The sequence below is a fragment of the Benincasa hispida genome, chromosome 12, assembly GCF_027475165.1.
Source record: "Benincasa hispida cultivar pf3 chromosome 12, pf3_genome.v1.1, whole genome shotgun sequence".
NCBI lineage: Eukaryota > Viridiplantae > Streptophyta > Magnoliopsida > Cucurbitales > Cucurbitaceae > Benincasa > Benincasa hispida.
This window is the reverse complement of record NC_143489.1, coordinates 27,969,756-28,041,844: the sequence shown is the minus strand read 5'-3', so window position 1 is coordinate 28,041,844 and position 72,089 is coordinate 27,969,756. Positions and strand designations below refer to the sequence as shown.

Below are 72,089 nucleotides of genomic sequence, written 5' to 3'. Positions count from 1 at the left end.
TGACTAAGAAAAGAAAAATGAGGTGCAATAAGCTCCACAAAGATGGAAACGCGTTTTGGTGTTTAGAAACACACCAACAACACAACACATTTCTTCCACTAATAAAATAGCTCCTAAAGATCTCTCTCTTTATAATTTTTTTATTATTTTAAAAAGAAAAAGAAAAAAAAAAAAAAAGCTTCATCCAATGGCAAGAGAGCCAAAAGAAATGCACATGCTTGTCTTGTTTGGACATTACACATGCAATAGAATCTCTCTCTCCACATTTCCTTTTTCTTTTTATGTGGGTCTCCCCTACTTGAAAGACAAGTTATAATTTCTTTTGAATTTGTTATTATCTAGAAAAAAATACATGTTTGGTTTGTGATTTCAAAATTTAATAAGTTTCCTTCGGTAATCATTTGATTTTTTTTTTTTTTTTAATTTCTATTTCATGCATCTTTCTTAATTATAATATTGAATTTTTAGCCAAATTTAAAAAACAAAAATAACCTTTTTGAAAGTTATTTTTTTAGTTCTCAAAATTTGGTTTGACTTTTTAAATTATTAGTAAAACGTAAATAACAAATGAAGAAATTTGGAGGTGGAGGTAATGTCCATAAACTTAACTTTAAAAAACAAAACAAAAAACAAAATAGTTACCACAGGGCCTTAGTTTTTAAATTTTGAATTTGATTTCAATTTAGTTTATAGGTTTCAAAATGTTACAATTTTACCCTCCATATTTGAATTTTGTTTTGATTTGGTATCTAGGTTTCAAGATTTATACTTTTAGTTTTGATTTTTTTTAATTATTAAATACTCACTTTCAGTCATTTGCGTTAGTTTCTATTAATTAATTTAAAATAATTATGAAATGAAATTTTAAATTTAATTTTAATGGTGATGAAAATTAGTAAAACTTAAATAATTATAATTCTTTTAATTCTTTTAAATTAATTAATAGACATTAACACTAAAGACGAAAATAAGTAATTAGTGAAATTTTGAGGTTGAAGGTGTAAATATTGAAACCTAGGAACCAAATTGAAATAAAATTCAAATGACAAAGATAAAATTTTAACATTTTGAAACATCGAGACTAAATTGAAATCAAACTTAAAACTTAAGGACCAAGAGTGTAACATTTTGAAACCTAAGGACCAAATAGAAACTATACATAAAACCCAGGGATCAAATTTTTTTTCCCTTTTGTTTTCTTTTACCTAAATTAAATCACTAGTTTAGTTTCTAGATAGTACTTCTTCATTTAGATTAAATGAGTTTTTAGAACTTTCGATTTTGTATGTAGTAAGTTTGTAAATTTCCAATTTTTTTTTATCTAAGTTCTTGACCTATTCAATTTTTTTATAAAAAAAAAATTTAGATATTTATTAGACCTCAAATTGAAAGTTTAATAACCTATTAGATACGAAATTTAATTTTCTATATAATAGTCATTATTGTTATTATTTTTTAAAAATAAAAGTGTTGAACATATTAGAGATGATTATACATAAAATTGAAAGTTGAGCAACATTTGATATTTTTACAGTTTTGGGACCTATTAGGTACAAAATTAAAGGAACCCACTAACTACTTTTTGAAGTTTAATGATCTATTAGACACAAATAAGAAAATCCACGGACCAAATTTATAATGTTACTTTTTTCTTTGGTTTTATTTCGCTTAAAAAAATCTCTGGACCTTTAATTTTGAGTTTAATAGGTACCTATCCTATTGGACTTTTGTTTGTTTTTTTTCCCGAATAAACAAAAATTCATTGATGTATTTGCACAAAATTGAAATGTTAAGAAAATTTATATAGGTCTGTTTATTTAATATAAAATTGAAAGTTCAAAAAACGTATTTAACTCTTAATTACATATTAGATACGTAAATGAAATTTTAGAAACCTATTTGAATGTTTTAAACTTCAACCATCTATTGTTAGACATTATTTTGAAAGTATAGATTCTAATATCATAATTTCAACTATATAATTTTGTTAGAATGCATAACTAATATGATAGTAAAAATTGGTATGTTTGTTTCTCATAATTGAACCTAAAGTCTCAACTCCATTTTAAGTAGGTCATGGATCTTAGTTAAAAATGTTGTCGATCTATAGATTAAGTACTGATGTTTAATTAGAAACATTTTAGCACTAAATATAAATTGTTTTTAGTACAATAATTTTGAGGGGAAAAATTCAAACTTTTTGACTTCTTAATTGAGATTATAATATGTTGCTATGCTCAAGTTTGCGAATAATAATTAAAAAATATTAGTCACTTATAGACATTTTATTTATTTTTGTTCTTTTTATATTTATTTATTTTCTTTATTTTTGTTCTTTTTTTCCTTTGAACGTACTGGAATTATTTGAGAGACTTGCGTGTTAGGAATGAAAATGATAAATAAATAAATAATGGAAGTCATTCTCTTGGTTTACTTAAAAGTAATTTTCAATTCAAGGTGTCCTTCCTTCCACTTTAGTTTGGTTGTGGGTTGCTTATAATTCTAAAATTGCTTGTATGGCAATAAATCATAATTATTTTCAATTTGGTAATTTAAAAAAAAAAAAAAAAAAAAAAAAAAAAAAAAACTAGGATTAATGTCCCTTGTTCTAGCTAGAGGACCAAAGAGTGGCTTTGTCATTGCATTAGACAAAGTAAGGAAGAAAAGTAGTTTCTAATAGAATTTCTAGGTGAAGGTGTTGACAACATCGGATGAAAAATTGGGATCTGATCTGAGAATAATGAATCCAATAAGACATTATTATGAGGGGTGTTTGAGAATCTTACACTAGAAAAATTAGGGAACTTCACACGGTCAATTTGAATTATTACTCCTTCCATTGTCGACGAATTTTAAGATGAGATGAAATGTCGTGTTATCTAATATGGTATTAGAGCTCATAAAATTTAAATGGATATTCGATAAAAAAAAAAAAATTGAGATCTGATCCAAGAATGATAAACTCATATTTTTTTAATAGGAGAAATGATAATGAATAAATTATAAGGGACCGTTTGTTTTTTGGAAATGTAAATAATTGAAATCTTTAGATCCAGAATTATAAATAACTGGAATTACATATGTATGAAATCTTTAGAAAGCCATGTTTATTTCGTAGAAATATGTTTTATAGATACTAAGAATTATTGATAACTATGTTTGTTTTATAGGATTTGTACATAGGAATGTTTACATAGTCTTCCAATAATGCCCATACGACTATTCAGGTAATTTTCTTATTAATTTAATATAACTCGAATTTATATAATATATTTGGTTTTTTTATTAATTTAAATTTATTTTTATATGTTACTTTTTCAACAAATTTATCTTTATTAATTTAATATTTTGTTCTATATCAGAAATTAACATTGTCATAATATTATCCATCAATCCCAAAATACAATGATCCATATTTGTAATAATATAAATATATTTTTCATAAATAAGCTTCAAAACATTAATAATATGAATATTAAATTTACCTCGTAAACGTCTTAAAAAAAGAAAATTTTAGTTAAAAACTATCCTATCAATACTTTTTCAATAAAAAAATAAATAGTAAAAATACATAAATTAATTCAAAATAGATTTATATAGAATCTATTTTACAAAAATTAAAATTAAAAATATAATACGAAGAAAATGAAATACACAATCTAATTTGAAGAAATAAAAAAAATACCTAATCTAGTTTGATACAAAATCTAATCTTTTTTTTTTAAAAAAAACACACATTTTCTATCTTCATTCAATCGTTTGGCTTTCTATCAAAATAGTTGTAGATTTTATATATTAAAATCAAATCTTTTTTCTTCATTTTATTGTTGGACTTTTCATGAGAATAATGGTAGATTTTTTATATTTTGAAACAAAGTTGAACACAAAATCTAATCTTTTACCAAAAAAAAAAAAAAAAAAAAAGTCAAACCTTTTATCTTCATTCTATCGTTGGACCTTCTGTCGATTTTTTTTTTTTTTTTTTTTTTGGTATTTTATGGTAGGACTAGCTCTGGACTCAAATTGAGAATCCATGATACTTAATTTTAATTGAGAGCTTAGTAACTTATTAGATATTTTTTAAAAATTCAAAGAAAAAAATATAAAATATTAAAGAACTAATAGACACATTCAAAATTAAAGTTTGATAAAATGAAAGTCATACCATAATAATAAGATCTAGACTCAAGTCTCAACGAGGAGAACAAAAGTTTTTTTAACAAAATAAAAATACAAAGAACTCTCATTTGTGTTATGGATTCAATAAAAAAAAACACAATCAAGATTTTTTTCTCCAAAAAAACACACACAAACGCAAATTAACCCTAATTATAATCTAGTCTCAACAAAGAAAATACAAAAACATAAGCTGAAACGCGCTCTATACTAAATGAGAGACTTTGATACCTTCAATTTCAAAGTAAGGTCTCGACATAAATCTCATATGAAAAAAGGGAATGCAAAATAGAGAAAAAGTAAAAAAATAAATAAATAAAACGAAAATACCTTGTACAGAATTCATTTAGAGTTTTGTGTGAGAGACTCTTGCAAATGAAACCTAATTAAAAAGTTGGCAAGAGAAAAAAACCAATGTGGTGGTTAATTATATACTAATTAGGGATAAATATAAGAATTGTAATTTTATGGATATGGAATCTTGAAAATCCATCATTTCAATTAGAATAAAGATGCCTAGATTAGAAGAATTTTAAGATGTCTGGTATCTTTGGATGTCTGGCTCTTTCAAAATTAATGCAATACAAACAAAAGAATCTTAATGTCCATCCATCTGGGATAATCTTAAGAATTTCAATAGTTGAATTCTTATAATGGTTTGTATTTTTTTTAAATACAGTAGTTGAATTTTTAGTCAAATTCCAAAACAAAAACAAGTTTTTAAAAGTCACTTCTTTTAGTTTTCAAAATTTGACTTGGTTTTTAAACCATCGGTAAAAGATGGATAATAAAAGAAGAATTTTAGAGATAAAAGTAATGTCCATAGACTTAATTTTCAAAAACAAAAATAAAAAATCAATTGGTTACCAAACATACCCTTAGTTTTTTTTATTTTTAAAAGTTATATTTGTTTCCTCTCAATTTCACAATGATATTCATAATTGTGAGTAAAATAGTTGTATTCTTAACCAAATTCTAAAACAAGAAAAAATATATTTTAAAAACAAATACTTGTTTTAGTTTTCAAAATTTGGCTTAGTTTTTTTAAAACATTAATAGAAAATAGATAACAAAACAAACAAACCTAGAAGTGGAAGAATGTGGTTAATTTTTAAAAATCAAATGGTTACTCAATGGAATCTATATTATCTATGCTTATACAATTAGAAACATTTTAATTTTAGTGTGCTAACTTTGATTAAATTTCTTTTGTATTGTCTAATTTGAGAGTGGGAAAATATGTGAGTAATCAATAGTTTTGAGAGAGTGTTATTATAATTGGGATCGGAAGATAGAATTATTGTGTAATTGTAGCAAATTTTTACATTAAAATTTTTTTTAGTCCGTAGTTTTTCTCCTACTTGAGAGTTTACTATGTAAAATCTTACGTTCTTAGTTTTTTTTAATTATTTTCTTTTTTTTAATTTCTCTATTATTTTTCTATTTATCATTGCGGTAGAAATAGGAGATTTTTTCCGATATATATATTCTAAAGTTTAAGAAATTGTTAAAATATAGCATATATAGAAACTAACTAATAACTTCACATTTTTATGTTTATTGCACAAAATTTATACCGAGGTTCAATCCAATCATATGACATTTGATTGGATCAAATTATTGTCAGACAATTAATTCAAAAGTGAGTAAAAAGGTTAATATAATATCGTTATGGAATATTTTATTTTGTTACTCTAACTTCCTTTGTTATTTCTCAAAAAAGAAAAGAAAGGAAAAAAAAAAAAATACTCCCTTTGTTATTTGTATTCTGTTTTTCAATAACTAATACGTCGATTTTTATACATAAATCAAAATTATAGTATGCTGATTTTTTTTCTTTTTTGACGGTTATATGAGGAAGAAGATTGAATATCATATTTCCATTTTCATAATGTATTTATATATCAATTAAACTATATTCATATTAAATCTAGAAATTTTATTTTTTTTATAATAAACATATTTTAATACGCTTAAGAGATATTAGAATATAATTAAAAGTCATTGTCACTCAAATGTTTTAAATAAGCATTTACTCGAACAAGAAAAAAAAACACCGACTAATTTGAATAATAAGAAAGAATAAGTTTGAATCTTACGAAAAAAATAAAAAAGAAAGAAAGAATAAGTTTGAAACACGAAGTGTAAACGGTGTGTTTTTCAAAAGTCATTTTCCCACGATAACAATAATGGTATATAGAATATAATAATAAAAAGAACACACTCAATGCAAATGATTATTCAATTAAATAAATTAGAAACTACCTATTTAAATTTTATTCCAATTTGTAAAATATAACTCTACATCATTGTTAATTATTTGATGTTAAAATTTCAGATCTACGCATCTTACTTGTTAAAAAAAAAAAAAACTTTACGTACCATTTATGAATCCTTATCCGTCAATAAATTCCAAAAGAATCAAAGAATGTTAAAGATTGTGAGTAAGTTTCAATTATATTGCTTTTAAAATACCTTTAAAAAGGGCCAATCCCAATACTTCAAACAAACTCTATTGAGCCTATTAGATATAACAAATTCTGTTATTTTCTGTTTTATAATGTAAGTCTGTTATTTACATTATCAATTTATGTACATATACTTTTTTAAGATAAGTTAATAAGATTAAACCAATTTTCTCTTTCATTTACATTTCTAATATGGTATTAGTAGTTTAAACCTTCTTCCAATTTTTCATGTACATAATCACCATGAATTCTCCAAATTTATCTTTTTGTCTCCAATTGTTCTTCCGTCTTTGATTTCGACGGTTATTCCAACTTCACAGCAAATCTTCAATTTTTCACAATGACAGTACAATGGTACATCTTCCAATAATCCATTCTTCACTACATAATTCTTAAAATCTTGTTCTTATTTTTATTTACATTTCTAATAAATTTTTTTTTGAAACTTTTCGTTCCTAACATGGTGTCACCATTCAAATCTCCCCAATAGCCTTTAGACCCACATTATTGTTGATCACAACAACATCAAGGGGTTGAAATTTTTTTTATGCATTGAATGATAATAATTGTGAGCATTTACTAATCAAGAATTCTCGTAGAACGACGCTCAACAAGATTTTGCATGATCTCTAAAAAGTTTAGGTGCCTAACACGTGTTGCTTCCAAAGTTAAAAATAAATAAATATTTTTAATTAAAAAAGTTACCTCCATATATATATATATATATATATTTTTTTTTTCATTTCCCTTGCAAGCACCAAATTTCAAGAATTTCGTTTTCATTCTCTTGTTCACAGCTTGGAAAAGTTGTATAATCAACGATGACACCTTTGGTGGAGATTAAGACATATTGGAAGTGCATTTAAGCATGCCTACCACATGCAAATCTTTATCTTCCTAAGAACATTTAGTCCCCTCAAAGTCCTTCGATCATGTTTTCGTGGTCCTCTTGATGTCAAAGCCTTGTTCGGATTCTCGAATGTCTCTATCGAGAAAAAATATTCAAGAAAATCGTCACAGTATAGCTGATAGCGTTGCACTATTAAATGTATGAGATCAGACAAATCTACTAAACTAGAAGAAATATATAGACTTTTTAATCTACGGACAATCATATTATATACGACAACAATAAATTTTTCTAACTATGAGATTTTGGCTAAATAGTATATATTTAATTATATCCATTTTCCCTTTGTGTAAACTTTTTTCTAATACTTAAAAAAATCATGTGTCACATCAACTTCTTTTATTTTTTTAGTATTAGACAAATGTAATAGTTAAAAAAAAAAATCATACACGGAATCTAAATTATTAGAAAACCAATATAATTATAATGAAAAATAAATAAATTTGACCCCTAAATTTATTAAATTTTATCGATTATAAATCTCAGCTTTCAATTTCATCAAATTATACTTTAAATTTATTATAAATATTTTAATCTTAACCTCAAGTTTAATGCATTAAAAAAATATTTTTATGTCATTTTGATAAATTATAAACAAACGTATGGTATAAATTAATAAGAATTTCGAGAAAAAAAATGTAATATGTAAACTAACTTTTCATTAAATTTTGTAAATTTTGACAAAGTTATTTCATGATTAATTTATACCATAATTTTTTTTCACAGTGAAGATAGAGATAATGTGACATGAAAAGGAATTCTATAAATAAATAAATGAATATATATACATATATAAAGAGTTTGGATAAAATATTGATCGAAGGGAAAACAAAATCCACCGAGGGTATATAAGGATTTATTTGAATCGACTAAAAAAATGTTTTTTTAGAAAATTTATTTTTATTTAATTTTTTTTAATAAAATCAATTTAAAATATATTTTGAAAATGTTTCAAAAACTATTTTGAATGATTTTTAAGTATTTCAATTTGTTTTAAACGAATTTATTTTTAAAAGTAAACACTTAGAAAGTTAAACCAAACACAATCTAAACCAAAAAAAAAAAAAAAGAATTGGGTCCTCTTTGCAATTAATTGTATATAAAAAACAAAAAAGAATGTCTAAGAATTTTTTTTAAATTTTATTTTAAATTAGGGTTAAGACACAAACAAAGAAGAGAGTAAAGACAAAACAAAGACATTATGGCTTTCCACAATTTCTTTTCTTACCAATATATTCTTAGGGAGAATTTTAGGGATTATTTGTCCTGAAATTCGGATTCTATTCGATATGTTAATATCGAGCTGAATAGATTTTAGGGATATCTGTTTGACAAATTTATTTTTTTAAAGGATATTTGCAATGCACGATAGAATAGGAAAAAAAATCTAAAAATATATTATATTTTAAAAATATTTATAAATATAGATGAGTTGACTACTCAATCTTTAAATTATTTTTTTTTTAATTTCTAATTTCACCCTCCCTTGTCTTATTTTGTTGTACAACTTTTTTTTAGTCTTTTTATTTTATTTTTGCTTCTTCGATTTTTCTTATTCCCTCCCTATTTTCATTTTATTTTCTTTCTTAGTTTTTGATTCTTCATTTTTTTTTTTAATTTTATTCTTTCTTTTATCCGATTTTTGCTTATTTTCCTTTATTTTTTTATTTTCTTCATTTCCTTCTTTTTTTCCTTTCTTTCTTCAGCTCTTACTTATTCTTTTTTTAATTTTTATTTTTTTCCATTTCTCCGACTTTTCTTCTTCCTTTATCTTTTTTTTATTATTTTATTTTCTTGTCTTTCTCCGATTTTTTGCTTTTCTCTTTCTCTTTCTTCTTTCTTTTTTAGTTTTTCTTTCATTTTTCCAAATTTTTTTTCCTTTTTTCCTATTTAATTTTCTTTCTTTTTCTTCAGTTTTTACTTCTTCTCTTTCACTTATTTTTAAAAATTTTCTTTCCTTTATTTGAATTTTTTCTTCTTCCCCTTTTTTTCACAAGAATTATGAGGCTAAGTTCCATACGCATAACTTGAAAGTATTCAATTCATAAGTGACTTGACACCAACAAGCCAATCATCAAGTTTGATTATTATAACAAATAATAAATATAAATAGCAAATGAAAGTCTATCAGTGGTAGCCACTAATATTTTCTATCTTTGATAGCTTAATCTTTGATTATATTTTCGTAGTTAATAGCCACTTGTAGAAATTTATCAATGATAGCCAACTTAGTGAATTTAATTAATAAAGTTGAATCTCGAACTAAAATGTAAGTGGAATGCCTGGAAGTTATCACTAATAGAATATTTATCAGTGATAGAAGCTATTATCAAAAAGAAAAGAGACTTATAAATATTTGGAAAGGACAAAAAGGGGTAAAAAGGTGTTCAGTGGTTATGATTGATAGAACTACTACTAATAGCATGTTTCCAATGGATAGGAGCTAATACTAATAGCATGTTATCGATGATAGAAGCTACCACTGATAGCATGTTATCAGTGATAGAGAACTATCACTGATAGCATGATATCAGTGAGATCGTCGATAGCATCTTATTAGTGATGTTATCAGTGAAAGAAGCTATCACTGATAACCGCAATATGAGTGATGTTAGTGATATCGGTGATAAAACTTAAGTGATATCTATATATCGAGTTTCTTTCAAAGGTGATAACCAGTTATAGAAATCTATCATTAATAGCCTTAAGTGTTAATATTTCAAGGTTGATTCTAATTTATCAAAGTCTATCAGTGATAATGACTGATAGCTGCTATCAGTGATAGCCATGATAAAAGATTATTAGTGATAACTACTATGTAATCAAAGTTGTTGGTCTTCTTTTAAAGTTGATCACTATTTATAAATCCATCATTGATAGTCACTGATAGCCTTAAGTAGTAATATTTCAACGTTGATTCCAATTGATGAAAGTGAATCAATGATAGCTAATAATAATTGATAACAAATTAAAAGTTAATATTTCAAGATTGTATTAATTTTTCTAAAATTGAAAGCTATCGCTAATAGCAACTATCATCGATAGCAATTAATAGAAGTTATCAATGATAGCAGCTGATAGAACCTATCAGTGGTCATCACTGATAGCTGCTATCAGTGATAGCAGTTGATAGCAGCTATCAGTGATTATCAGTGATAGCTTTTAATTTGAGAAAACCGAGAAGAAGCGAAAAAAATGGTGGCTAAACATGAGTTTTTTAGTCTTTTACCATTTTTTGATCTATATATGCAATTATTTTATCCTTGTACTACATATTCTATTATTTTGGGCTTAAATTCTATTTATGCAACTTAGAATTTCAAACTCAAATAGTGAATTTTTTTTAAAAAAAAAGATTACCTTTTATAATTTTTTTAATCTAGATTTTGAAATAAAATTCTAAAATGGAGAATTGCATTAAAAAATTATACCAACTTTGATGTAAACATAATATAACATATTATAAATATACCAAATTAATAAGAAAAATATATTGATAAAAGTAGTTATTAAACGTTGAGAGATTCAACATTAATTTTCAGTTGGTAAGTAGAACTATTTCTAATGGTTTCTGAATAGGTAAGCAAATGGGTAGCACTTGATAACAATGAAAGGTAATTATAAATATAACAGTGAAGCTCAAAGTATTAGTAAATATAATATATATTGCAAAATAATTTGTAATTATATAGCAAGATTTAAATTCGATTTTCAGAGCCGATTAATAATAGCCTATATCATTGATAGAATCTTATAAATAATAAATTTTGCTATATTTGCAATTCCTTAAAGCTATTGCTATATGTTTAATTCTAAAGTACTACCAATTGTAATTACCCTAATTATTGAAATAGATAGCACTTTTATGATCTATCACGAATGGATTCTGAGAGCTGAATTTGAATTTTACTATGTTTATAAATTCTTTTGTATTGTGTTATATCTGTTAATACTTCAGACATAATTGCTATATTTACAATTAATATATTTTCCACTACTTTTAAAACTGAAATCCAATTTCTAAATTTACTATCAAATACATGTCCACGAATAATGAAAATGTGAAATACGATTTTATTTTCCTTTGAATTCCTCGTTTTTCAATTTTTCATGTTTAGATTACTAACCAATACACACTTTAATTTCTCTCTTTTAACTCCATTTCCTTCGAGTTTTGTCGGTGTAATGGCTTTACACAATTTGAAAATTTAGGCATGGTGGTTAATCATTTCATTATTTGTTTTTGTTTTTAAAATTTGTGTGTGTTTTCTCCGAATTTTATATTCATGGTTCTCATATTTACTAGGTAAACATTTGAATTCTTAGCAAAATTTCAAAAACAAAACTAGTTTTTGAAAAGTGACTTGGATTTTGAAAATGCTCCTAAAATATAGACAACAAAGCATAGAAACTAATGCATAGAAATGGTATTTATAAACTTAATTTTTAAAAATCAAATGGTTACCAAATAGGGCTTTAGAGACCCAAATGCAACCTAACTTAGGTGCCCAAAAATGCATTTTCTCTTATTTGTACTGTTATGTAACTTTTCTAGCCTTCCCCTTTCTAAACAATGTGATGTTAACTAAAACTCTAACCCTCCAAATTTTCCTTCCTATTATAATTGACGATATTTTGAACTTGACCATTTAGGTCATGTCTTGTAATTATTTAATTTTTAATTTTTAGTTTTTGAAAATTACACATATAAATACTCATTCTACTTCTAAATTTTTTATTTTGTTATCTACTTTCTTTCAATATTTTAAAAAACAAGATCAAATTTTGAAAACTAAAAAAGTTCATTTTTAAAAACTTGTGTTTTGTTTTTTAAATTTGACTAAGAGCTCAACTCTTTTACCTAAGAAAAATGAAAACCATTTTAGAAATTGTGAGAAAATAGACTTAGTTTCAAAAATAAAAAAACCAATTGATTACCAAATGGAAACTTGATTTTTGGTACAACTCACTACTAAAATGTCAATGTACTGTAACTTCTATTTTTACAACATAATAACATATTTTCATTTAAACAAGAAGGTGAACAAAACATAATGACATATATATATATATATATATATTAAATTTTTATTTTAAAATCTAATCGGGATTAGGATCGGGACGGAAATACTCTCTTCGTCTCTGTCCCTTCTCCGGCGGAGATCTTAAAAAAGTTCCCGATTTGACCCCATCCCCAATCAACGGACGAGGCCCGCAGGAAGTTTGCCAATCCTAAACAAAATACAAATTTTAATTTTATAGATTAGAATCAAAATGAAACAATTAAATAATGACATAATTCATACTTATCTTAAAATTTAAAAGCATTTTAGTACAACTTTTTTTCTTTTTTTTTTTGGAAAACAAAATTTTAGTAACTTAAATTTACATAATTTTATGAAGTTCGCTCATCTGTTAGACAGAAAATATTCAAATACTTTAAAAACTTATTCAACACTCTAAAATTCAAATCACAATCTTTGAACTTAATCATATAAATTAAGTTAAATTATATAGTGTAGCTTCTAAATATCAAGGTTTCCATACTCTAAAAAGTTTGTAATAAGTATTTGGACCCTCTAATGAGTCTCCAAACTTTTTATAATTTATATATAATAAATAATTAAACTTTTAATTTTGTGTTTAATATATCATTGTCCTATTCGACATTAAATTCATAAACCTACAAGATACAAAATTTAATCCATGTCTTTTAGATTTGATGAATTTAATTAAATTTAAATGAACTTTGAGATTTATATTTGTTTGGTTCCATAAATACCACAAATTTAGTCTTTGAATTTTTAAATTTTTTAAAATTTCACGTGTCTTTCAAACACACCATTAGTTTTTCATTAGACATCAATTTCGAATTTATCTCTAATAAATCAATTATTTATATAAAAAAATCAAATTTGTTAAGTACTTTAATAGTAGGCACAAAACTAACCATTCAAGAACCACCTCCTTCATATAGAATTGAAATATCAGGAATTTGTATGACAGATTCAAAAGTTCAGTTTTTTTTTTTTTTTGAATTTTTTTTTAATAATCCCCAGATTTTAAGTCTAGTTTATATTTAGTCTCAAAAGTCTAGTTTATATTTTGTCTCAAAATAATACATATTTAGTCCTGACGTTTTGAGTTTGGTTTCAATTTATTTCATAAGTTTTAAAATATTACAATTTTATCTTTACATTTGAGTTTTGTTTCAATTTGGTTTCTATGTTTCAATATTTACATTTTTAACCTTGTTTTTTTCACTAAATACTCATTATTCATTTTGAGTGTTAATTTATGTTAATAAATTAAGAATAATCAAAAGAATTACGATTAATTAAGTTTTGCTATTTTTCATTATTTTAAAAAAAAATCACTTCATAAATATTTTTAATTAATCTATAGAAATTGACGTCCATGAATGAAAGTGAGTATTTAATGAAAAATTGAGGTTGAAAATGTAAAATCTTGAAATTAAGGACAAAACTCAAATCTCAAGAATAAAACCGTAACATTTTGAAACTTAGAGACTAAATTGAAACCAAACTCAAAATTTAAGAATTAAGGTCTCTTTGATATCATTTCATTTTTTGTTTTTTAAAATTAAGCCTATTTCCTCTTAGTTTTTACCATAATTTACATTTGCTTAAATACAATTGTTGAATTCTTAGTCCAATTCTAAAAACAAAGACAAGTTTTTAAAACTACTTTTTAAAATTTTTAAAATTTGACTTAGTTTTTTAAATCGTAAAAAATAGATAACAAAGAAAGAAATTTAAAAGTAAAAATAGTGTCTATAAATTTAGTTTTCAAAAACAAAAAACTAAAAATCAAATGATTAGTCAACGAAATTTAAATGAATACTTTGAAATCATAATATCAAATAAAAATTAAATCCAAAACTTAAAAGATAAAAAAAAAAAAAAAAAAAAAAAGAAGATATTTTTTGATTTTTTAGTAAAAATAAAAGAAAATTCAATAAACCACAGGTCCAATGTCCTAGCACACGTTCACGTACTTCGATTTTCGAGAATTTATAATTTAACCGAAAAGAAATTATGATTTATCCGCCATTTGTTGAAAAAAAAAAAAAAAAAAAGTATAAATGTAGCTACCAGTTGATAATAATGGGTACAAAACCCACACACATCTCTTTCTCTCTCTCTCACATATGAGCACAATTCCCTTTTCCCCCAACTCGTTCTATATCCTCTCTTTCTCTCAAATTTCTCAACACACTTTACCATTTTCAAAAAACAAAAAACATGGGTTTACAAACCCAACTCAACGATTTCTCCTACCACTCTCTCCCTCTCTTCTTCCTCTCTCTCCTCGCCAATTTCCTCTCCCTCCTCCGCTCCGCCTTCCTCTCCGCCGCATCTCCCGCCGCCGACGACCGTCTCCCTCTCCCTGATATTTCCCCTCTCCCCCATCACCTTCATCTTAATCGCCTCCTCTCCCACCGCTTCTCTCCCTCCGACAACGCCCACTCTGCCTCCGATTGCGTCGTCTGCCTCTCCCCTCTCTCCGCCGGCCACCTCGTCCGCCGCCTCCCCTGCCGCCACCTCTTCCACAAAGACTGCCTTGACGGCTGGCTTCACCATCTCAACTTCAACTGCCCTCTCTGCCGCACTCCTCTTCTTCTAGACCAGCGCGTTCCACTCACGCGCCGCCATCGCTTCCGTCTCCCTGACCACGTTATTGCTTGGTTCTCTCTTCGATGATCTCACGGCTCTAAGCCTGCCACGTGTTCGAATCCTTTTCATTCATGATTCCGATGCTTTTTTTTTTAACCTTTTTTCCGAATATCATTTTTTTTTTTTACAATTTTTTAGGGGGTGTCTCTTATCATATATCTTATGGCAGTTTTGACCATGGGCGCCTTTTTTTTTTTTTTTTTTTTTTTACCTTTCTGCCCCCTTTTTCTTTTTGAAGAATCCTCAGATTTTTTTTTTTTTTTTTTTTTTTTTTTTTTTTTAGATTTACCGCTGTAAAATTTGCACATTCTATGGTGTTTAATAATATAGAGTTATTTTGTATTTTTTTTTTACTTTGTTTATTTATTATTACTCTTTGAATGTTTAATTTTGTTGATTCTGTGTAATTTTTGTTTATAATTAAATGCAGTGAATATTTAGAATCCAAGTGAAGAACATGTGTGAACAAAAGCTTGACGGCCAATGTGAAAGCTTATTAAGTAAAAAGCCTTATTCCTTGGTTGTTGCAAAACCTTCCTTTGTAATTAAATTTAGAGAGCAATGCTAACAAAATATTAATAAATAAATAAATAGGAATTTGTTACATGACAAACTAAAATTATATTTGGACAATTAGGTGGGATAGATGTACCTCACTAAAAAGTCCATTAGACCTAAAAAAAGATAAGCTTTATTGCCACGTGGATAAGATTGTTATAAAAAATGAGATGCTTGTATATATATTTTTTTAATTGTAAATAAAATGAATTTTCAATATAAAATTGTTAAACGGAATTAAATATAGATGTCTCAGGGATCCAGATATTTTTATATATTAAAAAAAATATTATTTGTTTCGAAAACAAAAAGTGTTATTTGAGAGTTGGGTTTAAAATATAGGACAAATTGCTAGGTATTAATGTTTCTCTTTATCAATTATTTAAAAAATAATTGAATGAGAGGATGTAGATATAGATCTTAAATTGATGTTCATTTTGAGGTAATTAGTTTTTTTTTTGGTAAAGGCATTAGATTAAATACATGAGTAAGAGAATTGAACCTCTGATCTCGATGTTAATAATACAAATACTATGTCAATTAAGTTATGCTTATCTTGTCAGTTAATTAGTTAGAATGTCTAAAATGTAGAAAGTTAATTTCTCGGAAGTCAAATGTTAAAGAGTTAAAAGATAACCACACTTAGTTATCAAATGTTATGGTAAGTAGATGTTTTTTTTTTAACATTATGTGAGGTGGAAGATCGAATCTCTGATCTCAAAATCGATAGTACAAATTTATACCAATAGAGTTATGTTCATATTGGCAATGTAGTTGTAAGAGTAAGGTTGTGTTATTTTTATTCTATTTTGTAAGGTTGGGTTGGGTGTTAGGTTGAATAGAATTTTTTTCAAGTTGATCCAACCCAACTTGTATTACATATATATTATAAGTTTTAATTTTCCAGGATTTTAACTTTAGGTTGAACTGTTAATGTCTTTTTAGAATTGTTACGATATTTATCTTTACTTAAATTTTGTTATATATAACACTGATATTTGGTATTTAACATTTGAAGTTTATGAGATTTTAGTTATTAGTCATAAGTTATAGATAAATTTAAGTATTTTAAATTAATAAAATAATAATAATAACTCAACAACCCAACGTGAATTTTAAGGGTCGATTGGAGAACCCTATTCAAGTCTTTCGAGTAGCCAACCCAACCAATTCGAATTTTCATATTGGTCCAAGAAATCCCTCAACCCATCCCTGCGTATCCTATGTACTCCCATAACATAATTACTTGGATATATAAATTATTTACCTATATTTGGCATGAACATAAATCCGGTTGTCAATCTAAGCATAGCACAATAAATAAGATGTTAATTATCATTTCAAAAGTCGATTATTCAATCCTCATCCCTATAATTATCAAAGGTAAGAAAACCATAAAGGAGCGTTTTGGGCATTGATATGAGTTGAGTTGAGATAAAAGCTCAACTCAATGTTTGATCCACCAACTTGTGAAGTTAGTGTGAAGTTGGTGAAAAATAACTCAACTCCAACTTCTACAATGTTTATTATTGAAGTTTGCACATTTATTGAGGAACTCTATCTTCACCTCTTCCCCTCTCCCTCTCTCCAATGTTTCCAATAACTCCACCCACCAACCACCGTCGATGACTAACTTCGGCCACACGCTCCGAAGACCACCTCCAACAACCACTTCCGGTGATGATCTTTGATGCCCAACTTTGACTACAACAATCATTAGCAACTATTGCCCACTCCCATGCTTCGACAACCACCTTCGATGAAGATCACCTCCAACAATCATCTCCAGAAACCACCTTCAGTGTCCAACTCCACAGACTACCACCTTCGGTGCTAACCACGTATGGATACCACCAATACTGCATCTTATAAGGCTTTCTACTTCTTTGTTGGGCACCTGAGGATTCTACCTAACATGGCTAAGAGAGGACCCTATTGTCACTCTGATATCATTTGTAAAAAAAGACAAACCTCCAAATATCTCTATAATAGTACGATATTATCCACTTCGAGCATAAACTCTCATGGTTGTACCCTCAGTTTCATCCAAAAGGTCTTATACCATTGCTGATAGTAGTTTTCACTTATATACCCATGATTTCTCTTATCTAGCCAATGTGAAACTTTGATCGAATTCCCAACATCAACATGCATGCAAATATAAAAACCTACAATTTGGCATAAGATGCCATAAAAACCCTTAAACCCTTTTTTAATACTTTTTTTGTGCATATTACTCTCCTACATTCCACACTAATGTGAAAGTATATTGTAATTTTGTTGTTTATATGAAACAAAAGTATTTTGTCTACCTCAAATACAATGGTTACATGTAAAATTGTAAAATATATGTGAAGGTTTTAAGTTGAAATCTCAACTGAGTATTAAAATTTTGGTAAAAATATGTGTGAAATCGAAGGGTTATAAACAAAAAGTTAATAAAATAAAAATTGAAAGGCATGCTCTAAAAGTAAATCCTAAATCTTTTCTTTTAAAATTTCCAACAATACATGTGTACTTCTAGAAAAAAAAAATAAAAAGTAATCCACACTTTTTTTTAAAAAAAAAAAATGTAGAATCATTTAATAGAAATATTCCAAAAAAAAATCACTAGAAAAGGAAATTATTTAGGTCACAAAAAACTGCACCAAATACTCTTGATTTCAGAATTCAACTCAGCACCACAAATACAAACTCAAACAAAATAATTATGCACCCCAAATATAAACATATAAACTTTATATACTCAGTGTCCAAACAACCCTTCAACCTAGATAATAACTCAATTCCTCCTATCTCAGAGAAGGTTGGTTTGTGACACCAGATCTCAACGTCGAATGATTGATAACTAGAAAAAATCAATTGATTAAGACATTTGACCAAAACTATCATAGATTCAAACTTTACACCTCATATTATTGAATTTTAAAAAAAAAGGTTAAATATCCCTAAACTTTAGGATAGGTTTCAAATATGCTCATCTCATTCGATTCTAAAATGTTTTATTTTCACTCTTAAATTTGGAATATGGCTGATATTGATTCAACAACTAATGTCTAAAAAAAGACATATGTGACATCATTTACAACACCGATTCACATTAATTAACGTGATAAATATGTATTGATTATCGATTTTAATGAAACAAATGACAATAGTAATCTTAATCTTCTATCAAATCGTAAAGAATACTACATACGTCTTCTAATATGTATGCAATAGATGCCACACGTCAGATTCTATGCTTTCTTTTGGTGAAAAAAAAAAGATATTTTGTAATTTAAACAAAATACAAAATTCAAAAACAAAAAAAAAAACTTTTCAAAATAGAAAACATAGTTGTAACCTACTTCAAAGTTTGAAAGTATTTTGTATAATGCAACCTAAATAAAACATAGCTAAATTTTTGTAACAACTATCATGTTTTAGAAGTTTTAGAACTAGAATAACTTTTAGAGAAAATATCAAGTTATACCCCTAAATCCTGAATTAATAATTATATTAATCTAAACATGAACTTTGTAAATATACCAAATTTACACCCTCCATTACGATGTGTTTGGTAAAATATTTTATAAAAGTTATAGTTGTATCAATTAAATCCCAAAATTTTCCTAAATGAAACAATTTAGACTCTTAATCTTAATTATGTTTAAAAATTTTTAACACGAACTCTATTTGTCCATTCTGTTGAATTGACATTTGAAAAAGTTTACAAATGTTTAAGAATTAGTGCATGGATGATTCTCAAAAGTTATGATAATGAAGGGTCTAAATTGATTGACTTAAGAAAATTTAGGAGTTTAATTGATTCAAATTATAAGTTTTATACGATATCGGTCAAAAAAGATTTGGATGAATAAATTGTTCCACTTATGAAAATTTAAGATTTGAATAGATAGAATGATTAGTTCCAGAGTTCTAATTGATATAATCCTAAAATTTAGGGCTATAAATCGATGTTTTCCCTAAAATTTAATATTTATATCACCTCACTCTTTAGTCCTTACACATCTAGAATTAGCAATTTGAATAGTCATGGAGAATATGGTGTGTAGTGTTTAGTATATTGAAAGGGAAAAAAAAAAAAAAAGGAAATTTGTATAATTAACACAAATGGAGAATAAAATTAGTATTATAAAATTCAATATCACCAATCAATTTGCAAACCAAACGCCTCCAAATTGATAATAACCATACATCGGCCAATAATAACAATTAAGTTAATTTCAATTGGTCTACTTTGAAGACTTTTTTTTTAATAATTCAAATTGATTAAAGCCATTTTTTCCCACTAGATGGATTTTCATATTGTTCAAAGTTAGTCAAAATCAATGAAATTGATTTATATGAAAGTTTTATTCAATTTTTGGCATTTTTGAAAGATGTCCTTCCAACCAATCCCTATCCAAGAAGAAAAGGAAAACAAAGCACTAAGAAGCAAAATGTTACAAGGAAACCCAAAATGCCCATTTGGGAGAAAATTTTGTTTTGTTTTGTTTTTGTGCTTTCTTTGCTTTTTTAGCTCTTTCCAAACAACTTTAACATTAAGAATTAATTGTGTTTAACTTATTCATTACTCAATTCAAATAATCAGACATTAAGTGTCTTTTTCTATAGATTAAATGTTTAAGACCTAACAATTTAATTTGACAAGCAAAATGGAAGATTTCACGTCATGAAGTTCGTGTTAGTATAAAGTCCGGCATCATTTATAGAATATTTCACGTCATGAAGCTCTTTGCATATATTTGAAATTAATGTCACACATTCGGATTTCTATTAAGTTTTAGAGATTGTCTAATAAAGTTTAATTAAGGTATAACCATGATTAGAAAACTTGTAATAGCATAATGATCAAAATTATAATTCAATTTTGCAGTTGTAGCCCCACTGATGACATACTTAAAGCGATGTGTCATTGAATTTTTCTTTATTTTCAAAGGGAAAAGAAAGAAAAGAACAATGAAAATTAATGAGTTAATGTCAAATAATGACAACGTTGGTTAATGGGGCGAGGCCCACTATGGTGTTTGTTTGGAATTGGATCGAGTTAAGCCCAACAAAAGCCCATATAAGAAACATTTATTTGCTTTTGGGAAAAATAGCTAACCCCAATCTTTTTTATTTTTTATTTTGTGAAAAAAAAAAAAAAAGACAAAACACATTTTCAAACAAAATATTCAAATTTCACAATAACGAAATGCCTTTGAAAGAGTTTTACCCTTTAAACACCTACATTAAAATTAAAAAAAAAAAAAAAAAAAAAAAAAAAAAAAAAAAAACAAGTAAATATCTAAAACTTAACCTTGTTTCGATATTTCTTAAATAGAAATCTGGTTAAGTAATAGTGTCATCAATTACATTATGAATAGGTAAAATTAAGGTCCCATTTAATAATTATTTTGTTTTTTGTTTTTATTTTTGAAAATTAAGCCTATGGACACTACTTCCACCTCCAAATTTCTTTTTTTGTTATCTACCTTTCACCAATGGTTTAAAAAATCAAGTCAAAATTTGAGAACTTAAAAAATAGCTTTCCAAATTTTGTTTTTATTTTTGAAATTTGGCTAAAAATTCAACTATTGTACTTGACAAATATGCAAATTATTATAAGTAATGTAGATGAAATAAACTTAATTTTGGAAAATATAAACTAAAAACTAAATGGTTATGAAACGGGATCTAAGTGTCTATTTTGAAATTTTAAGTACCAAAGAGACATCAACCTCAAGCCCCCAAAAGTATAATTTTTCCCCCAAATATATTTATAATTAATGGAAATCATTTTTGAATGAAGAGCAACAAAAATATGTGTAACTAAATCACTCTTTAGACTCTGTAACATATAAAATTATTTATATGGATAAGAACTTACAGTAAAATTATTTATAAACTTAAAAAAATTAAGAAAAAATTAAATGATTATCAAATAGAATTTTAAAAGTCACTTTAGCTTGTCTTTATTAATAATTACACTGAATTATGATTTATGTCTATTTGATCTTTATATATTCTTGAGTTTAAAAATTTAGTCCTTGATATCTTCAATTTTTTTTTAAGTCGACGAATCTACTAGGATATGAAATAAAAAATTTGAAGTTCCACCAAACATAAAATTCAATTTAAAAAAAAAAACATAAAATCAAATTTATGTCTGGTGAACCAATAAAAATTTCATAAACCTATTAAAAACAAATTTAAAAGTTGAAGGCCTAATTAGACACTTTCTAAATTTTAGTGACCAAATAGATACATACTTTAAAATTCAAAGACTATATTTATAATTTGACTTAATAATTATGTTTGGAGTCGTACATATAATCTAATATTGGTAGCCAAATTTAAGATTAAAAGTAATAACTACTATCCAATTACGAAAATTTCTAAGTTCACGTCCAGTGGAATTGGATATACATGTGTTGGTCCTAAGGTTCAAAATGTTGATGTCAACATAAATGTCGAGGTCTCAACAATTTTACAAAAACGTCGATGGAAATATTGAAAAAAAATGTCGATCTCAAATGGATATTTGTGGAAAAGTTATAAAACAAAAAAAAAAACACTATATTTAAATTAGTAAATAAATCTTTTATATCTTTTTAAACAAGTTAACATGTTTATTATTTATATTTTCTTTACATTAATGTTATTATGTTGCTTATGTTTTATACATTTTCTTACGACTTATTGAAAATGTTGACATGTCAATGGAAATTTAGTACCATAGTTGGCCCAAGGGTAAAGAAAAAATGTTACTATTAAAGAGAGCATAACTCAAGGACATCTATATATGTGTTAGTGATCATGAAGTATGTGGTTCTAATCTTCCTAGTCTCTATTGTACTAAAAGAATAATATTATTAAAAATCACTATATAAATACTAATAATACATAAGACAAATGAATATAAAAAAAATACAATTTTGCTCCATAGATTTTGAGTCTAATTTCTATTGAATCCCTAGATTTCAAAAAAAAGTTATTTTGTCCCTTAGTTTTGAGTTTGGTTTCAAATTAATCCCTAAATTTCAAAATATTACAATTTTATCTTTAAGATTTGAGTTTTGTTGCGAATTTGGTCTCTAGATTTTCAGGATTTATACTTTCCATTTTTCACTAAATATTCACTTTGCGTCTTTATTGTCAATGTCTTTTTTTTTTTTTTGAAACCAACAAGTCTATGAATTAACTTAAAAGAATTAAAAATAATTATAGCTATTAAGATTCTAGGGGTGTTCATGGGTTGGGTTGAAAGATTTTTTAGACTCAATTCAATTGTTCCGGTTGTAAATTTCTCCAACCCAAATTAACCTTATTAAAAAATGAACCCAACCCAACCCAACTATGAAATATTTGGTTGGGTTGGTTTGGATTAATCGAGTCATTTATTTAAAATTTCGTTTTAAAAAGAAGTAAAACGTAAATATGTAAAAATCTAATTTAATTATTTTCATATATTGAATTAAGATTAACAATTCAATTTCAATTTATATAGTGAAAATTTTCTTTCTAAAGTACAAAGAAACTATTTTTAAGAGTTGTTGAAGAATAAATTATTCAAAAAATATTGAAATTAAATAAAATTAAAATCAATATATGTATAAATAATTATGTTATAAGTAATAAAAAAATATTTTAAAGTTAGTAATAAATTCAGGTTGGTTTGGGTTATATTAGGTAAACTCATGAACTAATCCAACCCATAAAATTTTCATTTATTTAAACCCTGTTGGGATTAGTGTCATAATTCTCCAGAGTCTCGTAGTTTGTAATATACATATTGTTCTGAATAAAATAAAAGTTATTTCATTCTAGCATTTACTCATATCCAATAAACAAAGCTCCATGGTTATCATAGGTAAACTTAAGCATGTTTATGAGATATACAAGTAGATCATGTCTTAAGTGATGACCTAAATAGATTTGTAGTATAAGAATTATGGTGGGATACCTGATCCTGGTGACACTATGGATATGGCCCGCTTTGTAGAGGTTTGCAAGTGTTGTAAACTACTACAGATGGTAAATCCTGACCATTCATGTGGAGACATGTGAGCGGGGGTGTCCTATACAAAGAGTTTGTATAAGACCGGACCACGAGATGATTCGTTTCTGTATATAACGTCGTTGATACTGAAGACTTACATCTCACCTAAACGACCATAGGTGACATGACCTTAATCCTTACTGTTTTGGGAACTCCTGCCTTTGAAGGCAGTCATTTGATTATTATGGGTGAGAGTGGCCAGATTGCCAACTCAACATGCCTATCTTTTTGGGGACTTGTCTGATTTGGGAGCTGGGAACTCAGTTAACAAGATAGAATTCACTCCTTTCCCGAAGCAGGGGTAAGTAGATAGATTGCTCCTTTAAGGGCTAATTCCGGGGCTTGAACATAGTGGTCACAACTTCTCTTTGGAAGAGAGGACTCAGTCATTGTAGGACTATGACTTATGTTCATTAGAGAGATTAGTGGTACTTAAGAAGTTAGATGTAACTACAAGGGCATAACGGTTATTGGCCGAGCTGTACTTACGAATGATCTGTGAAGGGTTATCGCACCGTTGATTGATTAAGATGGACATAATATATCTGTAGTAAGAAGAGTTCAGTTGTCAGTCTTTAGTGTTGTGCATGACAGTTAACGGATGGTGGATCCTGTGACTAAAGTGTTTAGTCAGTTATTCACGTACCATTGAGGCTTCGAGCTACAGGTCCATAAGGTCCCCTTGGTAGCTCAATAGATTCAAGTTGAGGATCAGTTCTTGGTGTTGATTTGAAATGTTCAAATTGATAAGAGGTAATTTGATTATATATGATATAATCGGTATGATGTATGAGATACATCTAGTGGAGGGTTAATGTAAATGAGATTTACATTAAGTGCCATGGAATAGAAAAAGAGCTATGGTTTATATGTTTTATGAAATCAAATATTAAAACTATAGGTTATAAATATAGTATGGTAAGTTGGTTATTATATATATTTAAAATAATATTAATTATTGGATAATTATCTATTTTTCTCTAATAATCAATTGAGTGGGAGGTTATTAGTGGTTTCATGGTAACCGTGAGATAAAAGGAAAAATGTTTTCCTAATTTTAGTAAGATTTGAGATTTCTAATCTTAGAAATTACTCACGGAAAGGTTGTCTAAGTAAATAAGATTTACTAAACAACAGCTTGGAGAGACTATACGATCGTGGAGAGTTTCTATACGATAGACTCTCAGCTGGTCGATGAACTAAACGATCACATAGCTTTTGTTAAACGATTGGGCATCGTCCTATACGATAGGCTTTGACATCTCCCACTTGCTCAATTATTTACATAATTGTTCTCCTCCGATCTCATACTCTAACCAAGTCAACACAGAGCTACACTTTGGATTCTCACATCGAGAATACCAAGGTAACCTGTTGGTGGTGTCATACTCAACTCGACACTAGTCGAGGTTCTGTGGAGGCGATTCATTGTGTTCGAGATTGTTGTGGGTCGTGAAGTGTAGTGGTCAAAGTGTTCGAGCGTTCGTGGTCTTCGTCTTGCTGCGAACGAGCAGTCGTGATCGAGGGATCTTGAAGATGAATCTTTAAAGGTATGGTTAATTCTTTCCCTTGATCGTTTAGTAAAGCATGTTGTAATTTCTGTTTTGTGCATAGCCTGTTGTTTTCGTTTGTGATTGTAATTGTATTGTTCATAGACGATTGAAAATTGGAACGATCCTTCAGCTACTCAGAGAAATCCTCATGTTCGATTATCTTCAATTGGTATCAGAGCCAGGTTGTTCTGATATTCCAAATTTCACATCTGTTTTGAACTTCTTTTACAGTCGTGGTAGGTTTTCTGCATTGCATTTAATTGTTAAATGCGTTTATGGATGGCGTTGATGAATTTTTTCGGGTTTAATTGTCTCTGTTAAAAGCTTTCTTTAAACTACAAAGTGTTAATTTGTAAGAGCCCCTATGTTTTGGGCGTAATTAACATGTTATCGAGGCTGTAATTCAAAGTGTTTGAGTTAGTCGAGTTGTTCGTGAGGAAGTTTCAAAGCATGAAGATGTGGTTCTCAGCGAAGAAGAAGACCAAGAGTTGGCGTGTCGTGTAGCCTCAGGTAAACGATCGTGTAGATTTTTCTATACGATCGTGAACGACGAGGTAAATCGTTTATTCAATCGTATAGTGTTGTTTCCCCGATGGTAGAGACGCTGGAGGTAGACGATCGTAGTACGAAGATGTATCACGTCAGGATCCGTTGCTCAAACTAAATCACGCAAAATATGATGCTTATCGTTTAGAAGAAGACGCGTGCTAAACGATCGTGTAGTTAGCATGCTCATCACATAGTCACTGACTACACGATCACGCGGTATACAATACCAAGGCGCTCACTCAGTGATCGTTTAGACGATTATGTTTCATCACATCGTAGTCGTTTAGACATCGTATAAGGCTTGCATTGTGCACGGTGCGCTAAACGATCGCGTACCTCGTGCTTCATCACATAGTAAAAGGTACACGATCGTTTAACTCTGGAAGTGTAGGTACATGATTGAGCAAAACGTTTTTTTTTTCGTGTAGATGATCGCAGGGTGTTTGGTGCACAATCAGTGGAGATGCGTTGCTTCACCCGGACGGTTCAAGACCTGGTTCGTTTGTTTGAACCAAAGACTCCTTGGTTTTGTAATAGTTAGCTTGTTTTTTGAGGATTTTGAGGCAAATTTACCCGGTTCATCAACATTTGTTTTTTATGCATGTGGTGTATGGTATTTATATGGCAAAGTGTTTGACATATAGATTTAAAACCTACTTAGGTTGTGCAATTATTCATGCATCATGTATTATAAGTGTTATAATCTAGCATGAAGAAATTACGTGAAAACATGCACATGCATCATGAAATATAAAAGTTATATTTGCATGCAGTAAGCATATTCATGCATCATCCTTTTATTATAAGCGTTATAGTATAAGGGTGTGTGGAAGCAAGTTTTGCTTGGTTCATTACTTGTTTGTATAAGTGTTATATAAAAAGGTAGCAATGAATGAATAATGCATTGAGCATGACACTTAGGCTGTTTATAAAAGTTATGAATGCCTTTTATGTGTTTAGCCTTGCGTTGTGGTTTTGGTTGTTTCTATTATAAGTGTTATAAAGGAAATTAGAACTAAAATCGATAAGAAAGAGTTACATGCGGACTTCGGGTGAACTCATGGTTTTAAAAGAGTTTTAAAATAGGATTGAGATAGACCTAAGTTCAAAGGTTCTAATGAGATTAGTAACTTAGTTTAATCTTTTTAAATCGGTTTAATAGGATTAAATTGATTGGCATAAAAGATTAAAGTTATTTTAAATCTATCTATAAGGGACCTTTTGTCTAAGATGGGTTCTGTCTAGGCTGAGGTTTTTAAACTGACGGAAACGGAACACCCCTACCTGGGACCCTACTTGGAAAGGTGAATTAGATAGATTTTCTGCAAGCATGCGACAGTTGGTCAAAGACTCCGTTAAAGAGTTTAATGGATGATAATCAAAAGTTGTTTAACTATCCAAGGTAAAATTTACTCTTGGGCAAACCTAAAAAGTCAGTTAATTAAATTCCTTAGCCGTGTTTTTTCTAAGTAAACTAAACCCTAGGTTATAAAATACTCAATGGGAGGTAGGGTTGGCAATAGAGACGGGGCGGTGCGGAAGGGCGTCCCCCCGTTCCCAGCCCCATGGGAAAATTATCCCTTATCCCGCCCCCGTCTCCCGCCGTTTGAAGGTGAGGATGGGGGCAGGGATTCCCCGTCGGGGAAACGGTGTCCCCGCGGGGCCTCATTCTCCGTTTTTCCTCAGGGATTTTCCTATTAATTTCCCATAGGGAATCCCTTACTAGTTCCTTGCAGGGATCGCGGGGTGTTTGGTGCACGATCAGTGGAGATGCGTTGCTTCACCCGGACGGTTCAAGACCTGGTTCGCTTGTTTGAACCAAAGACTCCTTGGTTTTGTAATAGTTAGCTTGTTTTTTGAGGATTTTGAGGCGAATTTACCCGGTTCATCAACATTTGTTTTTTATGCATGTGGTGTATGGTATTTATATGGCAAAGTGTTTGACATATAGATTTAAAACCTACTTAGGTTGTGCAATTATTCATGCATCATGTATTATAAGTGTTATAATCTAGCATGAAGAAATTACGTGAAAACATGCACATGCATCATGAAATATAAAAGTTATATTTGCATGTAGTAAGCATATTCATGCATCATCCTTTTATTATAAGCGTTATAGTATAAGGGTGTGTGGAAGCAAGTTTTGCTTGGTTCATTACTTGTTTGTATAAGTGTTATATAAAAAGGTAGCAATGAATGAATAATGCATTGAGCATGACACTTAGGCTGTTTATAAAAGTTATGAATGCCTTTTATGTGTTTAGCCTTGCGTTGTGGTTTTGGTTGTTTCTATTATAAGTATTATAAAGGAAATTAGGACTAAAATCGATAAGAAAGAGTTACATGCGGACTTAGGGTGAACTCATGGTTTTAAAAGAGTTTTAAAATAGGATTGAGATAGACCTAAGTTCAAAGGTTCTAATGAGATTAGTAACTTAGTTTAATCTTTTTAAATCGGTTTAATAGGATTAAATTAATTGGCATAAAAGATTAAAGTTATTTTAAATCTATCTATAAGGGACCTTTTGTCTAAGATGGGTTCTGTCTAGGCTGAGGTTTTTAAACTGACGGAAACGGAACACCCCTACCTGGGACCCTACTTGGAAAGGTGAATTAGATAGATTTTCTGCAAGCATGCGACAGTTGGTCAAAGACTCCGTTAAAGAGTTTAATGGATGATAATCAAAAGTTGTTTAACTATCCAAGGTAAAATTTACTCTTGGGCAAACCTAAAAAGTCAGTTAATTAAATTCCTTAGCCGTGTTTTTTCTAAGTAAACTAAACCCTAGGTTATAAAATACTCAATGGGAGGTAGGGTTGGCAATAGAGACGGGGCGGTGCGGAAGGGCGTCCCCCCGTTCCCAGCCCCATGGGAAAATTATCCCTTATCCCGCCCCCGTCTCCCGCCGTTTGAAGGTGAGGATGGGGGCAGGGATTCCCCGTCGGGGAAACGGTGTCCCCGCGGGGCCTCATTCTCCGTTTTTCCTCAGGGATTTTCCTATTAATTTCCCATAGGGAATCCCTTACTAGTTCCCTGCAGGGATGGGCCCCCCCCCCCCCCACCCCCCCCCCCCCCCCCCCCTTTTTTAATTAAAATGGACTTAGCTTCTTGGACTTAGAGTTAGAATTTTGATATTTAATATTGGGCTTCAATCCAACACTATTAATATAACATATATATAAATAAATTATGTTATATATTATAAATATATATCTATAAAAATATAAATATATCAAATCAGGGTCGGGGCAGGGATACCGTTCTTGTCCCCCCCACGGGGACCCGACCCCGTGGGGGATTTTGCCAACCCAGTGGGAGGAAGAGATATATTTGATTTGTCAATGATTCCACTCACGTTTCTCCCTAAATGTTCACACCGTGAGATTCATGCTTGGCCTCATGGTGCCTTGGGAGTATCCCCTTTCGGATTGTGTTTACATGAGTCAATATCAAGGTGGACGAAGAGAGTGTTTATAGTAAGTAGATGAAGGGTGTGTGTCAACACGTCCTACGGTCTCTGTCATTGGTTCACATCATGAGATCATTCTGTACTCCCTTGTGGCGCCCTGGGAGCGTCCCTCTTTGGATGGGTTTTGTGCAATTGGTCAAGATCAAGTTGAACTCCAGAAATGGATAGGGTTGCTTTAAGTTCTGTCCTAATCAGATTTTTTCCCTTCAGATTGGCTGCTTGGGGCGGATCTCTAAAGCCTAAAATGGCGGGTCACACTTACGGGAGATTGTTAAGTCAGTTAATGATCTCTTAATTAAATTAATGATGGCTAGTTATTATAGAAGCAAGAGTTATTTTGGTATTTATGACTGTTGGAGAATTTCTCAATTTAGATGAGGGATAATTGACCTCCCTTCGGCGGCTTTTGTCCTAAACCTTTGAAGCGTCATTGCAAAACTAAATGTCACATGGGGTTCATGTTAGTTTTGCTAAACCTTATTGGATGTTGTATATTTTTTTCAACGGGTATTTGCTTAAAACCTAACGTAGGTCAATGTGTTTTTTTATTTTCAGTAACTCGTTAGTATTTCCGTTTAAAACCTTTAATTTGACCGATTACATACAATGGAAAGAGTCTTGTAAAACGTATTTCGTGGCAAACGACCTCGAATTTTTCATGGTTGAGGAATGTCCTCAAGTCTCGACCCTTGATACATCGCGAAGTGTTCGTAATGAAAATGAGGTATGGATGATGGCTAATTCATTGGCCCGACTTCACGTATTGGTTAACATACCTGATATTTTGTTCAAAAGGGTTGAGAACATGGTCATTGCACGAGAGATCATGGACTCGTTGTAAGATTTTTTTGAACATCAGTTCTTACTTTTCTCGTTGTAAGATTTTTTTGAACATCAGTTCTTACTTTTCGAGCACAAAGGGATGGATGACAAAATCAATGGTGTCAGTTCCCAAGTTAAACTCTAGGAAGAGGACGCAATGGTTGCTAACTCTGTTGAGGTTCATAGAAGAGCAGTGTTCTCTGATATGGAACTTGGAGCTTATTTAGGTTCTGGTATTGATCCACTACTCTCCAAAAGAGAAGGATGTCTAAATACAGTAAATCTGATTTATTGGTCTTGGAGATGTGTTTGGTAGAGAATGATGATTCTGCCTGGATCCTTGATTCGGGCGCTGCTAACCATGTCAGTTCATCTTACCAAGGATTCAGTTCCTGGCTAACGTTGCCACAGGGAGAGATGACTCTTAGAGTTGGTACTGGTGAGGTTGTTTTAGCTGTTGCTGTAAGCAGACTGAAGTTATTTTTGGACAAGAAACATTATCTGTTACTGGATAATGTTTTCGTAGTTCCTTATATTAAGAGGAACTTAATCTCAGTTTGTTGTCTCATTGAACAATGGTATACCGTCTCCTTTTCTGAGAATAAAGTGTTTATTTTCAAAAATAGAATGGAGATTGATTTTGGTTCGATGGAAAGTAACTTATATGTATTAAGGCCGTTAGTCATAAAAGCCTTGTTTAACATTGAAATGTTCAGTACAGTAATAATAGCTAAAAGACCAAAGGTTTCTCCGAAGGAAAACATCCATCTTTGATATCTAAGGTTAGATCATATCAACCTCAATAGGATTGAGTAGTTGGTGAAAAGTGGACTTCTAAAAAGTTTAGAAGAAAACTCCTTGTTGGTATGTGAATCATGCCTCGAAGGCAAGATGACCAAAAGACCTTTTACTGGAAAAGGTTATAGAGCCAAGGAAGCTTTGGAGCTTGTACATTCAGACCTCTGTGGTCCGATGAGTGTTAGGGCTCAAGGTGGGTATGAATATTTCATCTTTCATAAATGATTATTCAAGGTACGGGTATCTCTACCTAATGCAACGTAAGTCTGAAGCCATTGACAAGTTCAAGGAGTATAAGGCTGAAGTTAAAAACTTGTTAGGTAAAAAGATAAAAACACTACGATCTGATCGTGGTTGAGAGTATATGGACCTCCAATTCCAGAACTATATGATAGAACATTGGATTGTGTCCCAACTCTCAGTCCCAAGTACACCTCAGAACCCAACCCAAATGAGTTGATAACCCGACCTGATTTTTTCGAGTCATCGGGTTTTTTAAACACCCCTAAGTTTCACCACTACTACAGAAATTGGATTACTTGACGTTTTTCCAGTGTCAAGTAAAAGGTATACTTGACACTTATAAAAGCGTCAACTATTCGAGTGTCAAGTATAGTGTGATAACTTGACTCCGAAAAAACGTCAAGTAATATGTTTCTTGATACAATTTTCGTGTCAAGTAAGATAATACACTTGACATTGGTGGTATGTCAAGTTTAATCGAGTGTCAAGTATAGTGTGATACTCTTTGACGTTTTTTATATGTCAAGTATATGCCTTTTTGTTTTCAAATTAAATGCCCCAATCGATATTCTCATTTTCTACCTTGTATTCCAACAATACAATTACATCAAATAAATAAACATCATACATTTAAGATCTATCAACTCAATATATTTACTAAAAATCCATATGTTCAACTATGAACACTCCTCATAAATTACAACAATATTTCTCTTTCACATGTACATGCACAAAATAAAATCTCAACTATTGCTTTTGTATATAAAACTCAACTTTCAACAAACACAAAAGTGACAAATTTTTTAATAAATAGCCTCTAAAAAAAGTACATTATTTAATCTATACATTGAGCTTTGAAGTCTAAAGATCGAGACTTAAAGGCAGACAAGCTATGTTTAAGTAAGTCAATCTGCAAAATAGAATAAAGGGCAATAACATCAAATTTTAAAATATAGAAATAATTGTTAAAATACAACAATGTAATCCAACCTACGAAATGTTCAATAATAATGGTTACAAAACGCAAATTCCAGCAACTACGTAATAATTCCAAAAGAGTTTCAAGGCCTTAATACCTATCAAAACGTCCAAACATCGTTAACTTTGTTGGATAGTGGCTCCAATCTCTTGAAATCTTTGTATTGAACATCAAAAATTGAAAATAACTCAATTATTAGACCAATACTTCAATGGGTAACAAAGAACTATTAATACTAACCTTTAAAACTTACCAAAACCTTGCCAAGATCGGTCTCAAACCTATTGGACAACAACTCAACTCCTTCCAACACTTCAATCTAATACTAAAAAAGTGTCAGGTATTACTAAGTTAATGTCAAAACTTATTGAGTGTTCAAAAATTTTCATGTAGAACCACCAATACCAACCAAAATATTGTGGGCAACAATGGAACAAACCCAATATCAAATACCAAACAAGATATACCTCATATACTTACCGAAAATCTTACTGAAATCAATATCAACCTGTTGGACAACACATTAATGTTCTCTGAATCTTGAATTTAAAGCCAAATCACAAAGAGCATCAATCAATTTGGGTAAAAAAACTTATGGGTATTCAAAAATTTCCAAGAAACCCACTAGGTAATTAAAACTCACCAAACTTACCAAAACCTTACCCAAAAATACAAGATTCCAAAGAGATAGAGTATAGATCTGACAAGATAGAGTGAAGCCCACACTTGAACAGATCTGTTACAAAGCTAGAACTCAATGAAGACGTGGACAACCTCGACGACAACAAGCGGATTTGGCTGGACCAACTTGACTGAAGTGACAGAAGCGGTTAGGGGCGTTCGACTAAAGATCTAGGTGGAGTTGAAGCAACGGAAGCATTTGGCTACAGATCTGGGCACGGTTGAAGCGACGAAAGCGGTTGGGGGCGTTCGACTAAAGATCTAGGCAGAGCTGAAGCAACGGAAGCATTTGGTTACAAATCTGGGCACGATTGAAGCGACGAAAGTGGTTGGGGGCGTTCGGCTACAAATCTGAGCAGGGCTAAAGACTCGCGAACGACATACACAGCTGGCCAACTAGCGCGGCTGAGCAGACGGCGAGGGAGCTGAGTAGACGACGAGGAAGAGGGCTGATGTGACTGAGCAAACGATGGAATGAAAAACTCAATAACAGCGGCGCAAACGGAGGCGAGGGGAGAATGAAGGTTGACGACGACTAGGGCTCTTGGGCGCACGGAAGAAGAAAAAATATTGGGGGGAAGGGGAAGGTCATGAGTGAGAGAAAGAGTTTTTAATTTGAGAGAGAGAAATGAAAATGGGAGAGGGAAATATTATTTTATTTGATAATTTTGGTAGGAGGGAAACCAAATTTAAGAGGGAAATGAAAATTAAAGTCTCTACACGATCGCTAAGTAAAAAATAAAGTCTTTACATGATCGCTTAGCTCTGCTACATGATCACTGAATAACACTATACGATCGCCTACCAAATGCTACACGATCGCTGAGCTCGGCTACACGATCGTTTAACTCTATTACATGATCGCTGAGTAACAAAATGTTATACGATCGCCTACCCAATGCTATACGATCACCTACTAAATGCTATACGATTGCTGAGCTCGGCTACACGATTGCTTAGCTCTACTACACGATCGCTTAGTAACAAAGTGTTATACGATCGCCTACCCAATGCTATACGATCGCCTACCAAATGCGACACGATCGCTGAGCTCGGCTACACGATCGTTTAGCTCTATTACACGATCGTTGAGTAACAAAATGATATACAATCGCCTACCCAATGCTATATGATCGCCTACCAAATGTTACACGATCGCTAAGCTTGGCTACACGATCGCTTAGCTCTGCTACACAATCGCTAAGTAACAAAATGTTATATGATCGCCTACCCAATGCTATACGATCACCTACCAAATGCTACACGATCGCTGAGCTCGGCTACACGATCGCTTAGCTTTGCTACATGATCGTTGAGTAACAAAATGCTATATGATCGCCTACCCAATGCTACACGATCGCCTACCAAAAGCTATACGATAGCCTATCAAATTGTAGGCCTATCAAATATCTGAAATATTCTGTCAATCTCTACTTTTTTAATCCTTTTACTTGACACGAAAAAAATGTTAAGTAAGAGCTTCTTATACTCACGTGTCAGGTAAGACCTTATATTACTTGACACGAAAATCATGTCAAGTAAAGTTTCGTGTGAAAATATCCAAAATATTCTGTTAATCTCCACTTTTTTAACCCTTTTACTTGACATGAAAAAAATGTCAAGTAAGAGTTTCTTATATTTGACACGTGAAACGTGTCAAGTAAGACCTTATATTACTTGACACGAAAATCATGTCAAGTAAAGGTTCGCTTGAAAATATCTGAAATATTCCGTCAATCTCCATTTTTTAACCCTTTTACTTGACATTTTTTTGTCCAAAATCATATTACTTGACATTTTTTCCACAGAAACGTCAAGTAATTAAAAACTACAAGTGTCAAGTGATGTAGATTTTGTAGTAGTTCACCTTTAAATTTAACGTCAATGATTGGAAGTGAGTATTTAATGAAAAATTGGTGTTAAAAGTTGTGCTCTTCAAACATAGGGATCAAATTAAAACAGAACTCAAATCTCATGAGTAAAATTGTAACATTTTGAAATTTAGAGATTAAATTAAAATCAAACTCAAAACTTAATAACTAAATATGAAATTTATGGGTCAAATATAAAATGGACTCAAAACCTATCAACCAAAAATGTATTTTTCTCAATAAATAAATAATAAAAATGAAAGAAAGAGAGAGAGAATCTCTCCATTGACTTAAAACCTTAGCTTTATAGATATGTTTTTTCCTTTTTCCTTTGGCATTGACAAATCCATGCAAAAGTGATTCGTTACCTTTTCTTTATTTTTGTTTTTTTCCCTATTTTCATCCACTTTTTATTGGAAATAAAAATTAATAGAATTATTGTGTTTTCTTCGCTGTATGAATTCTAAGAGATCATGGAAAAACTTGTGATGTTGAGGCTGAAAAAATGAAAGTAATTTGCATTTGATTAAATTTTAAGGTGTGGTTGATAATATTTTATTTTTGGAAAATTTTCACATATAAAAAATAGTAAAAATATACTGATGGACACTTATAGACTTTTATCAATGTCTATCAGTGATAAAGTTCTATCGGTTTCTATCACTAATAGACATCGATAAATTTCTATTAGTCTCTGTCATCCACACTAAAATTTTGTTATTATGTATTAATAGTTTCTCTTATTTTTCTATTTTTGAAAATTTTCTTTTATTTTTCAAGATTTTTTTTATTAAAATTATTATATTGGCTTTAATAAAATGTACTTAATAATTTTCTTAAGATGAAAATGTGTTTAATAACTTTTTAATGATGAAAATGTGCTTAGTTATTTTATTATTTGGTTCTGCTATCTTAAAAGTTATATTGGATCTTATTAAAATATGGGTTGTTTTAAAAGTAAACTATTTTTATTAATTAGCATTTAAAATATTATTTCTAAAATTGAAAAAACAATAAAATGAATTATTATAATCATAATTATTTACGAAAATAATAAAAAAAAATTGAACCAAATGAGAGAATGTTACTATGTAGATATTAATCTATGCATTACTTTGTCGATCAAGAACTAATTACCATCTCAAAGAGAGAGAAAATCTGTGGTGGATGAAGATGGGTTTAGGGCAATTGTATGTATAAAGATAAACTAAAAAATGTGCATGAAAAGAGAGGTTAATGTTAAAGTATTGATGTAATTAAATTTACTACTATTAATCAACTTAAACTTTTAAGCTCATTGTTGGGAAAAAATATGTATGCATTCAAAAATAAAAATCGTGAACAAAGGTTATTGCTTATCTTCTTCAAAAATAATAAGAATTCAAGTACAAGTACACTTAGCTAAGCTTATTTTATCTTTATCTTCTATCTGGCCTTGTGGTTCTTTTCTTTACTAAAAGGATCCAAATTATCAATTGATCTAACATTTTGGGGACAATCGTACAAAATATTGGATTGAAATGAGATTTGACCTATTTTCTAAATTTTAAGGTTTTTGCTCTTTTGTATACATATCTGGGTAAAATTACCAACATGAAATATTGCGCACACACAAATTGGGCCTTTCGCGCTTGCTCTCTAACTCTTCGCTCTCTCTCTATTCTCTATCTCTCTCACTATCGATCTATCCTCTCTCTCACTCTCTCACCGATGACACATCTGACACTCCTCCATACTCTCTTGTCTCTGCAACATTTACCCAAACATCTGACGCTTTGATCGCTCTTTCGCTTTCCAACGACCCTACACATCTGATACCGATGCTCTTATCCCACTCTGATGACCCTATGACACATTTAACCGCTCCAATCCTTTACGACCAACGACACCCACATGCAACAGGAGAAAATGAGGAAGAGAAAGAGGGAAGAAAGCAAAAGGAAAACTAAGAGTAGTTTGGTCATGTTGATTGATGGTGAAGTAAGCAAAATGCAAGATTCTTAAGTTTCAAAAACTAGGGCAAAATCCATTTTCGCAATTATCTCAACATTTTGCTAGCTTAAGCTCATTCCACCCTCAATAGTGTACTTAGTGGCTGGAGATATGGATTTAAGATGGTTTAATCATTCACAAATATAATCAAACTACTTGCTACTCAAGTTGATAGTGGAAAATACCTTAAAAGTCTCATTGTCTAGCTAGGATCTATTTCAAATAATATTTCCTCTTTTTTGTGCCAAATTTTCTTTATTTTACCCATGTTAGTACTTACTACTTAGTAGCCACATTTCTTTGTTGTTGTTTTGGCAGTTTCAAAAAAAGTTGTTATTGTTTTAGTTCTTTTTTATACCTTTTAGAGAACCTAGTTTTCGTTTGATTTCATGATTTTTAAAAAATGTCACTTTGAACATAAATCAAGAGGTTAAACATTAACATTGTTTTTAATATGAACTATAGATTCAAACCCTCCAAATTGCAATGTACTTTTTTTTGGAAAAAGAAAAAGAAAAACATCTAACAAACTAACATTTGAATTGCTACCAATATAACACAATTAGAGAGAAACATTATCCCAAAACAATGTTGACAATGTTTTAGTGTGTTGAAACATAAAGATTCCAAGAAAAAAAAAAGATGATTGTGGTTTGGTTGTTGGGTTTGAAAATTGATCATAAAGTTGATTGTGAATCAATGGCTCAATCAAGTGCCTTAATTGGCTCTATGTTTTGGTTAGTGGAAATAATGGTCCACTTTTTTAATAAATAATTCTCCACACAGTTTCATGTCAAATGACCCACCAATCACTTTCCACCACCACCCAATTATAACCTACTAATAAAACCAAAAAGTTCACCTCTTTTTATTTTTCTTCCCCTTTTTTCCGAAAAGTAAAAAATAAATATTAAATTATTATTTTTTTTAAAAAAAAAAAAAACCATTATCTCGAGCTGTAACCCTCCCTCTTTTGCCCATGACATGATAATTCCAAGGGCATTGGAAATCGAGTTAGTGGAAATTTTATTCCTCAAAGAAAATTTCTAAAGAATTGTTATCAAAGAAACATTTTTGGATTGTTCGGGATTTATAGAATAAAATAATATATCATATAATAACATTATCTCATAAACTAAATAAAAGAAAGTTAAAAAACCACTTTTATTTCCTAAATTTTGATAAAACTAATAATTTAGTTTCTAAATCTTGATTTGTAACGATTTAATTCTTGCACTTTTAATGTTGTAACAATTTAGTGCATAAACTTTATAATATAATAATTCATTCCAAATTTGTTACAAATTTAGTCCCTAAAGTTAAAAAAAAAAGAGTCAAAATTAGATGTCATTTTTTATTATTTTATGCTATAAATTTTGTATATTATAAAAATCTTGAGTCTCTAATTAGTTTATCGGTTAAAAATTCTCATTAATATTTAACTTTACTTTCTATAATATAGATTAAATCATCACAAATTTTAAAGTATGGACTAAATTGTTACTTATTAAGGTTCACAAACAAAATTGTTATAGAATTGAAAGTATATAACTAGATTGTTAAAAATCAAAGTTCAATGACTAAAACGTTACTTCTATGAAAGTTTATGAACTAAAAGTGATTTCTAACCATGAAAGAAATATGTATTGTTGTAGTACTAGATTTTTTTTTTTGTAGATAAGATACCAGTGACATCTCAAAGGTCGATATAGTTTGATCTATACCAATGTATTTATCTTACCTTTGGTCTAATTAACATTTTTATTTTAAGCAAAATAAGTATTTTATTTCAGACCTAGTATCCGATAAGTTTTTTTTTTTTAACTAATTAATCATTTGACAAAAATTCAAATTCATTGAAAACATGAGTTTACTTTTAGAAATTAAAATAAAGCAAAACCTTAAAAAGTTTTGAGAGGAAAAAAAGTCACAAAATTACACTCAGAAAGCTTAGAACTCTGCCTCTATATATACCTCCCACTGTGCCCTCCCCATACCCTTCCTCTAACAATGTTAAGTTCAAGTTTCTTCATAGCACACTACGGTAATGGCGCCATGATCGACCCAAGCAGCAATGGCGGGAGAATGTTGGTGACGGACAGCGGTGAGAACGGAGGAGGGACGAAAGCAAAGATGAGTTGTTGTAATATTATTGTGGATAAAGAGGGAGTAATGTTACAATATTGTTGAGAAAATGTGCATAGAAAGGAAGAAACAGAAAAACCAGAGCTTTGCAAAATCCCTCCCCTTAGGTTTTTCCTAATCTTTCAAAAGAGAGAGTCAGATTATTTAAGGGATTTGGGAGAATGTCTTATGAATTGCATTGCAAAGGGGAATTGAGGGTAATGGTCCGAATTTTTTTTTTTTTTTTTTTTTAAATTTTTTTTTAGTATTGAAGACATGGGATGTAAGAGATGCATACAAGCAAAGCCTTTATTAGGGGTTTGTAAGAGTGTGGTTTTAAGGGTTCTTTTTTTTTTTTTTTTTTTGGTACTGCTGGGGATGCATCACTTACACCAAGCATGTATTTTTCATCATTTTAATGCAAAAGTATTTACTTGTTTTGTGCTTGTTTGGGTAAATTTTGGTTTGTTATTTCAAGTCTAGTTGCATCGGGCCGTATTGACTTTTTAGGTCCTTCGTCCTTGTCTCACGAGACAATCGACTTAGTTAGCATGGTTAGTTACTAAGAGCTTGTTTAAAATGACTTTTCAAATACTTAAAAAGATATTCTAAAATGTTAAAAATAGTTGCAAAGTTCATGTTTAGTACTTTTTAATTTAAATTAATATGATATTTATTCTATGGTCTGACATTGAATTATGTAAAAAGAAAGTAATTGTCTGCTCGACTTGAGATTTTTGAAGAAAAAAATTATAAGAAATTGTCTTATTAATCAGGAGGTTTTGATACTACCTTTATAACAGTCTAAAATGTTTGAATTAGATGCACAATTTCATGCTATGAAAACTCTTTCCAAAATCCTCCATTTTAATGGACTGGACATGTGTTTGAATTATTATCACCCCCACAGTAAAATTAAAATAATAAAAAAATGAAGGTTCGATCCCGACACAGTGAATGGTTGATCAGCAACAATAATATCAATTGATATGGACTTCGTCTTTTTTGGTCCATGGATTTAAGTAAAGTAAAATGAAAGCCAAAAAAGCAGCACCACAAAATCTATTTGGTGTAAACAATAATGAAGACCTTGGCACGGTAGAAGTTTGAAAACATGGAGATTCCATTCCATCTTTTATTTTAACTTTTGAAAAGCTTTATGACATTGGATTATTAAAAAGAGGTGTAGATTACTGTTAGGGATGCTCCACTTTTTATGTTTCCTGTAAAGTAAGTCAAAAATGTTCACAAGAAATATAACAAAATGATGCAAACAATAACCCATTGTGTTATGTGTGTGTCACACAATACTATACAATATATATACATACATTACCAAAAAAAAAAGAGAGCAAAAAGTTACAATGATCATATTTCAAAACATCAAATTTTTATTCATCAATCTAATTTCAGTATGTAGTTTTAGAAAAGGGATTGATTTGATTCATTTCATTTTTATGACGCTAAACAGACATTACAAAAATAGGCCACCTAAAATGGTCAAAATGTAAAAACACAAACTAAAATAAACGTCCTAATAGTATAAGGGAAAAAAAGCTCAAATAGTAAAAGGGCCTAACAGTAATAAACCTTAAATTGTTTCTCATATCAATAGAAAGTATCTCAGTCTACAACTATGTTGGTCAGTTTGAATGGAATCCACATCTGTTGCGATATAACATATCTCAAACCATACCAACCAATAGGGCCAAAATCATAACCCGAGCTTTTGAGAACAAGCAGGCAATGATTGATGACTCTCCATACTGCAGTTGCCGTATGGAACACCGCCCCTTTCATGCACCAGAACCACCATACTCAGATAGTGTTGTTGCCAACAAACAACCTATGGTATGCAGGGAGGTAACGAGATATTGAACGTACGATAATTAGTCTCGCGATAGTGCACCTCCCCCCATTTTGAGTGGGCGCTCGCATGGTCAAAGTTCAAATAATAAGTAGGGTCAAGAGTTCCAGTGATTTACACTTGGAAGTAGAGTATAGATTTGAAGTATAAGAACTACATAACACCTCAACTGTAATGTCTAAAACTTTAACGTGTCCAATTAGGCTCTAAATAAGTATCTAATACGTCCTAAAGTTTTCAATTTTGTGTTCAACACATCTACAAACTTAAAAAAAAAAATGTGTAATACATCCTTAAACGATCAAATTTTGATTTAACATGACCTTAAATATTCAATTTTGTCTAACAAGTCCTTGACCTATTCTACATTTTTTGAAATTTGCAAACCTATAAAACACAAAATTGAAAATTTAAGATCCTATTATAAATAAAACTCAATTTTTATCATATAAATTTAAAAAAATAATAAAAAAATATTAGATGTCTAAGGACGTGTTTAGGCCCCAAACTTCAAGTGGGAGGCATGGGCTAATAGCCCACTCTATGTCTATGACTCTAATTACAATAGTGATGTTTCCAACTATTATAATCTACAATTAACTCCAGCATTACTATTTCAAATCTCTCTTTTTGTTACAGTTTACTACTTCTTACTCATCCTCTCTTCCCCTCTTTGTTACCATGTTTACTTTCTGTCCAAACTAAAATAGTCTGCATCCTAGATTATTATAACTTATAGATTATTATAAGTCACTGACTATAATAACCACAAACTACAATAATCAACTCGCTGACTGAGCCAATGAGAAGATTCTACTTTCAGATAACATCGCTGAGTTATACTTCTGTAGAAAGCATTCTCACAGATTCTTGATAGTTTTTTTTCCTTCTTTTTTTTTCCCCTCTTCCTGAAAGGAGTCCCTATGACATACTTGTATAATTCTCCTTGAACATAGTAAACATATAATTCAAAAGGCAGGCATGACCTTTACTTGGTGAAGCAGTAGAAGTATCAATACCTTCTCCAGTTCTCCTTCATCTGTGATTATTTTCATTGCAGTTTTGTCTACCTTGTGTGTGAAGTTTTAAGATTCACAAGCCTACAATTTCCTCAGACATACAAACAAAGAGATATAAGTGTTGTGATAATCAATAGTAATTACGGAATATTTCCAAGCAAGGAAATCTAAATAAAAATGAAATATAGATTCATGAAAAAGGATCATGTTTCTAAGGTCGTTTTCTCTAAGCTCTATCTCACTATAAGATGAACACTGAGCAGATAAAGTGGGAAAACGAAAATGGCCTGTGCAGAAAAAGGTGTAGGAGTGGGTTTAACTCAAAATCCAAGAAAAAAGATGTGTCGTTGGTCTTTGTTGACATGACACACAGATTCCAAAGGGGATGGAATCTTTTGCTTCAATCATAGTTGTAAAGGCTGAGTGTATCACAAATAAAAAATGCAGGCACTACCACTGATTTCGCCAATGACAAAAGAGCCTACTTTCATTGACAATAATATAACTCAAAAAGAAAACCCACCATTGAGGAAAATTAGTTGATAAAATCGGGTAAAGAATTCTTACTACACCACATTTGTATGAACAGCATAAACTTCTTGTTTTCCATGTATTCAAACTAAGGAGTAGAACAAATTCTGCCTTCTGTACTCGAAAGACCCTATTGTTCTGGTTTGTTTTGTGTTCAATGAATTTCACAGTTCTAAGTGGACACTAGCCATTGGTAGAGCTTGTTTCACATACTAAACGAATAAGTCAGATAAAAAAAGGGGTGAATTCTCTTATTCAAAACTTGGCAGGTTTAAGAGTTGGAGGGTTTCAACTTTCAATCTTTTGAAAAAATTTAAAGGGACCGAGGAGTTGGGTGAAGTGGTCTTCTTGCAGAGTTGTTAAACCCCCCAACCCAATGCTTAGTTTGTTTATCCCACCCTTCCCCTACCATATTTCTCATTGCAATATCTCTCTCATCTTCAATGGCTGTCTCTCCTTTCTCCTGAGATTCTTCCAGAAACCCTCACCATCACTTCCTCTTCTCTGAAAACACTTAAAGCATAATTCTATTCTCCTTCATTGTTCACTTCTCTGAAATTTTTCTCCATCTTTCTACTGGCATTCTTTTAGTCTCTCTTCCTACCAGGTCTATAAGGCCTGGGCATCCTTAGCTTGCTTGTAGATTATTGAGGTTATGTACTTAGCACTTATTGTGATTATGTACTTCTCAACTTTATCTAAATTAAAATAGTTACTTAAATTATAAATCAAGATGGATTTTATAAAATATTAATTCACAAACTTTACAACCCCATGCTGATACAATCTTCATTAAATAATAGAGATGTCCCCATGGTAAGTCATGTGATAACAGAACAAACAAACTTGACAACAAACCACTCTTAATAAAGAGAGCAAAACGATTAAGAGAACAACAAAATACATACGAACAACACATAACAGTATAAATCGACTCAGGTTTATTTAAGCAACTAATGTTCAACACTAACTTCAAATCTTCTCCTTTGTTAATGATATGGGCAAAACCAGGAGTCCGCTGCAAATGGAGTATACCAAAATAAAAAAAAGCCCTAACCAATTACAAAAAGGATTCCAATTATAGGGAATAGAAGATAAAAGCCAGTTATAAAAATGTAGGCAACAATATGTAAGAGACCTTGTTGAAATAGAGTAGGATTATTAGTAGAATATTAGTAAAGTTTTTTTTTTTCTTTTTTTTGGAAAATAATTTTAGTATGGTTATTAGATGGGGGATATCAGTGAATAGCTAGTAAGTTGAGGCTTTTAGTTATAATAAATAGAAGAAGTGGAGTTGGGAGGAAGGTGTGAAGAATTTTGTAAGATTTTTTTAGGGAATCTGGGAGAGAGTAGCAGTGGTATATTGTAGTTTCTTCATTGATATTGCATTATATATTTCTATATTTTAGTGTTCTTTGTGTTATTTGTTGTTTTGAGTGTTCTTGTTAGATGGTATCCTAATATAATACTAAAGAAATGTATGAAGTCTGGCAAAAGCTCACAACAGATCCCATCCCCATAGAAAGTTCAGTCTCAAAAGAAGCCTAAAAAGATTATTCTACCAGTTGGCCAAATGCTCCACAAAGAGGGACAACAATTTGAACATGCTGATCCCAAATAAGGACCAACAATTTAGGTATATTTGAGAATGAATTTCAGAGGGTCGAAATCACTTTTTCTCTTGCCAAAATCACTTTTCCTCAAAATAATGGTATTTGGCATGAACCAAATTGTTTTAGAAAAATCTAAACTAATTTCAAATTGATTTTGGAGAAATTAGTTGAAAGGTGATTTTTGTTAAGTGATTGACTGGGAATCAATCCAAAATGGCCATTTAATTCAGTTTTTGTTAAAATATTGTTAGTTAGCTATTTGTGAAATCATTTTTTTTTAATTTTAAATACTTAAACAAAAGATGACAAGCATTGTTTGTCATTAAATTGTTAATAAAACAAACAATTATATATGTTTTGAATTTTCTTTTAATATGTATTAAAAACATTCACCTTACTCAAAATATGACCATGCATATAAGAATTTAACAATAAAATAAATAGAGATAGATATTTACTATAATTATTTAGTTAAATAATAATTTCTCAAATAGAAAAATACAATTTTTGAGTAATTGGGTAACTCTAAGTTCATTTGGAACCAAACATAATAATTCTAAATCAATTCTAAATATATAAAAATCACTTTTAAGAGTTTGGTACCAAACATAAATTTGTTTAAAAATCAATTTTACAAAATGAATTGTACCTAAATCTATTTTTCTAAAATCACTTCTCCACTATGACTCCCCAACAACACTCTTAAACACGCACCTCTACATTATTTCAAATAGATATGTCATTCAAAGTAAGTTAGGTGCATTTTTTATCAGCCCATTATCATGATTTTACGAACTTCAAAACAAATCCCAATAACATGCAATGGTTATGTATAAACTCACATATATGGTTTCTGAAAAAACTCTTAATTCTACCTTCAAAGGTAAAGTTTACAAATCATCTGTTGAAAATAATAAATGGTACCAGAGGATAAAGTTCGAAAGCAGAAAAAAGAAGCCCACACACATTTCTATTTGGAAGGCATACAACATGATGTCAAGGCTTTAAAATCGGGGAACAAAGTTTAAATAGATGAACTTCAGATATCTATTAATTTAAATTTGTAAAATATGGATTTCCCTTTCACTAACTTGGTCGAATAAATCTGAACTTTCATAGGAAATCCAAGTGCACGACCGTAATTTCCACCACAGATCATCAACGATTTCAACTTTAAGGACAAGAAAATATAAAGACCGTACCAATTAACAGTAGACGTCCAGCTATCCATGAAAATCTAGAACTATGACGATATATTGAGACTATTTCACCTAAGCCATATTCAACGCTTCATCCAACTTAAAACATGCTTTCTTTCATCAACTATTCCGAACTAGACATGGTTAACATTACAATCTAGAGAAATGAGAAACCCTATACTGAAATTAAGCTGTAATCATCGAACATTAAACGAATAATGAACTTACAGGACTAATTTCTACACAAAATAAGATACGTGATCATGACCGCAAGGGAGAAGGGAAAGGTAGAAGAGATGAGAAAATCAGTGAGCATGGATGGACTTGGATAATAAAGAACAGATCAAATTCACAGTGAACAAATGAATTGCTCTAAGTTTCAATTTCCAGTTTCCAAGTCGCCGATGCCCGAAGATTCTCTCAACCTTGCGCCCTTCCCACTCGCCTCAGAGAGAGGAGACCTTCGTCTGTTCGTCAAAACCCTAGAACTTCAAATTCATCAACAATTTGAAGAAGCAGAATTTATATAAGAAACAAAATCGAAAATTAGCGCAAATTTTGAAATGGGCTTTTTCATTACCTTCTTTGAAGCTTCAAAGTTTTGGGCCCAATCGGCCCAAATTCAATCCGTGTCCAATGTCCCAAGTTTGATGGGTTGATATCATTTGGTGCCTCCAAATCTGGTATAATATTATGCAAAGAGCAACTATAATAATGAGAAATTGTAGAGAATAGCCCAATTGGAACCTCATATTGAAAAAAAAGCTAAAAGAAAAGACTAAAAAAAAATTATTATTTAAATCTTAAAATTTATTATGGAGTCTTTCCTATTATGAAAAATCTTTCAAAATTACCTATTCTACAAAAAAAATCCTTCAAAATTTTCGTGTTATATAAAGATTTGAATGGCTATCCTTTCATAAGTAATATTTATTATTTAATTTTATTTTTCAAATTATATATAAATTTATTAGCCTTTTTATCTTTTATAGTCTTAAATCGTAATTATCTAAAGTTTGTTTTTAATCTTTTAGATTTTCTTCCCAAATTTTAAATCTAAAAATTTCTCCCAAAGTTATTTCTCAAATGCTCTGGTTTGAAGACTTGAAGATTTTGATAGCATTTTGGAATGCAATAATTCATCATCTCCTTTATCTATTATTGACTGAAATTCTAAAGAGAATTCTATACTTCAATAAAATTAAAGTTTAAAATCAATCTCAACTACAAATCTCGGTTATATCTATGCAAGTAAGTGATCAAGTTCATCTTGAAAAATTTTCCTTTGCACATTCGTCCTAAAATGCGACTCCAAACCTTTGGTATAAGATATTTGCATAGCTCAATCTGATCTCAAGAGTCTAAATTTTAGATTTTAGTATGTGGCAGATACTTTAGTGACTTAGAGAGACGAATACTTTAGTTGTATTTAGTATTTGTATGACTCTATTTAACGAATATTTTAGTATTTACAAGGTATTCGTATGGTTTAGTATTACGAAGACACAAGTTATTTCAATTTCAATAACCTTAGTTATAAGATATTTTGTGTTTGCTAAGGAATTTGTGTGGTGAAAATTTGATGAATTTTTATCTACTTTTTAGTATAAGGTATTTGTAAGGCTTAGTCTGACGAAGATTTTATGTATAATAAGTCTCCACAGTGTTTTAAATATTATGTAGAATGCGTCTTCAAAGATGGAGTAAAGAAATTTGGAATAAGGAACACTCGACAAAGAGAGGTAAGAACAAAAACATCTCTTTATAATATAGAGACTATGTAAAAAAAGAGTCAGTTTAATGAGCAAATGAGCAGGATGGGTGGGTTGTGCTTTGACTACTCTCATTTGCGACGTACCCTAGTAAATACATCGAAATGTTTGTTTGTAGAATCTCATAAGATCTTAATTTTTCAAATACACTATTTTCAGACATCAAATGTATAATTTTTGTATCATATTATATGTAGATGCTTCCTTAATTTCAATTTCATTAGTCCATATCTAAATTTTTCATACACATGGTATTTTAATAGACTGGATGTATAAATTTGTTGTTATTAGATTTATGCTTATTGTCTATGTTTATTTAAGCTTCATTGGTTAATTTCAAATTATATCTTTAAATTTTAAAATTTAGCAAAATTTAAGTAAGTGTTTTTATTTACATTTAAAATATTTTTATTTAAATATACCCATCACATCCTTAAAAATCTGATGTCATTTAACTAACTAATTTTTTCTCGAATTTAGGAGATTTGAATAGGGGTATCTTAGTCCATTATTTTATGTAAAAACAACTTAGTAGGGTTGGTAAAGGGCGGGACGGGGATATACTCCCCATCCCCGTCTCTTCGGGGATTTTTAATTCTCGTCCCCACCTCATTTCCCGTTTTGAGAAGTCTAGATCGGAGTCGGGAAATCCCCGTTCGAGGATCAGAAAAAAAATTTCCACCCATTAGTTTTTCTTTTTAATTTTTTTATTTAAAATCAATAATTTTTTGTATTTCTATTGAAATGATACACTTTTTAGGTAACAAGTTAGTATTATTATTATTATTTTATTTATTTAATTTACTAATAAAAAATATTTTAACATTTCTTTATTTTAAAATTTAATAAAAAGTTAGTTAATTATATTATGAAAAAAAATAATAGCTTAAGCTACTATTTTATATCTATATATATATACGAGTCAGGGTCGGGGTGGGGATATGCTCTGACCGGGGATTTCCCGTTCCAATCGGGATGGGTACCCCTGGGACCCGACCTCGTGAAGATTTTTGCCAACTTTAAAACTTAGTTTTTGGCTATTTATACAATAAAAAGCATCTATGGCATTTTTTCAAAATGCATGTTTTATTTGGATCATTCTTGTGGTCCCCCTAAAATAATTTATAAATATATAAAAATAGAAATAGAAATAGAACACGTGTATGAAATAGGTAATTGATGTTCAAATTAATTAGTGATTGTTATGAGGTAATTGATCAATTTCTAGGTTAGTTATTGGACCTATTTTCATCAATGAATTATCATATGAAATTAAAAACATACTAGTTTGTTAAATAAGCTTAGTTTAGTCTTTCAAAAAATAATAATAATAATAAGCATAGTTTAGAGGTATTTGGCATGCACTCTTTCTTTTGAGGTTAAAGAGGTTAAAAGTTCAAATCTCTTACCTTCATTAACATCAATATTGCAATTTTATTAGTAATAGATGTCTATCAATAATTGGAGTCTATTAATAATAAATTTATCATTAGTGATACATGTCTGGTGTTGATTAGATGTACATCAAGGATGAACATCTATCATTGATTGTTCACATACTCATTTGCTATTATGTAATTTATCAATAATAAACATAACAATAAATTATTATTAAAAAAAGAGAGAGAGTATATAAGTGATATTTGACTTTGTTTTCTTAACCCGATCAAAGTTGATATTTTTTAATGTTAAAACCAGATGCCACATATTTTTTTTTCCGATGTGATGACACTCGCGTGTGTTAAAAAGGTTATACTTCCACCACCACCACACTTTTTAATCATCTCTATCATGCCTTGATATTTATACTTTTGAAACGTTGCTTAATTTTCCAATGTGGGATAACTTTTCTTCCAATTTCTCTCAACTTTGCTATAAGCCTAAGCCTAAAGTCATTCCAAACAATCTCTCGTGAATGACAAGTTAGCAAAAATAACCAAAATAATAATAATAACAAATTGAAGATACTATTATGAGCAAAGACGGGAAATCAAAAGTAAAACCTGAACCCTAATTACCTTAAGTAAGTATAAGTAATGTGATGTCTTCTAATGAGCTAAATGAAGTCATGTCTTAGGAAGGATAGAAGGCGAAAGCAAGAAGAAATAAGCTCTTGGCTATCTAAGTGTAAAAATAGGGGAAAATTTGGCTAAGTGTTGGCTAAGGAAGGAGCTCACGCACAAGGGGCTTGGAGATGGAGAAATATGTGGGTGGTAGTGTGTAATTGGATAGCAAGCCGAGCATGAGGTGGGCTCGCCGAATGTGGGATGGTCATGCTTGATGATAGAATACATAATAAGCATATGGATGAGGCCATGCCATCCAATGAGGTGCAGTGCTGAAGTAATATTGTGATGGAGTTAGGAAAGGAAAATTGGCTAAATCCTAGCCCTTCATCACCAATAGTGGGCAAAGTGGAACAAGGAGATTTATGTTTTTATTAAGTCATTCACTGGGCTTTAGCTCATATTTTCAAATGTTTTCCTTTCAAATAGCGGTCAGTTCTCAAAAGACTTTTTTGTTGCTGCTTTGCCACTCAAAGAAACAGGTTGAAGGAAGCGTAATTAAAGACTTGTATTAGTTAGTACATATGTGTCTGTCTAGTGACTAGTATTCTAGATAGGGCTCACTAATTGGTAATATTCTTGTATGAACAATGTTGTGAAACCCTGTAATGTAAATGTCTTAAGTTCTGAGTTAATATGTCCGTATATTGATGATATATACGTATTCAGGGTTTGAGCAAAATTTAACAGGTTAGATAGGCAGTAAGTGCCAGCAAAAGGGTTGGTAACTACTGCAGTCATCATTCCATCCAGGTTAAGAGGGTAATCTGGAGCGGGGTGTGAGACGTCCTATACAACTTCCTATACAAAGAGTTTGTATAAGACCTGACCACGAAGTGTTAATGTCTCGTTATATAACACCATTCATAACAGAGACTTCACTTCACTGGGATGACCATAGGTAACATGACCTCAATCTTGAGTGAGTTAGGAACTTTTGCCATTGAGGGCAGTCCTTTGATTTATATAGGTACACGTGGCCTGGTCATCGATTCAAACCTACCATTTTGAGAATTTGTCTGATTTGGGAGCTGGAAACTCAGATACACAGGAATTCACTTCTTCCCCGAGGTAGGGGTAGGTAGATAGATGGCTCCCTTAAAGGCTGATTCCAGGGCTTGAACGATGTGGCGCCACACACCTTCTCTTGGCTCGAGAGGTGTTCACACATAGTTGGACTATGTTGTATTGTTCATTATAGGAATCAGTGGTACTTAAGGAGTGAGATGTAACTATAGGTGCAAAACGATAATTTGGCTCAGTTGTACTTACGAGCATCTGTGAAGGGTCATCATACTCATGATTGGTTATATCCGATGGACACAAAATTATATCTGTGGTAAGAAGAGTTCAGTTATTGGTCTTTAGTGGATGCCTGACAGTTAATGGATGGTGGATCTCGTGGCTAAAGAGTTTAGTCAGCTATTCACGGATCATTGGAGCTTCGAGCCACAGGTCCATTAGGTCCCTTGGGTAGCTTGGATAAAGTCGAAAACCAGTGTTTTGGTTAATTTGAAATGTTCAAATTAACAAAAGGAAGTTCGATTATATATGATATAATTAGACTGGTTTGATATAATTGGTTAAATGTATAAGATACATTATTTTGGAGGAAATTAGATATAAATATGATTTATATCAAGTAGAGGAGAAAATACTATAATAGACATGTGATATCAAACTATAGGGTAAAAATATAATATGATTATATTTATTATTAATTAATTGGTTAATTATATGATAATTAAGCCAATTTTTCATGTTCGGACGTGGGTTAGTAGGGCAGCATCGGTTATTGTAACCGATAAATTAAAATGAAAATAGTTTTCATTTTGAATCAGTCGTCCGGAAAAGATAGAAGCACGTGTTGGTAGAATAGTAATCGATCGCTTAAGTATTTCGAGAGCCTATATGATAGTCACTCTCCACCTAAACGATCATCCACCTCGCGCCTAAACGATCGCACACTAGTTTCTACATGATCAGATAGCATCCCTAAACGATCGCAGTGTGTGCCGAGTTTGCTAAACGATCGTATACCGTTTCCTAAACGATCGTTCTGTTAAACCTACACGATCGTGTAGTTTCTCCTAAATGATAAGCATCTTGTTATGCGATAGCGCTTTTTTCCCCCCCACTTGCTTATCGTCTACACGATCCGTGCTTCCTTCTTCCTCTACCAAATTCACTAAAGACTACGCTTTGGGTTCTCACTCCGAGAATAGCTGAAGTTTTTTTCTAGTGGTGTTGTCCCCATTGAGTTCGTGAGTTCGCAGTTGTTCGTGCTGCTGTAGTCGACACATCTGTTTGGGCATTGGTTGATCAGGTAGAGGTTTTCACTGTATTGAGTTCCAGGTTTGAAGAATGTCTTCAACTAGTATGGCAACTCTCTCCCTCGTTTATTTCTTGTTTAAAGCATGCCTTTAATTGACTGTTAGTTTGCATAACTGTACGTTTGAATGTATATTGTTGTATTTAGGTCACTGTGAAATTGGAGTGATCCGAACGCGCTCATAGAACTCTTCGGTAAGAGATCCTTCAGTCATGCCGCGGGCTAAAGGGCAGTTTGAAAATTGGCTAAGTGCTCAAAAGTTTGGCAATGAGATGCGGTTTCCTAGGAGCTAATCCTCCAAATTTTGGCTATGTGTCCGACTCCTAAGGTGAGTGTAGGATGCACCATACGATAGTTTGGCATAAGGGCTTGATTTATATAATAAGTCTCAAAAGGGAGGCTAATGAGAAAACTAAAAGGTACCTTGTATGTGTAGGTGCAACACCAATCGTTGAAGCCTATCAAAGCCTAAGGAGATAAGCTTGAAGGACTTGTGAGTGACTAAGTAATCTCAATGTTTTCAATGTTTTAAGAATAAAAAACCATGTGATTTCAATGATGTTTGATGATAAGCTTATACGTTTTCAAGCAACTAAGTTTTATGAGATTGCATAGCATTTTCCTCAAGTATGTACTTGTTTTATCGCATGCCAAGGTGATATGTTTTTAGTAAGCCGGATACTGAAGGTATCCAGGAAGTACCTAAGGTGTTGACGGTAGTTAGTAACTCCATGTGCTTGAATGAGAGGTCGAAATATGAGTCTCTTAGGCCATATTCCAGTAACATGAGGCCGAAGTATGGGTCTCTTGGCCTGATACAAACGTTGGGAGCTAAAGCGTATGCTCGTTCTCAACTAAGGTTTAACGATGTTTAACTATGTTTAATGAAATTTCTTCTCCAAAGATTGATGTTATGACTATGTTTACGTTTTAAAAGAAAGTTGCTTGAAATGATTTCAATATGTTTACATGTCTTATATAAATAAGAAGCATGACATGTTATGTTTTCTAATAGTCACTCAATGGACAATTAGCTCACGATTTTCAAATATTTCTTTCCCCAGGTAGTGGTCAGATTCCTCGAGATTGATCCTGCTACTGCTTGCCACATAAATACCTGGCTAGCCAAAGAAACTTAGGTTAACAGTTATGTACATATGTTGTGAGGAGTGTCAGGGACTTGTCTATATAGTTTTGGGCCCAACTATAGTCATATTGTCTGTAAATATGTTGATTGATGTATGTCGATTTCATGAATGTGTGGAATGGAGTTATGTAATCCTTCTATTCTGGAAATTCATTTAAGGAAGTATGTAAGGTTATTGCACTGTTATCAGGTGCATAATACAGGAGTCAGGTTAAGAGTAGGCAGCAAGTGCTAACTAGGGTTAGTAATCACTAGAAGAAATTCGGGCTTTAATGTCGGTTTTAAACCGAGATTAAAGATAGTGTTATTAAAGCCCTTTAATGTCGGTTGCCTTTAATGTTGGTTTTAAACCGACATTAAAGGGCTTTAATAACACCAATAACACAGCCTTCAATGTCGGTTGCAACTGATATTAAAGACCTTTAATGTCGGTTGCAACCGACATTAAAGCCTATTTTTTTTTTAATTCTTAACCGACATTGAAGCCCAAATCTGTCTGTTTTTTTTTTTTTTAATTCTATTGCTGAATCCAATTTTTTTGGTCAAATAAGTTAAAAACGATATTATATGTCTCGTGTTGGGTCAGGAAATGTTCATCATTGTTTTATATTAAAAAGTATAAAAAAAAATTTGCATGGCGAGCCCATCAATATTTGTCTTCCACCTATGAATTTATCCACAAACAAGAATCAATATTTCCAATCCATTACATATGCTCATCAATATTTGTCTTCCATCTATGAATTTATCCACCAAAATTTGCAAAACAATACCAGAACCAGACTTTCATAGAATACAGCTTACACCAAAGCCATCATTTCTCTCATTCATAAATATCAATTAGTACTAATTCCATGAATAAACAAGAATCACAATACTAGAACCAGATTTTCATAGAATACAGCTTACACCAAAGCCATCATTTCTCTCATTCACAAATATCAATTAGTACTAATTCCATAAATAAACAAGAATCACAATACCAGAATCACAATACCATTAATACAACTTCCAATAATAAACAGATCATGTCTTTCATCTATGAATTTATCCACAAACAAGAATCACAATACCAGAACCAAACTTTCATAGAATACTTCACCAAGCCATCATTTCTCTCATTCACAAATATCATATTAGTACTAATTCCATTCACAAAGATCTTGGTTAGATAAATTTTTATTCATTCTAAGCTAGCATTTACAAAAAAAAAAAAAAAAAAAAAAAAAAAAAGAATTACATCCTTAAATAAATCGGCCAACAAAACTTGTCCATTAGGTTCGAATTACGTCGATCTCTCCTTGCATATATGCATCTTTTATATTGAACTACGAAAAGAAAAAAAAAAAGATAAATTCAACATAAGTTTATGTTCATTTATTAAATTAAAGCTTACTATATAAAAAATAAACAATTTACGTACGAGGCTAGTAGTGGGATTATGCACTATTTCGTGTATATTCTTTTGCACATAGTACCCGCATCTTACAAAATCTAATTGACGAGGGCACTGCATATAAAGAAGTTGAAAACAATTGTTAAATTGTTATAAAGAAGTCGAATGAACATAAATTGTTAAAAAATGAATACAAATTTACCTTTACAGGTTTCCATTTTGGAGAAGACCGATAGTGTTGGAGATCGTGCTTGGCTTGCCATGTTTTCAATTCACTAAATAGTTTAAAAACATTAATTAAACATAAATACTTCAATTAAGAGCTAAGAAAGTTCAATTACACTTACATATTTATAACTCCATAAAAATCCTCTTGAACCTTACTTTGAAGAGAGTCCAAAACATAAACACAATTTTCTTGTAGATTAATTACAATCAATATCCAATGATAACTATAGTAAGCAACAATTTTAAAATATTAGTACGTGTATAATGCAAATTAAAAATAACTTAAGAACTTGTATCTACTTACCCTGTGTTATATAGAATGAGGACTAATTGGTCTAAATTAGCCAATTCTAGTTGATTGGTTAAATTTCTGGATCGGATATCTTGATACTTCACGTGTGGCAATATTCTTGCTTGATCAATTATAAAAAACTTCTTCGTACTATCACTACCACATTCATCCCAAAGATACCTAAACAAAGTAAAAGTTCTTATTTATCAACATGAAATAAAGTATACATGAGTGAATCTAGATGAGTAATACATGTAGCCTATTTCAACCATATTGCAATATTGGAGCAGATCATCGCGGCCTAAATAAATAAATTTGTCTCTTCCAAATATATGCTTGTCCAAAGAGATACGGATCATGTCTACATCGTTCATGTTATGCATGACATGTCCGTTCAATAGTTTGATAGTACCATTAGCGTTAGTATATTTGGAGGACTGGCTGAAGCTCTTAATTGGTGAATGATCCTACCATAACTAAAGTTACAAAAATTCAAAGTAGGAAAAATAATAAATAATCAAACTCATATATTGAAAAGGAAACATAATTTTTTCTCGTCAACCATAACTATAAGTTCACGAGGCCATTTTACGAAGTTGCCCATTGCTTGCTTTAAGAACTCTATTTTACCCTTCACGGGAATTGGTTTAGGCAAATCTTCTCCAATGACAATGTCAATCAGAACTTTAACAGTTAAGTATGACACATCATCATCAAATGTTGTGGCTACTGCAACAATATTATCTACAGTTCTTATAGCCAAGTGGCACGGTATCCCCTTAACAAATTTAAAAGAACTTATGTCATGCATGGTTAAGCACGTACAATATGATTAAAATTTAAAAGTCACAATAAATAAATTACCTCCAAATCTTCTTTAGACATCTTCTCAGTATCTTCTTCTTTAGACATCTTCTCAGTATCTTCTTCAGATGCACTTAGTGCAACACTTCCAACGGATGATTTCGACTGATGAGATTGTCTACTGTGAGTTCTTTCTCTTGACACTTTACCATGTTGTACATTTTTTTTACTAGAGCCTCCTTCAATTTATTGGCTCATAGAGGACTTTGGTTTTACTAATTTGAAATATTGAGAATGGGAAACAAAATCACCCATTCCTCTAACACATCCTCAATGTTCTTCCGTACCCAATGCTTCGATGGGAACATCTTCACCTTCAAGAACTTCAGCCAATTTATCTTGTAAAACATATTACAATTTTCACACAATATCTATATCATCTTAAACTTATATATATGTCATCTTAAATTTTTCATAATATATACTTACAATCCGATTGACACATTCTCGAGTAACTTCATCAAATTATTATTTTCTTACTTCTTTCCATAAAGTTGCTCGATAAGAATGGTCATTCGATAGGTTCTACATGAACATACATATTTAATTAGCATAAACATATTAGAATAAAAGATTTAATTTAAGTCGAATAACTCACTAATTCTTGGGCAAGATTCGCATAGCCCTTCTGAGAAATGCGGTGATTATATACACATTTAGCACGTTTTTTTTAACACGATCGATTTTCTGTACAACAAATCTAGTTGAAGTTACCTATCAAAACAATGATAATGTTGACATGTAATTTATTGTGAATGACTTACCTCCCATTCTTCACTCAATCGTTCATTGACGAACGATGTCCAATGATCTTGCTCTATATGAGAATATTGTTGCGGTGGAAATTGCAAGACCGAGGTTCATCCTTAAATGGAAGTATGAACTTTTGAGTCAACGTTGTCTTGAAAGTCTAAAACTTCCTAGATGCAGACATTAGTATACACTGTTTGAACTTAGAGTCCACATTGAACGACATCTACACAATGAAAAAAATAGTTAAACAATAAACTAATAAACTACTATGCACATGAATTAAAAGTTTAGAAAACATACCTCTACACAATCAAAAAGTTTGTCTTTTAAATGGTTTGGAACTTTTTTCCAAGAATCATACGTTGAATTTATTGTCGAACACAAACTCCTATATAACTCTGCATCTTCTTTGCTTCAGATCCAACCGATTGTCCATGTTCATTATAATCGATGGTCAACCGTTGCCCAGATGTCCTTATTTGTGCCAACTCAGACATTGTAGTTGGGCCACGTGGTATACTTATTCTACTATGTTTTTGTGGGATCATATTTCTATCATCCTCGCTACTACTTGTTGAAGTTTCCATGTCAATCTGCACACAAAAAAAAAAAAAAAAAACATTACTCACACAAAAAACATATAATCTTAATATTTAAATACATATAACCATAGTAAATGACATACCATGTTTAATACATTATTTATCAAGCCATCGACCCTCACAATTATGTCTAATGTATGTGGATATTGTATCATCAATCTCAGTAAATGTATTAACATTGGGCATTCTTTGTATACCTCCATAACCACACTCTTGTAGCATATCTCCTATTTCATCTTCATAAAAATCATCCTCAATTGTTCGTTGTGGAGGTGTTAAAACAATTGACCAACCCGAATTTGTGGGGTCTTTTACATAGAACACTTGTTTTGCTTGAGGGGCTAAAATAAATGCGTTTGATTTATGTCCAATACGATTGAGGTCCACAATAGTAAACCCAAACTCGTCTGTTTTGACTCCAGTTCTATTCTCAACCCAATTACATTTGAATAAAATAAATGATAATCCATGATAGTCAAGCTCCCATATTTCTTGTATTACACCATAAAAGGTCATATCTGACATGACGGCCTTTTATCCTTAGCACTAGAGACTTGCATTGTGGTAGCCGTTATACTAACTCCACTATTTTGAACCCTCCTAACATCATCGCGATTCTTTGTGTGATAGTAGTAACCATTGACCACATAACCAGAATATTTTGCCACAGTTGGACAAGGTCCATTAGCTATCCATCTCAAAGAAGGCGATATGGAATTTTTGGGAACTTCGAGAGCTAGTGCAACCTACGATATATTTCATAATATTTTAGTAGTTAACAATTATACATCAAATAGTAGGTCTCTAGAGATTACCCGTGTGGACAACCACCGACTGAATGTACGATTATGCTCTTCTTGAAGCCACTTTCTACTTTTATTTTTACCAGAATTGAGCTTAGACAAAATATCCATATGTTGCCTATTATAAATGACAAAGTTAGTAGATTATTGAATAATCAAGTAACCTAAAACGAGAATAAGATGAAGATCTACATACTCGACGTAAGGAAGCACATCATTTACATTTTGAATGACATAAAGATGAGCTTGATCCAACTCATCCTTACTCGATCTGATAAAAGAAGCAGCTGACAATGCTCTATCAATGTTTGAATTCGCTTTCTTTGTTGATGAGTTTAGCCCAATAGAATTAACACCAGATACGAATTCAGAACAAAACTCTATAGTCTCTTCAACAATATAATTTTCTCCAACACATCCTTCTGGTCGATTTCTATTTCGTACATAAGTTTTCAACACTTTCATGTATCGTTCAAAAGGATACATCCACCTCAAATAAACAGGTCCACAAAACTCAACTTCTCTTACGAGATGCACTACAAGGTGTACCATTATTGTGAAGAATGATGGAGGAAAATACTTCTCTAAGAGGCATAGAGTGACAACGATATCCTCTTGCATACCCTTTAACTGAGATGAATCGATCGCCTTGCAACATATAGCATTAAAGAAGAAGCATAGGCGAGTAATTGCAAGTCTTACATGTTTGGGTAAAATATCACAAATGGCTACCGGTAATAATTGTTGCATAAGAACGTGATGGTCATGCGACTTAAGTCCGTAAAGTTTCAAATCTGTGAGCGACACTAAACTTTGAATGTTCGATGAATAGCCTTCAGGTACTTTAATTTCTGATAGTACCTTACAAAAGCTCAATTTCTCAGCTCGTGTTAATGTATAACATGCGGGAGGTAAAAAGAATTTTTTCTCTCCTACTTGAGGGGCTAACTCTGATCTAATGTCCAATTCCACCAAATCTAATCGAATATTTATTCCATTTTTTTTTTTACCAGGAATATCAAGCAATGTGCCAATAAGATTTGCACATACATTCTTTTCAATGTGCATCACGTCTAAACAATGTCGCACGTCAAGATACTTCTAATATTCTAACTCGAAAAGAATAGATTTTTTCTTCCAATAAGTTGAAGTGTTATCTCCACTGTTCTTTTCTTTGATACTTTTCTTATCAAATGAATATTGATACTTACTTGTTTCTGCAAGAATTTCTTCCCCATTCAATGGTTCTGGACCAAATTCTAATTCTTGTGTGCCATTAAAAGCTTTCTTTTGTTTCCTATATGGATGATGGCGGGGTAGAAACTTGCGATGCCCGAGATATGCCATCCTCTTCCCTTTTGGTAAATAAGTGGATGAAGTATTCTCTCCACAAATTGGACATGCATGATATCCTTTAACCGTACAACCACACAAGTTACCATACGCAAGAAAATCATTAATGGTCCATAATAAAATGGCTTTAAGCATGAAACGTTGTTCTTCATATGCATCGTAACATTCTACCCCATCTTTCCAAAGTTTTTTCAAGTCATCTACTAACGGAGCTAAATAAACATCTATGTCATTTCCGGTTGTTTAGGACCAGATATTAGTGCAGTCAACATAAAAAATTTTCGCTTCATGCACAACCATGGAGGTAGATTGTACGTCACTAACATCACTGGCCAACAACTATATCTACTACTCAGATCTCCATGTGGATTTACCCCATCTGTCGAAAGAGCAAGACGAAGATTTCTAGGTTTTGACCCAAACTCTGGCCACAAATTGTCTATTTTTTCCACGATAGGGCATCTTTGGGATGTTTTAATAAACCATCTGTTTCTTTTTTTTTTTTTAGCATGCCACGTCAATAAACTTGCTGTCTCTTTACTTCGAAACATTCTTTCAAATCTTGGAATTGGGGGGAAATACCACATGACTTTTGCTGGGATATTCTTAGCCTTTTCGTTTAAATTTTTTTGAAGCTTCCATCTTGACGTACCACAAATGGGGCATACATTTGCATTAGAGAGTTCTTTTCTAAACAAGCAACAATCATTTCTACATGCATGAATCTTCTCGTACTTCATTCCAAGAGTACCCAACATCTTTTTTGCTTCATAAGTAGAAGTTGGAATTTCATTAGGACTAGGTAATATGTCATGAATTAATTCCAACAACTCAGTGAAACTCTTATCGCTCCATCCAAATTTAGCTTTTAAATTATATAACTTTACCAATGTAGATATTTTGGAAAAAGTTTTACAATTTGGGTACAATGGTTTCTTCGCATCATCTAATAATTCTTCAAAATTATCAGATTTTCCACTAAAATAGTTATTGTATGCAGCCTCAAACATTCCAATTGTGTCATCAACATCAACATCATCCTCATCAACTTCGTCTCTTTCACTAGTAGACACATTTTCATTGTTTCTCTTAATCGGTAATGATTCACCATGAAAAATCCATGTCTGATAACTTTGATCTATACCATTAAAAAATAAGTGTTCTCTTATTTTGTTCACATCTAGAGTCTTTGCATTAACACACTTCAAACATGGACAACTCATGATATTCGGTATATTTGAATGTTGTAGACCATTTTTAATAAATACCTCGACCCCTAAACCATACCCAACTGACATTCTATTCATTTTCATCCATGACTTATCCATGATTGTAAAATATGCAACTTAATCTACAAAAAAAAAAATAACAAGGAAAATTTTAAAAGCATAAAATTATGATTGTAAAATATACAACTTCAACAAATTTAGAACAACTAGACTTTTAAGATAAGCATCTTATAAATATTACCTTGTCCTTGTTATTAATGTTGTTATGAAGTCCTTTTTTTGTTGGTGCACCTTCTCCATTTGTCAACCTTCTTTAAATACGTCCAATGCAATCTTCCTATCTTCCTTCCAAATCTCCAAGAATCAAAATTTAGCCTTACACGTCAAACTTGAACCTAACAAATGAAAAACTTCACTCAAAATCAAGTATTGAATCAAAACAAATATCAATCCAAACAAATATCACAATAAACCATGTCCTTAGACCGTGTTTTGTATGAGTCATATCAAGGACTCAGTTCCTATCGATGAAAATAAAAACCAAAAAACAAAAATTCAGCAAAGTTCAAAATTCCATCACTCCAAACAATTATCACAATAAACCGTATCCTTATAGTTAGACTCTTTCTATAAATACTTCAAGAAAAGCTAACAATGAATACAAAACAACGATAACTAGCATGAGAAGCAACATGATGTAGTCTCCAAACATCATAATGTATTAGTTCAAAAACATAAGCAACAACATGTTTATTTGATGCAAAAGATAAATGCTTTTGGTCTAGCCAGTGGGCATACATCACAAGTAGTTGGCAAATATGAAACATTGTCCAAAACATACCATTAGGCGATGAGTATCTAAGTTTTTGTATAGTTGGCAAATATGAAAAATATGTAATCAAACCAACCAAAATATATCAGGAGAAATTAGTTGAAAGAATATGATTTAATTCAGAGAAATAGAGAAGTGAAAAAGCTCACTGGGTAATGTAGAAGAAGTTGAATCAGGAAATGCTGACAAGATGTTGGAAGTTTTAGAGAAATTAGCAGGTACAAACAAAGGAAGAACAGAAGAAAGAGGAGGATGATGATGGGGTTGTTCAACAAAAAACTTAGAAATCTTAGCAGAATGTTGTTGTTCCTCTGACTCCCTTTGTTTTCTGTATTTTATATTTGCCAAACAGATTCACAGACACGGGCGTGAAGGAGATCGACGGATACGGGCGAACGAGATAGGGTTTGGGTAAGAGAGAAGGAGGCGGCGCGCGAAAAGAAGGGTTGTCAAAAATGGGTTTTATTTTTTAATAAAATAAGGATAAATAAATAAAAGTACACCTTTAATGCCGGTTTAAAACCGACATTATACATCCAATTTCACTTTTTCCAACCGACATTAAAGCCCGAATTTCTTCTAGTGAATTGTTTCTGTCACATTTTTTTCCAAGCTATGAAGGTAATCTAGGAGGGGGTGTGACATCAAACGTAAACATCAATATCTAACGATTTGAATTTATGCACAGTGAAGTAGGACAACAACTTCACTAAAGAAAATGAGTTGCCTCTTGAACGTTAAAAAACATTCATTGAGACCACCAAAACATATTTTACTCTAAGAATTTCCTTGATTATGCAATATAGAGTGTGTTATTTAAGGCCATATACATAAACAACCTCAGATCACCGTGAAAGCTCTGGAAAGAGACCCTTAAAATCTTCCATAAAAGGTGGCCACACCTTCACAATCATGCCAAATACTTCATCAAGTCTATCAGAGACAAACGACTAAAAAACTGAGCTATGAAAACCTCATCATCTAGTCTGCACCAAGACCAACTTCATCAAGCCTATCAAAGACAAACCACCATTGTTTCACAACTCAATTTCTGAGACTTATATGCCACTTTTTACCATTATATTACACTATTCTTGTCAAATCTCATGGCTCTTTTTGCCATTATATAAACTATTCTTGGCAATTCTTATGGCAGCTTGTGAATCACAATGCAAAGCGACTGGTGTTGATACCCTTAACAATTGTACTATTGGGTTTTATGTCCTAAAACTCATAGATAGTAAAAGTCATTAATTAACCATCATCAATAAAAAGTTGTAGATATTAATTCAATAAATGTTATTGTTTGTGCTATTTGTCTATTTTGTCTAGATAACCCTAAATCCAATAAACTAACATCTAAGGCTGCTTTATGAGTCTTGAACTGTATGTGGAGACATATAGGGATCAATATTCAAGATACAGTCTGAAGGGTCTATAGTATAGGGATATGGCTAGGTACCTTATTCTAGTAACACCATGGATATGACCCACTTTGTATTTGATACAAACGCAATGATCCAACACGTTCGTGTAGTTAATATGCGAGTTGAGGTATCCTATGTAATGAGTTTGCATAAGATTGGACTGCGAAATAGTAACTATTAGATGTAACACCGTCAACTAGTTAGGTTCTTATTTCAATAAGATGACCTAAGCAACTTAGTCTTAATCTTAAGTATATTATGAACTCTTGTTTACGAACGATTGTCCTTTGATTTGTATGGGTAAAGATGGACAGTTTGTCGACCTCAATATGCCTACTATTTTGGGGACAAGAACGAGTGGGCAGTTAGGAACATATAATACAAGATGGAATTCGCTCCTTCCCGCCTTAAGGGTAAGTAGATGAGTATTACCTTAAATGGTGTCTTCGGGACTTAAACAAAGGGCCCTACCCTCTCATTGGCCTGATAGGGGTTTCTATTTATTAGTTTAACCATAAAGATGTTATACATTAGACGAGCACTGGTACTTAAGGAATCAAAGGTAACCCAAGGATAAAACGGTAATTTAACCCAGTTGGAGTTACGAACACTCGTGAATGACTAACTTGTTGTTATTGGTCTATATTCGTAGAAACAGAAATATATCTGTAATGAAAAGAGTGCAGTTGTGGGTCTTTAGTGGAGTGTACCCACAGTTAACGAATATCGATTAACTTGGTTAATGAGTTTAGCCAATTAATCTCATATCGTTGGAACTTCTGATCTATAGGTTCACCAGGTCCCCTTGTTAGCTCACTATAGGATATTTAAGAGAGATTATTTGAATTGTTCAAATTAATTTGGGAAAACCATGTATTAATGTGATTAATATATAATTGATTATGGATATGATCTATAATTCAAAGTAAATTGGAAAGTAATATTTGAATAAGATTCAATTAATTAATTCATAAGTGTTATTTAATTGTGCTAATTAATTAAATAAGTGTTATTTAATTAATTAATTGCAAAAAAGAGAAATAGGAAAATGATTAGGAAAATGGTTTGATCCTTTTTCTATATAAAGATCCTCTATGGCCCCTTTGGAAGACACTGACATAGAGACTGACAATACACAATACACAAGTGTTATTATAGAAAAAAAATTCCTAAGCCACAAAGAGAATCATCTCTACTCTACAAAACCCTTTTCTCCCCTCTCTCTTCCAATAGTTGGATAACACCTATCACTCTAGTGGAATCCTAGAGAATAACAAGGTTACTCTCATTTTAGTGTTTGAGATTGTCCAAGAAATTGTTTGTGATCAAGATCATGTTGAGTTGTATGTCCTAAAACTCACAGTTTATAAGATTAAACATATTTTGTTTTCAATAGAGATGTTATTGAAGTTTTGTTGAATAAAATCGTTATTGAATATGTAGATTGCACTAAAGCCAATAAACTAAGATCCAAGGCTATTACATGAGTACTTGGACTTTATGTGAAGATATAAGAATGGATCAAGTTCAAAACGGTCTATAAGTATATGGATAAGGTTGAGTACTTTATTCTGTAAACACTATTGGGTGCGGCTCATTTTGTACTTTATACAAACGATGTGATCATGAATCATTCATGTGGAGATATGTGAGTGGGATCATCCTATGCAAATAGTTTGTATAAGATCAGATAAAAAAATAAGTCACTTTTACTTTATAATATTGTTTACGGTTTAAGATGGACTATTTTAAGTCTAAATATAGGAGATAAAATACAATGAATACATTGAAATAAAGACTAAATATAGGACCTAAAATTTGTCTCTAATTTATCACAATATACGTTCTCATATTATTATTATTATTATTTTATAAAAGTGGGAAGGGAGAGAATGGAGGAAAATGAAAGGGAGATTTGCAAATATGCTAACTAATTTTCTAAATTGTCTTTAAATTAGATGGAGTTGCATGCGTAAAAAACAATAAATTAGCACTTAGTTACTTAACATAAGGATAATATAGTTATTTCTTTTTTAAAAATTTATATTGTAACTTTTTTTTAGTGCAATAAAAAATAGAGAATACGAATCATATATTTTTTGATCGTCTTTTAACATATATATTATGTCAGTTGAGTTAATCTCACTTTAATAATTGATATTAGAATTTTAAATAGTATAACATATTAATAAATAAACATAAATTAAATCATATATTGATTTAAGTGAACATATATTTGGTGAAGAAATAAAACTATGTTTAATTTGTTCTTTTAAGATTTAGACTCCATTTAATTTTTTATTTTTTGTTTTTAAAAAATCAAGCTAATAATCATTACTTCAATTTATGATAATATTTGTGTTTATTATTTGCTTTTTAGAAATATTTTCAAAATTTAAAGTAAGTTTTAAAGTTAATTTTTTTTTTTCAAAACTTGACTTTTTTTTTTTTGAATTTTCTAAAAAGATGAAAATAATTCCAAAGGAATTATGAGAATATAAGTGTAATTTTCAAAAATTAAAATTCAAAATCAATATTAAATATTAAGATTGATATTTTGTTTGGATTGCCAACAAATTCAAAAAACATGAATGGGTGAGCCTCTTGTATATGTTCCCATAGACACATAGAATCACTTGAAAAGCCTAACATTTGCACCCTCCCTTAGTAGGAGATTTTCAATATATAGGATGTAGTTCTAACATTTGCAATTTTAGGCATGTGGTAGTGAGTTGGCATGAGCGTATGAGACATAATCGTATCCTGTGATGACTTTCGATCATTGATAGATGTCGTAACTAGTTACAATACATCTTTATTTTTAAAAGCTGTAGATTTCAAGATCAAATAAATAAAGAATAAGGAGCCGTTTTATAGTTGCCCCTCTTATTGGCTCGACTTTTAAGTTAAATATCATACTAAAAAGAGTTAAAGATTTTTAAACTCTTAATTTCAAAATTGATATAGATTAGGAAAAGAGATTAAAATAAACATAGATCATGAGTGATATAATTGATTTTTTTTTTTTGCAAATCACAGAAATCATGGAAGTATGATGGTGGTTGTAATTTATACTATCAAACTTTAATTATATAATGCTCTCAAAATTATACAATGTTAAAATTTGACTCTCAAACTTACAATAGTGGTAAAAATGGATCCCAAATGATAGAAATCCAACCTCTAAACTTGTACAATTATTATCATTTCTATCATTATATTAAGTTTGAGGATCTAATTTTAATATTTGTATAAATTTGTCAGCTCAAATTTTACCATTAAAAGGTAAATATAATTATCATTCTACTTTGGTGGATTTTACCATTTACCCTTTTTTAAAAAAAAATTGATCGAATGCACAAAAATAGGTGCAGTCTAGCCTAGGATACACCTAAATATTTTTCAAGTTTGCTCTCATGCACTTTTCCGATTCAATTATCATTCCTAAAAAGCATATAAGAGAATGAACTTTGTCCATAGAAACAATCAAATCAACAGTATCCACAAAAAAACAGGTATCCTCAGCCTTTACACATAGTTTGCTCTGCTTAAGGCACAGGCTATCAGAGTTTCAAAAACTTGGAGTTTGGAAGAACAAAAAGGATCAACAGCATAGCAAAAGGGCATGACTCTTTCTTCCTATATTTCTCCTTTTTTATCTCGGTATCTCCATCATTGTGGCCTCAATATCTACCCAGAACAAACTAACTGGTCTCTAATGATTTGAATATATGTTCCTACTTTGTGTTTTATACTTATATGGGATATTATTTACCGCTCTCATTTGAGGCTTACAACAAACAAACAAATCACTGTGTATGACTTATATCATTGGTTTTATATGTTGAATATTAAGGATCAGTTTGGTAAAATAATATTCACCTGTCGAGCTTAGGGGTGGTGGTTCTGCAGGTGGGCTTGAGTGTTCCCATGAGCCTTTCCTGGTCAGTGAGTGCATGGCGAAAGTGGCAGCGGTGACCGTAAGGGCAGACGACTCCGGCGAGGACCATCCGGCAGACCTCTGTCTTGTAGCGAGGGTGGCGGATCACAGGGCGGAGCTCCTCTATTCCATGGGCGAATTGGCAATGGTCTCCATAGGGGCAGCTGCCTGTTTCCTGCCATTTGTTGCAGAGCTCGGTTTTGAACATGCCCTGGTTGTACACCTCCAGTTCCAGTGGCTTTTCCTCTTCTTTCACTCCTTGCACATACACCTTCTGCTGTATTTTCAAAACAAGAGACCATCTCCTCTCTCAAATTCATCATCTTATAATAGCTTATTTAACGAAAATGTTAGAAATTGATAAATAAAGATAAATAGCAAGTAAAAAATGAATATAGAGATTTATACTCTCGATTCACCAACCGTGTGTTAGCTATATATTCACAAGGAAAACAGTTTATTATTAGAGATAAATAGTTCTGATAACAGAAGTGATACCTTTAAAGTTAGAGAGTTTATATACCGCACCCCTCTAAACTTTGAGGTTAAAAATGTAAATAATATAAATATGAAATATATGAGATCCCGTACTTAGTTATTCGAAATATTAGATAATAGATTCAAAGTATTTCAAGAGAAAAATGATGAAAGTACAATAATGCCTAAAGGATCAGACTAGTATGTAAGTATTAGACAATAATTCGTAATCAATGTATCAATCGAAATCAACCCTCTCTAATAAAATATAAATCTTGCCCAGAAACTTATTTGACATGTTTTGTGCGAAGTTGAATTGTTGATAAAATCAAATTTAAAGAAGGCCAACATAGTAAGAAAAAACTTGACTGCAGAGTACCTAATACAAATTGAAATTAACACATTCAACCTATGGAACTCAGTAGAGCTACAATAAGTACTAAATAAAAACTTGACTTCTACGCCTAAGAAAATGAAGAAAAAAAAAAAAAAAATCACATTCAACCTATGTAATTCAATATGAACAACAAGAATAAAAAAAATTTGACTACCACACTTGACCAATATATACTGGGTCTAGAAAAAGATAAAGGAAAAAGTAAACGAGTAATTGCAATAAGAAAAAATTGACTGCAGATGTTTAAAAAGAGATGGAAGAAAAAAACAAAAACAAATTTAGCCTATGTGACTCAATATTAATTACAATAAATAGAATTGGCGTGGTGCAGAGTGAAATTTTCACAATGTTAATGAATTGTTTCTACTTGTAACTGTGTTTAACTACCTAACATCATGCTTTTATTTAATTCCACAATGATAATGTTTTATATTCCACTTTAGTAACTATACAATAATTCTAAATAAAATATTAGAAACTTTGGTACTCAAAAGAATATATATGTATATGTATATTATTAGAAACTTTCCTCCCATTATCTTCAATGACCAATTGTCCTACCATAAAATCTGATACATTCTAATGCGGCTAATTAGTTAAATGATTTTTTTTTTACGGAAAAAATAATTGTAATTGAAGCAAAGATGCTAAATAAAGAAGTTATCATCCTCCCACGTAACCATAGACTTTCTTCTTCCTAAAGCAATTAGTCACAAACAGAGCTATAATCTCTCTAGAATCACGTGATTAAATGTGATTAAAATTAATTAAAGATATTAGAGAGTTCAATTAATTAACGTGATTAGTTGAATGAGAAGGGCAATCTTGTAAAATAAATAGCGTGTTATTACCGTAACTTTGACGGGACTTGCAGTTCTGGGCCGAGATGAGGCGCGGACCTTTCCGCCGTGGCTGGTGCCGGCTTGTGCCATCTTCAAGTATCCATTAGACCTCACGGAGATGCTCTTAGGGAGCGAAAACCTCTCCACCTCAACGCCCTCTACTCTTCCACCCTCCATTACGCTCGTCGGACTCTCATCGGAAATATCATCCCATGCCGAACTGCTTGCTCCCTTCTCTGCTACACTGAGTCCGCGGAATCCTTCCATAAAATTAAACGGAGGAGCTTGATCAGAGGAGCCATACTGTTTCTGAACCGAAGCGTGGATCAGGAGGCTGAGGTGTTTGCTAAGCTCGTGATTAATAGTTCTGAGGTGGATATTCTCTTGTCGAAGAGCATCAGCTTCTTCGGTTGCTTCCCGAAGATGAGTAAGGCAGAGACTATGGCGATTGACCATTTCCTGGTGATCTTGTACCACGCGGGTTTGATAGAGGTGGTTGCTTATCGATTTTGAAGAGGAGATTGAATCCGCGTGAGTCGAGTCACCATAGAGAGTCAATGGAAGAGATACCGGCACGGATTGCTTTGGAGCAAAGATTGGTGAATTATAGAGGGAAGCATAAACATCGTTTGCTTGAAGCTGCGACTTGAGCTGCGACGACGATGACATAGTAGTCGCAGCAGCAATAGTATTCGACGCAGAAGTGGTGCTTTTGTGCATTTCAACTGCAAATCACGGAACGCATTAAACAAACTACTCACAAACCACGTCCGCGTAATTTCTTGAATAACAGTAAACGAAACAACACAAAATACAATCACGAATTCAAACTTTAGCTCATTTCGATGATCCGAACTCAAACCTTCAGAAAGCAAGATCACAGAAAATTTTCTTCCCGATCTCAAACTTCAATAAACAAACGATCAACAGACAGTTTTCGATTCCTTTCCATCAGTTCCACCAAAACAAGAAAAACAAAATAGATAATAGACATAGACTGAAATAATTCGCAAGCATTCAAGAAACAGATTAATCAGGTAAATGATCCATCAAGAACATTTTCCACAATTAACAGTAATCCGTAATTCTACCGATCCAGTTCCAGAATATGCAAAAAGAAAACATCGCGGATAGAGAATCAAATAAGTTGAAATACTAAATAATGGAAGTGTTGATTAAACAGAGGAAAACATTCTTGAATGAAGAACTCACCTGAATCGGCAAAGAATACGCAGAGAGAAAGAGAGAGTTGAGGAATGGAGAAGATGAAATGGTTTTATAGGATGAAGATTTAGGGGAGTCGGAAATGGAGGGAAAACAAAGCTAAAACTAAAGAGAAAAATAAAATAAAAATAAATTAGAAAATTATTAAAAATGAAAAAGAAAAAGAATATTAATAAATCGAAGCGGTTCTGGAGAAAACTGATTTTCTAACAGAAACGTTTGTTGTAGTTAAAAACTCGAAGCTCTCGATCGCTTTTGACATGTATTGCCCCTTCTCCAACTGGTTTCATTACCCACCAATTTAGGTCGGTTCGGTTCGGTTCGATTTATTTTAATTCATATTTAATTTAAAGATATAAATTAATTTTACTTTCTATGAATATATTAACGAAGCGTGAGTGTGGTACACGATTTAGAGACAAATCATGTATCATGTACATGAGTTACATGACCTAATTTCTTACATACCAAGTACAATACATGGCATTAACAGTAGATATACCATGCATGCACTACAAAAATCATTGATGTCGTGCATGAGTTCCACAAAAATTGATTAGTAAACTCATCTCTACTCCAAATCACAAATTTGTGTCCTTTTACATAATATTATTACTATTTTTTTTAGTAAAACTACCTATATTTGTAATTTCATTTTGAAATCATCTTGTTATTCATATATAACTTAATTTTAGGATTAATAAGATGATGTGTTCCTTATCTTTTATGTATATTTATAGAAGATATTTGACGCATCCATTAATATTAAATAGTGATATCGAACTCTCTAATTTAGACCTATATCAAAAGGTGGGAAGAAAGATATTTTCTTCCATCAATCGAGAAGCTAATTAGTTCCATAAGGGAGAAAATATATCCAAAATATGTAAACATTTTAAACTTCTTTTCCTCTAACTTTATTAAATTGAAATTTTAATCACTATTTTTTTAGAATATAAAATTAATGTACTAAATACAAAATTTAAATTTGTAAAAAAGTTATTTTATATTTATATTTAAAATTTTTTAATTTATTAAATACAGAAAATTAAAATGAGAAGCTTAAAAGAGGTTTTAAACACATTCTAAAAATGGAAAAACTTAAAAACGAGGGGGTAAATTGTAATTTAGCCTCAATGATATAAATGAAAGTTTCGTTTCTACACTACACAGCAAACCACAAAGGGGTAGCTTATAGGGTGGGGTCCACAATGGTAATTAAATATGGACCGTGTGATTAAAGTTGATTTGATGGTGATTAGATTTTGGTTGAGGGTGCAAAATGTAGGGAATCAGTGAAGGAAGTGTAAGCCGTTATGCGTCACTGAATAAACTCCCACGACCGAACCGGTAAAAATTCTACTTCCATATTACTTTAATACCCCCCTTCTTACTACTAATTACGATACTACCCCTCAACACCTCCCGTTTCCTTTCCTCATTTGCTTTCCCATCCACAAAGAATTTCTCCATAGAACCAAAAAAAAACCAACTGTTTGGAGAACTTAGTTAGGTATTATAATTTATATATGTGATCTAGATTATTTTATTCGAATTATAAATGAGAAAAAATGGTTATAAAGTAGTAAGTATGGTAGATTATAAATGTTTCTTTAGATAGTTTTATTATATCTAAGTGTAAGTTATAATAATCGAAAACTTCAACTATTATAATGAAAGATCCAAACATTGGGTGGGTTATAGTAGTCTATTTCACTCAAGGCAGGGTCCAAACGTTCCTTTACTCACTCGTGGTATTAAATTTATGTCAAATAGTTCTATTAATAAAATAGATTAGTTGATATTTTCATTGTATCATTAAAAAAATAGATTAAACGTGATTAAAAAAAAAAGCAAGAAAATGTCGTTAATGTAAATATAATATAAACTATAAGCATTTTAATTCATTAATAAAGTGTAAAATATTTTGAAATTTTATTGTTTTTTCCGTAAATATCTATTGACATTGACTCATCGATATTTCTGTAAACTTGAGACTTAGACATTTTTATGAATATTGACATTTTGAACTTTGAATATTGACATTTTGAACCTTACTCTTGTCATAATGTACGTTCATTATTTTGTTTAAATTCTTTTGTTAGAAATTTTTATTTTTTTACTATTATATTTAATGCGAATCTTTAAGATAATAACTAATGTCTTATCTATTTCGTTCCAAATGAAGTTTGACAATATAAAATTTAATAAATAATAACTACAAAATTATCTAAGAGCACGAAAAAAACTAAGATCATATTACATTTATCTGGGCATATTTGAACAATTTCTCTTCCTTTTTTACAAGTAAAAAGGTTAGCAAATCAATTCAAATGTCGTTTTTATTTAAGAAAACATGGGAAATCGATTATGGTAGGAATTTTCCTTTGCAAAAAAAAAAAGAGAATAATAAAAAGGAATGTGGTAGGATTTAGGAATTTGTCACAATTAAAATTATAAGGCTATATGAAAAGTAAACATAGAACTTAAGTAAAATCCTTTCTTTTTAGTTCAAGTGTATCCAATTGATTGAACGCTGAAAACTTTTATTGGACATTCATAGTTAATTATTGTACGATTATCTAAAGATTATTTTTAAATAAAAAAAATGAACCAATTTATTTATAAATACAACAAAATTTCACTATCTACTAATGATAAATCACGATAGATATTTATTAATATCAGTAATAGATGTCTATTGCGATTTATTATTGATAAAATGATATTTTACTAAATCTAATCTTTTGTGTGCATTCAACCAATTTTAAAACCTACCTTTATTGTTGGTTTAAGATTTAGTTTTATCAAATTAGTAATAAAAGTATTCATTTAAGATTTCAAAAAACATACAAAAGGAATATCTTTTCATTTAAGATGTAGTATGGACATATAAAATGTGTCAAAAGGGCATATAAAACGTGTTAAATTACATGTCAA

The 72,089-nt window shown here is 30.9% G+C and overlaps 2 protein-coding genes, 1 long non-coding RNA gene and 1 pseudogene across 4 annotated transcripts; 1 reads left to right on the top strand and 3 right to left on the bottom strand.

Annotated features, from left to right (window-relative positions):
- The first annotated feature begins 14,680 nt into the window (after positions 1-14,680).
- Positions 14,681-15,603, top strand: LOC150031907 (E3 ubiquitin-protein ligase RHA2B-like). The gene has a single exon (XM_090308501.1). It carries the CDS (start codon positions 14,820-14,822, stop codon positions 15,276-15,278), a length of 459 nt encoding a protein of 152 aa, XP_090164627.1. The 5' UTR covers positions 14,681-14,819; the 3' UTR covers positions 15,279-15,603.
- Positions 15,604-40,526: 24,923 nt separating this feature from the next.
- On the bottom strand, positions 40,527-45,682 carry LOC120067196 (uncharacterized). The gene is made up of 3 exons (XR_005478945.2): positions 45,402-45,682; positions 41,831-41,911; positions 40,527-40,790 (listed from the first exon to the last, which is right to left on the bottom strand). It is a non-coding gene; the product is annotated as an uncharacterized LOC120067196 (long non-coding RNA).
- Positions 45,683-56,180: 10,498 nt separating this feature from the next.
- Positions 56,181-58,496, bottom strand: LOC150031906 (uncharacterized; annotated as a pseudogene).
- Positions 58,497-65,623: 7,127 nt separating this feature from the next.
- Positions 65,624-69,310, bottom strand: LOC150031905 (zinc finger CCCH domain-containing protein 15-like). 2 transcript variants are annotated; one of them, XM_090307909.1, is made up of 3 exons: positions 69,138-69,310; positions 67,935-68,650; positions 65,624-66,483 (listed from the first exon to the last, which is right to left on the bottom strand). In XM_090307909.1, exons 2-3 carry the CDS (start codon positions 68,643-68,645, stop codon positions 66,148-66,150), a joined length of 1,047 nt encoding a protein of 348 aa, XP_090164035.1. In that variant the 5' UTR covers positions 68,646-68,650; positions 69,138-69,310; the 3' UTR covers positions 65,624-66,147. The 2 variants fall into 2 exon arrangements, with proteins under 2 accessions (XP_090164035.1, XP_090164034.1); XM_090307908.1 differs by having other exon boundaries at positions 65,665-66,486; positions 69,138-69,299.
- Positions 69,311-72,089: the final 2,779 nt, after the last annotated feature.

What these genes read in the sequence shown, in the direction of transcription:
- LOC150031907 (XM_090308501.1), top strand. Translation starts at nt 14,820, where the DNA reads ATGGGTTTACAAACCCAACTCAACGATTTCTCCTACCACTCTCTCCCT.
- LOC150031905 (XM_090307908.1), bottom strand. Translation starts at nt 68,645, where the DNA reads ATGCACAAAAGCACCACTTCTGCGTCGAATACTATTGCTGCTGCGACT. An exon ending in CAAGTCCCGTCAAAGTTACG is followed by an intron (nt 66,487 to 67,934) that starts GTAATAACACGC and finishes TTGAAAATACAG; the next exon opens with CAGAAGGTGTATGTGCAAGG.